The sequence below is a fragment of the Haliotis rufescens genome, unplaced genomic scaffold, assembly GCF_023055435.1.
Source record: "Haliotis rufescens isolate VD_foot unplaced genomic scaffold, xgHalRufe1.0.p SCAF_83, whole genome shotgun sequence".
NCBI lineage: Eukaryota > Metazoa > Mollusca > Gastropoda > Lepetellida > Haliotidae > Haliotis > Haliotis rufescens.
In genome coordinates, this window is record NW_025964376.1 from 1187336 (window position 1) to 1246928 (window position 59593).

The 59593-nt window shown below is 38.5% G+C and overlaps 1 protein-coding gene across 3 annotated transcripts; it reads left to right on the forward strand.

Moving 5' to 3' along the window:
- Positions 1-7092: 7092 nt before the first annotated feature.
- LOC124145316 lies at positions 7093-38987 on the forward strand. Of its 3 annotated transcripts, none has more exons than XM_046515032.2 (10): positions 7093-7146; positions 10713-10786; positions 29541-29604; positions 30836-31018; positions 31917-32066; positions 32651-32764; positions 34288-34476; positions 35648-35797; positions 37714-37827; positions 38355-38987. In XM_046515032.2, exons 3-10 carry the CDS (start codon positions 29544-29546, stop codon positions 38936-38938), a joined length of 1545 nt encoding a protein of 514 aa, XP_046370988.2. In that variant the 5' UTR covers positions 7093-7146; positions 10713-10786; positions 29541-29543; the 3' UTR covers positions 38939-38987. The 3 variants fall into 3 exon arrangements, with proteins under 3 accessions (XP_046370988.2, XP_046370989.2, XP_046370990.2); XM_046515033.2 differs by lacking the exon at positions 7093-7146 and adding an exon at positions 10294-10343; XM_046515034.2 differs by lacking the exon at positions 7093-7146 and adding an exon at positions 14765-14814 and having other exon boundaries at positions 10726-10786.
- Positions 38988-59593: the final 20606 nt, after the last annotated feature.

Sequence of the window (59593 nt, forward strand, 5' to 3'; positions counted from 1 at the left end):
GGTGTTTCCCCTAAATATATCCGACAATTCCTTGACGTAAACACGTACGCGTTACTTCCGGTCGTCTGTCAAAATGGCATCGTATCCACCTAAACCTAGGAATAGAAACAAGAATTTCGACAGCTCCGAAATTCAGCTTATTGCCGAGTTGGTGGAGAAACACATCTCCATACTTAACAGTAAGTTGTGTAGCTGAGTTTCTAGTGACGACATTTACCTGTAGTTCAACACTAAGTGCGTGCGATCTTGCAGATTTGGGCTGTAATTCATCTCTCACAAGATCGCAGATATATCTGATGCTTGCCTTCCCAAAACGGTAGCGTGCCCTTACTTCTTCATCGCTCATGGATTCGAGGGGTTGAGTTCGTTTTCTGAAAACACGGTCTTTCCTTGTGCGTCCTAAGCGTTCAAACAATTTGTTCGCGGCCATGTTTGTTTTTAATGACACGCTAATGATGCCCCAGAACCTTCATTAAGTTAATGACGCGCTAATGACACCACGACGTCATTAAAACGTTAGTACAACTGGATTTAATGATACATTAGTTAATGAAGGTTTAATGACACGTTAATGCATCATTAAAGTTTGATACAACCGGGTCCTGGACCTATATTAAAAAACAAAACCAATTTAAAAATTTCGTCATCTTCTCCGATTCATTGTCACTACTTATCCTGTACAATGATTTCAAACCAGCTATTAAAAGTTCTGCTCGGGATCCAATGCAAAAGATTCGGGACACTCATGTAAGAAGCAAGAAACTTCACGAATTAAAAAACAACAATCGGTCATACCTACTTGGGTTGTCAGTCAAGACATGACGAGGTTGTTTTACGACGTTTACGAGTTTAAGAGTTTACCCACGAATATGTGCTTAAAACAGATGAGGACGAACCTCCTAAGTGTATCCCTTGTGATGAAAGGTTCACCGTGAAGCATTTATTGCTTGACTGTATGGACTTTTCAACAGCAAGGGATTCGCATTATCAAAGCGTAAATCTGAAAGATCTACATTTCATTTTCCCGTGTCAGTGGACACCTCATTATCAACTATTTGAAAGAAATTGGTCTGAATAATACATTTTAAATGTGTATGTGAATAAGTTAATGCTTGTGTTTAAATTTGGTGGGGTGCTTTTAATTATCAACTGACATTATTGAAGGATCTGTCCAGGAGAATTAAAGTACCGTAAAATTATTGTCCCCCCCACTTTTAACTCACTTATATATAAGGGGCGAACCATTTGATATTCTTGGGTGGGGAGATTTCGTTTACCAGCAGTTCCTGCAAGTAGTAAGTGAATTAACATTTATGTCGCATCAGCAGCCATATGGTGACTCCTGCGGGTTGAAATGGTTCGCGTGCGTCTGTCATATTCAGAACTCATGCATGAATCCAAATTGTGACATATAAAATGAATTATTAATATAAAAACGTAGAAATAAATATTGTGCTTACCATGAATAGTTTCACTAACAGGCATATGGAAGAAGGTAAATGTTTGCTATATTTTTGAACGAACACAGACATCGTCGGGCAATATGACATTCATTTTACCGTGTTTTACAAAAACGGACATACAACCCAACAACCACATAACAGAGAATAAGTATAATGTTTCGTATATCAGAATATGTGGCCTTTTCACTGACCTTGTTGTGTTTAGTTCAGGTGGATATATCAGTAGAAGGGAATTGTCCTACACCTTTATATTTGTACATAGAGATACACTGTGTTCATGTGTCTGTGTCACCACGTTAAGCGATAAAAGGCACATGGATATAAAAATCAGTTTTCCTTTTACGTTTACCGTGTGGGATAGTGATGCAAAGAATGTTTATTCATTCGCTCATGATCAAGTGGTTACTTAACGTTAATTGTCACAGTGGTGCTAGTACGTCAGTATTGGTGTAAGTTATTCAAGACAGAAGTTCCTGTTTCGGCAAGACGTTCGATATTATTCAACACCATACATAACATTGACACAACTGAACTATAAAGCAGTAACATGATTCACAGCATTGACACAAATGTACATGCATCATGACACCAAACATATGACTGACACAAATGTATTATGAAGCTATTATGAAGCACCAATACCATACACAACATCGACAAAAGTGCATTATGATACGGTAACACTATACATAGCATTGACACAAATGTATTAGGAAGAAATAAAACCAAAACATATGACTGACACTTAGTATTATCAAGGATTTCACCATACATAACAATGACACAAATTATTATGCAGCTGTTATGAAGCCAAAAACACCATGAACATCATCGACAACAAATGTATTTTAAACCAGTAACACAGCAATGACACCACGTATAATGAGAACATAACACGATACACAGCATTGACACAAATGTATTATCATTCAGTAACACCAGACATAGCATTGACACAAATGTATTAGGAAGCAGTAATACCATGCATAGCACTGACACTAGCAATGGAACTATCAATGAATAATACCATACATAGTATTTATAGAAAGGTACTATGAAGACATATCACCATGTATAGCACTCGCACAAATGTAACGTGAAGCAATAACACCATGCATGACATTGATAGAAGTAAATGAAGTTATTACCTCTTATAATTCTTCATTTAGCGTCAGTCTATGTATCTAAATATGTATGTTGTAATGAAATGATGACTAATAATGTGTCAATGGCAGTGTGTCAAGGACAATTGTCACAACAGAAAACCGCTAAACCAGCAATGCTGTTCATTGGTATCCAATAGTGGTATAAATGTATGATTTAATTAAACTAAATTATCCCCCAGCTGCTGATATATAGATTAAAATTTTATTGGTTGTGTTTGTAATACTAAATATACTTTATAACAATATTGATCTAGTTACATGTTATAAGGTATTAAATCAATGTGATGAAACAGTTGACCATACTGATATTGCTGATTTATGTCTTGAAGTGAACAAAATATTGTTGTTATTTCCCAAGACAACGATTTAGACATACACCTATGTCAGTGTTTAAGTTAAACAAAGAACTTGTATCCCTTTATTCTAAATAATATAAAACCATTCATTTACAGGAGGCGGGTCGTCTCCGATCCCTGTTGCATGTAGTCCATTGACAGATGATATTGTGGATGTCATTGGTAGAGAGAATGTTACTCTGATAGAAATGGACTCCTATGACTCCCTTACCCCTCAACTCCCTGATGTCATATTAAAGAGAGAAAGGCACATGGGATATGCATTATATTTAATGTTAATTTGTTTGAAATATCACTAGAATTGCTGGAATGCTTTTTTCAAATAATCACCTCTTGTTTTTTTTATCAAATACTGGCTCCGCACATGAGATATTGCTTGTGCGAGGTCTAACAATACCTCAAAATCTGCTGATCACCCATGGTTAAATTGACCTTAGTGTTAGCTCGAGGCTTTGACGGTAATGTTTTCAGTAGTGTAAATATATTTAAGTCACTAAGACCTCCACATTTGTCATTGAAATAATACAGCACGAGTCATTTAGTATTTAGTGTTTGCCAGCGCAAATTACATATTGTCCACGCTATTATTATAAATCCAAATTCGGAACTTAAATACTCACAGGCACAGGCAGTTATAACTAGATAGATAGTGAAACAAAGATAATGTATCCCGAAAAACACACACAAAACTAACAATTGATTCTACCAGATTCCTTAAAAGTTAAAAAATGTTGATGACATATCATGGTATATATTTGCGAAAAGACTTTATGATTTTAATATTTTATCTTGGCTGATCTCGATGTATCGGATATTTCAAATAATAACAATAACCATATATTATGACACTATTCATTTCTATTCATGGATTGATGTGGCCTTACTTTAATTTTGCAGCAATTATCTCATAAAGTCACAAGATCTCATTTTATGGATTTAGAGGGAATGATTTACATACTAATTTGCCAATTTACTCGCTTGGATGAGTGAGTGAGTGAGTGAGTTGGGTTTAACGCCGCTTTTAACATTATTTCATTTATTTCGCAGCGTGTCAGCTTAATGTGGGAGGAAAGCCCGAAATGATGCAGGTCTCAGACGTTTACCTCTTCGGTGAAACCCACGAGCACGGGTATGGTGCTGACAAACCTAGAAACATAATTGGGGCGAACCGGCCTTCGAACCCACAATCATAGGATTCTGGCGTGCCCAGGGGACGCAACTCTAGTCGACTGGGCCACCCAGTCATGGTTTCAAGCCTGTTGCTCTAGCAATGTTTCCAATGCCATGTTATATACCCATTAAATTTGCGATTAGGCTTTTTCAAAATATTCGCTTTTTCTATGCTGACATTTTGAGTATTTGTTCTTGGTAAAGTTATCATTCCAATATCCTTTTTGGAAGACATTTGAATTTGATAAACAGTGGAATATATGGTTTGAATTTCAGAAAATGTTTATATGTATAGTTTGGTCTTAGGTATATTTGCCTAACAATTCTATAAAGCAGGATATAACATAGGTCAAAAGATGATGGATATTGAACATCGATACATATAAATAATACCAATTTGAAATATGCATTGACTCTGTTGACATGCACACATTCAGCTTGAAAACATGTTCAATAGAATTATTCATCCTGTTTTTGTTGAACTGATTTAAAAACCTAAAAATAAACATTTTTACATTTATGAAATGTTGATGTCTTTGTTGAATAAAATTTAATTTTCACTGTATTCCTTGTTTTCTTATGTGATCAGACAAGTGCAAGAAAAAATTGACACATTAGATAATCATTAACTATTAATAGGAAGTATAAGATATCTGTGAATGAAGAAAATGGATGAAGAAAGAATGCCGTCTGCTTGTTTTATGATTGTGTGTCGTTATCTTTCACGAGGAAACTTTCGAGATTTATTATGCTTGATATGTTTCAACCTTTAAATTAATAACAAAACATTTAGGATACATTTTAGTTCAACGTAGTTCAAACGATTTCTTTTCAGAAAATAAGTGTTCCATTCGGTTTAATTTTGAAGGTAAGATTAGGTGAAGCCGGGGATCGAACCCCCAGACCTTCCGTTCTCCGGGCAGACGCTCTACCACAGGACCACGGAGGCGGTCTTTTAATTTTGGAAATAGCATTTCACTTGAAATGGAGAACTGTATTGCTTAGCGCTCGTGGTTAAAGGAACGAAGTAATAATTATAATTAAAACCCCACTTCCGGTCTCGTTGCCATGGTTTCTTTTGATAAAACTGTAGGTTCATTTCCCAATACATTCCCAATACGATATCACTCCACTTTTTTTTCCAAAAGTGTAGTGATATCAACGATATCACTCCACTTTTGACCATACCCATTTCGTGTAAAAAAAACAATAGAAAAGGTCATCAAGGTTTTAATTAGCAATGTCCCAAAATTAGAACATAATTTCTAAACTGTCACCGTTCCGTTTCGTACATTTATTGGTAACAGGCTTTGCATCCGACTTGTCAGGCAAAGTGCATGTTGCAACTGTAGACTTGGGAGACTATGTCTTCGGTTCAATCTTTGATTCCTTGGGCTTTGGCGGCTGGAGGAGATCCGATATTTCTTTCTGCTGTGTTGCGCTCGTGCGCTTGACGCTCTCACAGCTAGACTTCTGTGGCCCGTCCTTTCTTGAACCAGCTGTTCGTCCACTTTGTTGTGGAACAGGCGAGTTGCTGTTGTTACCTGAAACACTAAGATTGATTGTGAAAAATGGACATATACGCATTTATGGCGCTATATAATACGATCATGCAAATACATTTTTAGTCCTTGTCATGCTGAAAGCTGATTTACTCTTATTAAATTCAGAGTAAAATGTATTCAACGGAGGAGTGGAGGAGGAGTTGGAGTTTTACGTCGCACTAAAGATTATTTCAGCAGTACAACGGTTAAATGAGATGTCAATGTAATAATATTTACCTTGCCAGAATGACCAGTGTGATGTCCTGTTATACCAGCTTTGTCGCATATTTTCTTAAACAGCTTCTCAAACGTGTGCACGCCAACCTTCTGGTGAGAATACCTTACGTTTTCTCACGTACCGACAAAGGTCGTCGATAGAACGGTCCTCCTAGGGGGATGGATTCCATGTATTCTCGTAGCACTTTTACATAGCATCTTGGGTTTGACTCTTGGATGTATTGGCGAACACGTCTGAAAATACATAGTAAGCGTTATTTAGCGTTATCAAATGAACTGATAGGTCAAAAAAAATTAAATGAGGTAACTGTCAGCACAATACTACGAATAAGGTACCATATAGAAATATTAATACCTTCATAAAGAAAACACATACAAGTGGAATTGAAACAATATGCAATAAACATGAGTAATATCATAAAGAGAAATGTTAGATTTGCCACATTTATTTAATCTTAATTATGAAGTTTTCCTTGGCCCCAAGATGTTATTATAATGGGAATTGGTAAGGAAATATAGGGTATATTATTGTTTATTTGTTTCGACTGTGATCCTGGTACGTTTGTGATGGCATGTTTGTTTTACACACCATGGTGCTAGCAATGTTGTTTACATGCATAGGATACCGTTTTTGGATCTTTTGAGAATTTGTATCAGCCTGCAGAGTAATGTTAAGTGCCACAACGTAAAGATCTTGTACAACTTACTTATCGTAATCATAAAGATCTTAGATTGGACATTTATGTGTGGATTCACTATCAAATCTTTTACACTTAGGACGTAGAGAGATGGATGTTTGTTGCATGTTGTAGGGTATTCAGTACCATATTGTACAGCTGTTGAAATAATAAGCTTTACTAGAGTTGACAGTTCTGTAGAGAAAGACCTTCAATGTGTCATCAAAATGTAATGATATAGTATTATTGCAGAGAATACCAATAGATGGTAAGTGTTGTCTATAGCAGGATGTGCAATAGAAGAAATATAATACACAAATTTATTACACAAGCTCGACATCTGCTCTGCTAGTGTTGAGTTTCATATCACCTTGGAGAGGTGGGTGTTTTGTGGTCTGTCAGATAAATTGTTTTAATTACATGCCAGCTGTGATAGTATACTCTCCGAGTTAAGAGTATAAAAGGAATGCGTTCATCAAGCTTAACCATTGAGAACAGGGGCAACCCAAAGAAACGGTAGGACACAAGTGAAGGTAAGTATGAATGTTTTGCTCTGTTGTACTACTTATGACATACTGTATTTCTTCTCTCAATTCTGGATATAACATTACAATACTGTATAACACATGAGAAGTAAGTATTGTGTGAATTTTAGAATATCGAGATAGGTCAGCTCTACATGATAAGTTATATTTTAACACTTCTTCCTCGTGGGAAGTTATTTCATTTAACACAATCTTTCTCCACTTAGTCTTCGCGGGGAATTCCCCTGTGCGAACGTAGTGAAATACATGATGAAGTAGCTTATATTTCTTGGCTGTTGAAAGCAACACTCCACATAAACTGTGTAAATTATTTTTTATGAAAGAAATAGTTTGGAGTTGATGCGCAGAAAACAGTTTTACAAATTGAGACATATGAGTTGTTGCAGTGACGCCCCAGCAGCTGTAGTCTACATTTATCTATATAGCCAACCATGCTCCAAAGTCCTAGATTAGCAATAGTGGCATCAGTGGGGGAACGTTTGTCAAGACCTTGTACAATCCTTGCAAAGTAACGCCGGGTGCTTTCGGCTAATTCAAGATCTTTACCATGCAGAGGAGGTAGTAATTCACATCCATAAAAACTTGTTGTTAAGGTCATTCTTTTCCATATCTCAATACTTGCATACTGATGTAAGTCACTACTATGTAGACCAACAGAGAGGAGAGAATTAATAGTACGCCTTGCTTTTGTGCAGCTGTTTTCAATATATAATTTGAAAGAAAGATTGCTTTGTAGGACAGCACCCGCATATTTTACATATAATAAGTGATAAGCATGCGTACACAATAATTGCTTCTTTTTATGAAACACAATTTTACTTTTCGATGCATTATAAGTTAATCGCCATTTGGATGCGTAATTAACAACTGTATCTAAGGTTGTTTGCAGACCTTTAGGGCTGTAACTGTTAAGAGTAGTATCATCAGCAAGTAACACGCATGGTAAACTAACATTATACATATTCCTGTATCTAACTGCCGATGCTCAGTTATGAGGTCATTTTTGTACACAAGAAAAAGCCAAGCTGAGATAACTCTACCCTGACCTATACCTTGTCTAACAGCAATTGCATCAGATTGTACGCCCTTTTACTGAACACACGCATACATGGAAGTATAACAGTGGTGTAACAGAGACCACATTTTACCTCTAATACCAAGATGATAGAGTTTTATCAAAAGCTTTCTCGTTATCCAAAAATGCTGTGTAGATACATGATCCCATGTTAACATAACTTTGTACACATTCGATTAGGGTAAATAGCGCAATAACAGCACCGTGCTCCTTCCTAAAGCCAAACTGCAACATGTCGGGAAAATTACAGGCATTTCGGGATGTCCACGTTTCTAATCTTTCAAGGAGAATTTTCTCAAAAAGCTTACCAAGACAAGATGTTAGCGTAATACCTCTATAATTTACAGGGTTTGATTTATCTTTTTTACCCTTCTAAATAGGTATAATGACCCCGTGTCTATAGGCTGCAGGTGTGTACTGAAGTGTAAGTATAGCATTAAATAATAGTGCTAACTTCCCTATTAGCAGCTCACCACCAAACATCACATGTTCATTATTAATATTGTCAGGGCCAGGTTATTTGTTCCTCTTCAGTGTCTGTACATATCTAGTCACTTCCTGAACCAATATTTCAACACATGATACACTATCAACACATGAGTTAGATTCATTACTGGAGGCTAATTTCTCAATATCATAGTCAATACCATCTTTAAAGTCTTGATCGCACTGATCAAGTCATATGGTTTTGCCATAGGTGTTTACCTACCCCAAAGCTGACATATGACAGTGGGGGTTGTTACATTACGGTCATCATATGTAAGTTACTGCTTACGTAGTTTTCATACAGATTTATAAAACGTATTCACATCAGTTTCACAAGGTTTTTTTCTAATTCCAAACAAAATTTCTTCGAATAGGCCTGCTTTGACTGTCTGTGACGACGTCGGAATTCTCGCTTAGACTGCTTGTATGAGGTATAAGAAAGGAAATTATCCGCCTTGCAAGTCGCATGTTATAATGGTCTTGGTGTACATGTAGCCCATCCTGTTTCCAGTAAGGCTTCAGATGAGCCTTGAAACTACCTACTGGTATAGACTGTCTACTGGCATCAATCATACATTTACTGATCCCCGTATTAAATGATTCAATATCATCACGTGTATCTACTGATAAACAAGACTCTGCATTGTTTAGCAGTGTATCAAGACAGACCTTGTACGAAGAGATCTCAATATTGGAAGCTTTGTCCCGTTTAACAAAACATGCTTCTTTAACCTTTTGCTTTACATTATCATTTACATCTACTTGTATGGTAGCTACACATGGGAAGTGATCGGATACATCATAACTTGTGAATAACACTTTACTTGAGCTAACGTTACTCTGCAAATGGGAAGGAATCAGGATATAATCAATCAGAGACTTGTTTATGTTATCTTTGCTCCTGAAAGTATATGAGCTAATGGCTTGAATAGTATTCACTAAATAACGAGTGCTAACAAAGTAAGACAGAAGTTTGTCGGGTGGTAACATTATATGCTTACATATATCCGAGTTGAGATCACCTAGGATAATTGTGTCACCATGCACACACAACTCATCATATAAGTCAGATAGTTCGTCTAGAGCCGTGCTATACGTAGAGTGAAGGGCATTATTGGACAGAAGGTGACATGCAATCACATACATGTCAGCGGCACGTGGGTGGGTTAACTTAACAGCAATACTACTGTCAGAAGACGAATGTAAACATTGCGTCTTCCATTTAGAATGAGTGTTCTGTAGAAGAGCTATACCACCGGACCCTCTCGTGGAGGTACTCGCATCTTCAGATTTGTAGGATAGAAATTTACAACATTTAAGATCTTTGAATCTTTTAATATTGCATGTTTTTTAGCCAGTGTTCTTGTACAGCAATGATATCGACTAAGTCCAGTAAAAAAGAGTTGATATGTTCGGTCTGATGAGACACACCACGCACATTCAAGGTCAACACGCTTAGTGCCATCACAAAAGACATCATAGTCAATATGAACATAGCCGTTTTGTTAGTAGATGCTCCTTCTGTATTCTTGCTGTAGTTGTTTTTGTTGTTTCGGATCAGTTTGACGCTGCCTTGGCGCATAGTCTCGACACACAATGTCCTCAGGCCAGAAGTAATCTTGACGTACAGAAAGTTCATGTATTCTTTTTGTCTTAGAGTCAATCACCGAATTTTTACATGCAATGTCATTGTTCAATTTATTCTCTACGGCGTTAATTTGATTTCGTAGAGACTCATTCCCGTCCATTACGCACTGTTTCAACTGTTCAAGGTGACTCATTACATATGCAACAGTATCTAACTCACCTTGCGGAGGTGTTATGTTCGGTTCTTCTTGTGTGGAATCCTCCTCAAGTGGTATGGAAGATAGGGAGGGATACGAGGGTTCCTAATGCTAGCCTTGCTGAGCACTTTCCACTGTAACACATGATCCGGAATACCACCTTCAATGAAGTGGAAGATATAATAGATATCCTGTGCGTATTTTTCCAGAACTCTCTGAGCTTCATCAAGCTTACCTATTGAGAACAGGGGCAACCCAAAGAAACGGTAGGACAGAGGTGAAGGTAAGTATGAATGTTTTGCTCTGTTGAACAGTGTTTTGTTCAACTATGCCTTCAATGTACTTTCGTAATTCAGTCTTCGGTAAGATATAGAATACATAACTGTAATATACTCAGCAACCAAAGTTCCTGTTACACCCCTTGCCAATCGGTAGCATACAAGAGAAAACATTCTGGTGTTCAAGTCGATGATGTAAACCAGGGTGTTGTAGGGATTGGTTAGGGATTGGGTTCGATTGTTTCTGCTTGTCCGACCAACAATCACCGCCGATTGCGTCTGCAGTGGTATAGACAGCGAGAGCGTTGGACGGCAATTCAGTGGAGACAGGTTCTGTTCACCGACGAGTTTCGTTTTCACCTCTCCGATGGCGATCGCTGAATACGAGTATACCGCCGTCGCGGTGAACGTTACGCTCAGAACTTTCGTATAGGAGAAACCATTTTTACGAGGGATTACCAGCGATTGTAAACCCTGACATTCGGTGACAAACCTCGGGGGCCGGGGGAAATCGTTTGTTCAACTTATTAATCGACTCATCGCATAGACAACGTTTATAATTAAATAACAGTAGTATAGGTAATAGGGGTTCTGGCTCACTTCCACTGGAGCCAGATTTATTACCTATACTGCATTTTTTATGCCAAAATGATTAAGCGATTTAACGATAGTCATGAGATTGGCTCTAGCTTACCAATACCTGAGGCCAATCAATGCTTCTATTAGTATAAAAATGATTATGCGATTCAACGAAAGTCGTTTTAAAAGAAATATCAATATTAATTAATAATGGATAAAATTTACTATAGCCCATGAGGATATTGGAAAGGTGTAGGAGCAATAAAAAAATTAGCCACCGCGGCTAAGGTATCTAAAGATGTGGCCAAGGATTGGTTAAAGAAACAAGCAATGTGGCAGATATATTTACCGGCACCGAGGAAGAAGTTTGATATTTTTACAATGAATGAAGTTCATCAGGCTGACCTCTTGTTTCTTCCCCACGATAAGGTAAAACGCAAAACGTATAAATACGCTTTAACCGTAGTGGATGTGGCTAGTCGATACAAAGAGGCTGAGCCATTAACATCGAAAGAATCAACAGAGGTAGCTAATGCACTGAGTCGCATATATAAACGCGGACCGCTAAAATGGCCTAAGCTATTTCAAGTAGATCCCGGTCGCGAGTTTATGGGATCGGTAACTAAACTGTTAACAAAGCACGATGTCGAAATCGTCCGTGGTGAAAGAGAGGCCCACTGCAGTCAAGCTATCGTCGAAAGATTTAACAGGACATTAGCGGAACGTTTGTTTGGCTATCAGTATGGGATCGAAATGAAATCCGAGCGATTGAGATCAACCGAATGGGTGACACGATTATCAGCCGTTGTATCAGCGCTGAATAATGAAGTAACGAGATTAATAGGGAAGAAACCATCCGATGCTATTAAAATGAAATCCGTGACTTCCGAATCTTCAGCACCGAGGAGAGGCAAAGAGCGAAAACTTCCGGATAGAGTAAGGGTAAGATATTTATACCAGGCCGGTGAACTCGAAGGAGGCCTACATCGCGCAACCGATCCCATATGGTCCCTTAAGACGTATAACATTAGTAGATTGGTTTCGAAAGAAGGCGAGCCTATTCTTTATTATCTTCAAGATGGACAAGGAAGGGCATTTGTACGAGAAGAGTTGTTCATAGTTCCCGACGGTACGGTATTACCACCATAACCATAAGCATAGGTAGTTACACCATCATTATCAATCCATCTCTTTGTATCTAAGGGGGATAATGATGTCTTGTTCATTCTTAATCCATATATCCTATGATTGTAACTTCTTAAAGAGTTCATCTTGTGTTTGAACGTTCTACCGTTGAATAATGATTCTTTATACTGTTCGTGTTTGATATGCTTTTTTACAACATACTTCTTAACACCCTTAGCTTTTCTTATCTCACCATTATCGGACTTCTTTATAGAATACATCTTAGGTCTTAATCCTACATACTCCACTATAGGGGTCCCAGCACATTCATCCTTCGTCTTACCTAACACCTTTTTATTTACTACGCTGTGCAGTGGATTATCTTTAGGGTAATCGCTCGTGTCGTACATATCTATTTTTTCTGCCATATCTTTATACACATCCTCGGTTTGTATTTCCATCAACAAAGAATCTGTGTCAGTATATAACACCTCGCATCTATCGCCGTATTGCTTCTTAAGTTCGTTGTAATAAAAGTCATACATTAAGTGTTTTGACAAGTCGAGAATACTCATACCGACGTACACCGGTCTGTTGAATTTTATATTACTCTTCTGCATATGCAACGCGGCTAAGTCGTTATCGAATATCTTGCTTCTGTTAAAAGCCGGACTGGTTATAAGTTTCCTGAGTCTTTCTACCTCATTAGATCTGACTAATTTAACATCAACACGCTTCCTTAGATTCTCCATAGTTTTACCAAATACTGAGTTATTCATTAGCTTATACAGATTCTTTTCGAAATCGCTGGTAGCTATCTTTCTTAAATCTGTGTTCAACCTTATATAGGGCTCCATCCAAGGGCTTTGATCGAACTTTAGAACTCTGTGTATTTTCTTAAGTTTCATACCTAACGATAGATACAACTGGAGATTTCTGTAGTGAACTATATATTTTGTCTTATCCATCAAATTTGGTACGAGTTTTTCTACGTTAGCTAACCTACTATTACCCATCAAGGAGCGTTGATATTCCGACATCCAATCTTTATTAACCATTAATCTTTCGGGAGCTAGTGGATAACTGTTATGGTCTTTATGTAACGAACTTGGATATTCCAAGTCAACTTCTAGTATGTACCCTTTATTCACATCATTCACATTGATATCATTCACTTCGATATCATCGACCCATTCAAAACCACCCGTGGGTAAAGGTTGACTCAAAGCCCATCCGTACAAATTGTTAGCGTCCAGATATAATATATGCGTGTCGGGTTTACTCGGATCGTATCCTTCCACTAATTTATTATTAGCCTTAGAATACCTTTTAGCTGCCATCGTCATACCACCTCTTAATCCTTTCTCAATAAACAAGTGCATATCGTAATCTGTGAGTAATTTTGGTTCTACACCGGTCTTCTTCAACAATGCATCCCACGATAGTCCGGGACTGGAATAGTACCATGCAGGGTCCAAGCCGTATTGTTTTAAACATGTCTTTCTAAATATCTCGAATATATCGGCGAGTAACAGTACATCGGTTTTTAAGTACAGATCGTGATAATCGCCTAAATTCTTACAACCTAATTTATCCCAGACCGTCAGAGCGTGTTCATAATCGGCATCTGTTATTCTAGATTCTGTTAAGTTACTATAGAATGATTCGAGGGGTGGTAATTCAGTTTCTTCGAATCTAGACCAATCATCCATATATTCGTAAGGATATACACGTTTTCTCAGCAACAAATGACGAGTTATCTTATCGGTATATTGATTTGTTATCGCGAAGTCATCGGGATTGTTCGCATTAGCTAAATTGTCCAGGGAAGATAACAGAAACTGTATGGAGTCTATGAATCTAAGCCCATTACTTTGCTTTATTCTAGATTTCCCATCCTTGTCCCTATAATGTATAGGTTTAGTCAACGAGAACGATATGTATTTTTCCATATTATTAGGAATGCACGTTAAACCGCCGTCGGTCTTTGAGATAGCTTGCATAATGAGATGTGAATCGTATCCCCTAAGGTTGTGAAACACAACGGGGATGGGTATTGTTTGAGAGTTCATTTTTAGTTTCAAGTTACACTCGTTATGAGCGGCCCCCCGATAATTACCCGTGACGTGACAATGATCTCTTACGGAATCCCCATCCAGGGGTTTGTTACAAACGTGACAAATCGTTGACTTCTTATGGGCCCTCCAATCATCCCTCGTCATACGCATGGGTATCTTACACGATAATTTTTCCCTGATTATTCTCTCTTCATTTTGTAGATATTCTAGGAACTTTCCCGCTGCATCGGACCTCTGTAAATCACGGGCGGGTTTGTTTTCCCATCATACCTTACAACTATATATCCAAACCCACAAGGAATATGTTCTTGAGTTTTGTACGTAAAACTACTATCTTGATAATTATGGTTGGTATTTTCTATGGGTTTGATAAGCGCTTCGAAGTCGGCGTAAATTACGTACGGTACTGGCATTTGATTACAATAATGTTCAAATTTTAATATATTTTTTCGCTCTTTAGGCATATCGATCCAGATAGCATTCTGTCCAACACCTCTACAGTCTTCTTTATGCGCTTCTAATAGATCTTGTCTGCTGTACCCATGTAGGCATCTTTCGCAGAAATATTTCTTTCCCTTATATTTAGTTTGATCGTATAATAGCCTGTTTAAACTCTTTATCCACGTATAATGATATTTACCATCTTTTTCGATCAGAAATGAATTGATTCTGGGGATATTTTCCGGAGTAGAGCTTATCCTATGTACAACAATTCCTTTAGAATGTCTGAAAACATTTATAGCTAAATTATTTTGCTTTTCCACCTTATCAATTTGTGATATTGGTGTAGGTTCGTCTATACCATCGAAGTTGAGTCCATCGTTTTGGGGATAGCTAGAAGGTCTATCCGGATTTTTGTCTACGGGGAACAATGCAGATCTTATCATCATTCTTAAACAGTCATCGCATTTATTTTTTACGTTAATTATGGCTTTTTTCTTCTTATAATACGGGGGTAAATCTATATAAGATCCACCTTTGAAAGGCATATAATTTGCTATATCTAAATAGAAACTATCGATTTTATCCACACCCCAACCAAAACCTCTATTAGTCCAGCGTTCTAAAGTTTCCTGTATCCTCTGAATTGATGTATCTAATGATGAGTTTATAGTATCGGATTCGGTTATAACTTCTTGATTGCTACGGAAATATGGTTCGGTATATTCGGTGCTATCGTCTGTGTTACTTTTACTCATATCATTTTAATCGTCAGCTGGTATTTTATACTATGTAAATCATCTAATTCCTCGTTAATTTTACTCGATATGATGGGCTTAATATCGTTAACATCCATGTTGGAATTAATATCCATCTTCCAACCTCTTAGATATTTACCAACGCCGGCGGATGTGGGTACAAATATTAATTCTTGTTGTTTATTTTCAACATCATTATCATTATCAACATCTAGTAAAGCGATCAATTAGGCTCTTCTCATTCGAGAATAACCTCTCAGCCCACTGTTTCTCGCTCGAACTTGGAGTTCTCTAACAGTCTCGGGTTTGTTGTATTCCAAACCGAGTAAATCAATCAATTCAGCTTTTCTCATACGAGAATATCCACGTAGGCCACTTTGCTTTGCCATAGCTTTTAACTCTCTGACAAAAACCATTGTGGTTGAATGGTATATGCAAAATGAGACAAATGTCTAATTGGTTGTTTTCATATATCTAAATACGTATTCTCCCCAACCTATTCCTCTCATTGATGTAATCTCTCTTCCTAGCATAAATAATCTGGTTCCTGACCCTATCAGCACCGTGTTTCTTGCATAAACAATAACGACCTTTGATCCCTATCCCGCATTCAGAACACTTATAGTTTATGTGTCCGCGCCTGATGTAATAGTTGTGTATGCCACAGTAAAAATCAACACTAGAGTAGTCTTACCCATGAGTGTAAACTTGCAGTTATTCATGGTATATACATCTATCATATCATTTGTCTAAATACAAATCGCATCTACACTAGGCGAGATATTGATTAGGCTATTTATGCATAGCCACAGCTGTCACTGCGTATTCATGGTATAGCTGAAAATCAATAGAGCAGATAACCCAATAATAATAAATGTGACCTCTCGGTTCTTTTGTTCCACTGACGGTGTATAAAACTGACTCATTGTTGCAATTGGTCTTGGTATTGGGTCGAGTTTTTTCCCATAAACGAGGAAGTATTCGTGCATGGCAGATTCGACATCCTTAAACGTTTGAATTGAATGTCCTTCCTTAATCAGTTTTTCATGAATAAAGTCTAATCTCTTAATTCTCTGCTGTGTATATTATAACTGGGCTGCTTGGTATTGTTCTAAAGCTTCCTTATGCCGTTTACGCTCCTCTTCAACTTCTTTAGCATTTGATTCCCTCATACTGGAAAATAAATAATTACTCCCCGAAAAAGCTAGAGCATTAACAACAGCTCCACCGACCATCATCGCAATTGTTGCCATGTTTATATGAATATATTATATTCAAATGTTTAATAACTTCATTATGTCTTCCGGGATAAGTCCTTGTTTGATGAGCATATCCTTCGTTGCCATTGCTAATCCAATATCCAGAACCATCATACCGATGTCAAATCCATTAAAATCTAGCTTGGGAGGTGTGGCTTTAGTAATCATTTTAGCCATACGGGCATAGCCAATGGCCAAGCCGGTGACCACTGCTGAATGATACGTCGCGTTTACCAACATTTTACCCTTTGTAACTGGAGTAGTCATGCTTCTTATAGCATTATATGAGGACTAACCTCTAATTGAACTTGTTGTTGCAGCGGGGTTGACGTTTTCTCTTCTCCGGTCTTATAAAAGAACCATACAGCCGCTATACCAGCAACTCCTACTAGTGCCCATGTTTTAATCGGATTAATATTTGAATTATTTATTAATTTCGCTTTTCGCGCCAGTCCTCCCTTTCTTCCTGCGGCTATTTTTGGGGGGATCTTAGTAACTCTGGGTTTCTCATTCACATGTGGTGCATTCACATTCTCATTCACTGGTGGTTCCTTGTTCACTTGTTGTTCCACAATCTGTTGTTCCTCGTTCACAATCTGTTGTGGTGTCACCTGTTGTGATTGTGTCTCCATTATTATTCAGTGGGCACGTATGTTTAAATTGACAATACCTAGCCGTTATTAAAGCTGTGGTGAACGGAGCTAAGAACATTCCGAATCTATGATAAAACTCACAGCTCACTGAGCTTATAGCGTGTTCGATGAATGGGTCTTTCTCGAGAGATTCACATAAATACATGCGATGTTCTGCCGGGATGGGGAGAAACGTACTAGCTACGGCTGTGTATAGTTGTAATATAGCCGACCCTATCGTTTTAGTCATGGTAGCTCCCAGTCTAGACTCGTAACGCTCGTACAGTTTTTTAATCTCTTCGTCGGTCATGTTATCAATTTTTTCGATGGTATAATTTCCTCCCAAATATTGGGAACATTTTCCACCGGCTACCAAAGTTGCGAGTCTTTCTCTATGTTTATCTAAAGATTTATCTAAAGATTTATCAACATCAGATTCTTTGAACATTTGTTCGATGAGTTCGTCGCATTCCATAATGTAATACCTAAGGAGATATTTAAGTCTAACATAATATAATATGACATATCCAATACATCCCGCAATAATGAACTGTTGCGAAAGAATGAGGATTTCGAACCACATTTTATGTAATATCAACCGCTAATGTTCAATTTGCTACATTTTGCTACATTTTTGCTACATTTTGCTATAATTTTGCCACATTTTGCTACATTTTTTGCTATAATTTGCTAAGCAATTGCATAAGCAGCTGGTTGATCGGTTTTTAATACGAGTTTACAGTGCTTCATTGCCGCTAACTGTTTTCTGACTTTGTCTCGTTCGAGCTTGGTATAAATGACATCATTTTCGCGTAAACATTCCTCGAATGAATCTCGATCTTTGCAATGAAACAGCGCTACCCATTTGGTCTGCTCTCTGAGATCTTTCAGGACAGAGTTGTATTTTTGAGTAAGTACCCAAATGCTATGTTGAGTATGCCGTCCGGAGAATGCTAAATACGAAAGCAGATCTTTCTTTTTTGTGAGTTCTTTACTCGCGGTGCAGTCGTCTATTACGAAAAGGGTCGATTCTCCTTTGTATTTTTCGTGACATACTCTGAGGCAGTCTTGTAATCGATCGGCCGGATCGACTCTGTGTACCCCGTCGTCATTCATTACCCAATCTCTCGATAAGTATGTTTTATTAACGCTTATAGTCGGGCACAGAATAATGATATGATCGAAAACGTCCCGATAATGACTTTCTAAAATATCTAGAATAAAAGCTGTTTTTCCGCAGCCCGTTTGCCCGCATATGATAGCGCAGTGCGGATCTTTAGGTAAAAGATTATCAATAGATTGCTTGCACGAATCTCCCATTCTGTATATTAAGTTGCGCATCCATAATCACGTACAAATATATGTTTAATTTACCAGCTGATTCCTGAAGCTTCGTTATCTGTATGGTGGCACCCTCGCTGGCATTTTCTATTCTCCTCCCACTGCCGTGTAGTTGGTCATCGTCTGTTGTTCGCATGTCGAGGCCATAGCGCGTACTTTGTTGTGAGGTATTCATCCATCGATACACTCCCGAGAGACAGATCTTTCACGACCGCGTTAACTTCCGGAGAACGTTTTATAGAAGGAAGTTTTTTAATCTCATCCCACTGGTGATACGCTAGCATTCCTTGGCTATATAGTTGATTAGGAACGCCCTCGATAGTCAATTCTACTTTTGTAATCTTGGGATTGTAGAACTTCTCGGTATTTCTTTTAAACGCATTGAAGGGGTCCTCGAACAACATTAAAATACCCTTCAACGACCTCGTGGGGACGTTTAGATTGATATTCAACATCGTATCTGTTTTGTCCCTCGTGATCTTTCGATGTCGCAGCACGCGATCGTACAAAATGGCTAAACTTCCGGTATACTGGTTACGAATTTGTCTGGCTAATGCGGGATCCGTTATCATATCGTACTCCAGCGAGATATTGTCAATGGAATAGCTAGCATCTTCATTAGCAGATCTGATTACTCTGCCGTAGTCATTAAAAGTGAGTTCGTATTCTAACCTATCACCTAGGGATGCTTGATAAAAGGGCATGTGGGAATCTAGTAATTCAAAGTCTAGGGGAATATAGAATCTGTTACCCAATGCGTCGGCAACGGCCTTATCTTTTTCGTTGGTATCAACACCATTTTCAGCGCCCACACGCAGTCTCAATGTGTTCTTATTACAAATACCTTGGTACTGTAAGTTTTCCCGCTTTTTATCCGTTCTCCAGAGATCCATGTAACAATAGTATACATCGCTATCGCCGATACTCAAAACCTCATTACCACTAATTTTAATTGCGATTTTCTTAACGATAGCACGACCTATAATCTGAACGGGCACCCTGTTAACGTCGGTAAAAGTCAAACTAATCGTAAATGCTAGTCGGACAGTTCCCGGAACTAACACATCGTGTGCGCCGAGATTAGGAAAGCGAACCAGAAGCGTTTGATTCTGATCTATGGTACTAGGGTTATTTGTTATAGTTACAGACTGACGAATTGCTTTGACCCATAATGGATCTCGAAGTCTATGTTGTGGGTTTAACTTGCGTCCGTATTGCGAAGACATTGTTTATATTGAAATTATGTACCCTATGTTTAATATAAAAATGGCTAATTTTGAACATAATGACTTTGATCTAAGTACCTTTGATGACTTTGATAACCCAATCAAAGATACTGATGAAACCAACTTTGGTGGCACGAATCTTAATGATGAAATTTTACAGTCAACCGTCAATGATTATTACGATGCCTTAAAAGAAGATACCCCAATAGGTCGTGACTATTCAAAGTTTGAGATAGATAGTAAAGGAATATTGCGACTGCGTGGCGCTCCGGATATTGATCTTATGCATTCTCGTACTTGTAAGCCCCTAGCCTTGTCTACGATAGCCACTAAACACGGCATCAGCACTGTTCGTGATAAATTAGGTTTTGTGGACTACCGACGTCTTTCCGCGAAGACTACTAAGGTTCTTAGGACTGTGCGTACTGAACTCGGTAATACAGATGATTTGGAGGCTTCCTCGAAGGTGGCCTCGGACGGACTCGGAGAAATCTTAGATACCTATTACGATAATTCCACGTTACAGGTATCGGAGTTTAGTATTAGGGAATTACGAGGTCTTGACAAGGCAATGCGAACAATGCGGGGAGAACTCATCAATAATATAGCCAAGATATCCGAAATCGACAAGCATATAGTTTACGAGAAAACAAAACTCGAACAGGCGGGCGATGAGTTCAGTAGACGCCGCGTAGCGGAAAGATTGCGTAACTTAGAAGACGAAAGATCGGCCCGCCTCGAAGCGGCTTCCAGTAATAGAAAGGCACTTCGTTCGCAAATCAGTCGAATTCGAGAAACTATCGATCAAGTCCTCAACGATGATACTACACTGGCCGATAAAATTAAAACATTGTTCGGAGAACAGGGAATAACAATTGCCAGTATTTTAACCGCGTTGGGATTTATTATATCGACTTTGACTCTCTCGTTAACAGGTGGCACAGGTGGTACAGGTGGTAGTACACCACCTAACGATAAAAATGGTATAAAAGAGTGGATAAAAAAGCATTTAAAAGCATTAGGTTCAGCACTGGGAAAGCTCGCTGAGAAAGCCGCGGCCGCACTTCCCGGTATAATAGGGAGTATTGTTTCCTGGCTATTGAATTTATTAGCTAAGACCACCCCTTGGCTTAGTCAAAACTTGTGGGGGCTGATCATAGCAATTGCAGGGCTGTTGTATGTGTTCGCTAAGAACTATTTAACCACCAAATCATGTGTAAACCAACTGAGACTCCACCCACTAGAAGCGCTGTTTTTTCATCGATATGTTGTTGATTTTTAGCCTCAATATGCGGTGACACTTGTGCGTTAGTAGATGGTTGTGCATTAAAAGATGTTTTAGTAGATAACTGTGGCTTGACTATTCCCTTTTCGCCCGTGATCGTTTGCGTTATTAAATCTACGTTAATATCTGAATTTATACCTGGTTTTTGTTGATCGGTAGCGATAACAATTTTATTATTATAGCCTATCACTTGACCGATCTTAAGTTCCATATTACTCGGAGACATGTATAGTCCCGGCGCATAAATGTAGTCCACTTTGGATTGAGCGTACTGTAATGCATCTTGAAAACGCTTTATAGACGATGGTATGTCAACTGGTGAATTAATGGCGTCCTCCACGTTTGCGACAAACTGTTTTTGCGCATCGAGCGCCGTCCCAGTACCGATGATTACCGTTCGTGTTTGCGATTGTGCACCGAGAATTGCCCATACATAAGTTCTTATCGATTCATTAAATCTTACAAATCCTGGGTTAGTAAAATTATTTTCCGCTTTATCATTAAGAAATTCATTCCAAGCGTCTCCAGGTTGTTGCTCAACCTTTTGGATGGTGAAAGCAACACCACCCTTAAAGTTCATACGATCATCTCTCCACTCGTTAGTTGAGAGAGCAAAGCTCGGAAGGAGCCGACCCCTTTTCAGTAAATCATCGCTGACTTCTTTAACAGAGTGTGCACCAGCGTACGGAATACCTAGACCATGGTTTGTTCCTTTAATACGCCAATCTTTACTCGTAGAAACATTAAATTAATTACAAATACGTTCATACGCCCCCCTATTATACGGATTATTTGATGCATTCCACGCTCGATCCTGCGGTAATGGAGCATTAATTTCTTTAAGTATACGTCTAATCTGATAATACACGTGAAATAATAAAACAGACTTATTTAGCATATATCCTGGAGCATTAACAGATACACCACATCCCGTTGTGGCACACCATACGGCAAAGTTTAACTGATTCTGCCAAAATTGCATCGGATTGTGAAACCAATCGGGCACCATTTTATCGCTAGTTGCCGTGACCCTGTAATTTTCAAAGATATCGGGGAATTTAACGAAAAATTCAGCACCAGAGGCAGTTACTTTAATCGATTGATTAGTAATGTATCTCGATTTCATATTTAAGTTATGATATAGTATCATTGTATATTTAATATGTATGTTACACTCCCTGGAATAACAAAAGGTCAGTCTATTGAACTGCTTCATACTATCGATAACTCGGATGGACAGCTCGAAGTAGCTCTATGCGACGTAACATATTACCCACTGTGGACCAATATAAGTGGTGTGAGAGGTAATAATAAGATATGGATATTAGATGAACAAAATATTATTGAAAAAGTCATTATTATACCTGTTGGGTATTACAGCGTATGCTCACTCAATGATGAAATTTTTAAGCCTAATGGAATTAGTCTAACACAAAATGAGTCGAATGGAATGTTGAAATTAGACGCTGGAGAAAAAGGTGTACGGATTGTAGGGAACTTATCAGCTACACTTGGATTTACACGCGGAATTTTATCAATATTCAAGGCAACATTTGATGGAGAGACATTGTCCGATTTAGTTCCCTATAAAGAGTTGTGTATCCATCTTGATCAAATAAGCACGACGGATAATATTCAACTAGAAAGTCCTTCAACTCTACTCAGATGTGTTCCAGTGAAAAATGAAAAATGCAATAGCGGTAGAACGGAATCTTTCTCGTCATAACAATATAAAAAATTGAAGCGTGGTATTATTTCAGACCTCAAAATTTCTGTATTAGATGTAAAACACCAACCAGTACATATAGGATACTTAAGTGTAACACTCCAAATTAAAAATAATGGTTGATGCATCAGGCCCTGGAACACTAAGACAATGTAATACAATTGCACTTTCCGATCTCGGAGACACAGAAGGATTCGGTAAACCCGGTACCAGTGGTTAGTTATACGCTTTACACTTACACGATAATGTATACAAGCGGAAAGAAGTCACATTCACGGGTAATCTAGAAGATTTAACCGATGTCGACGTTAGTAGACTCCTTAAAAACACTTCGTACAATATTACTCGCAACGACGATAATAAATGGACTATGATCGAAGCAAACATCGAGTGGCTACTGAATATCGTCATTACCCCACCTAATGTGATGATGGGTAAGGGACATAATTTAACTAAGATAATAAAAAATGTCATCGTACTCGCGGCTTATATCCCATCAAAACGAAAAAGTGTGTTAGTTACCCCCCTGCTAGAAAACCCAGGTCATATGTTATATAGTCGTCCGGCCTTAAAAAATGTTACTTTAAATTTGGTTACTGAATTCGAAGATATTAAAGTTAACCTGAGTGCAATACCTAATCTTTCTACGCTTATTATTGAAGTCTTGTTCGGAGATGCACCGGTAGATGCCTTCGAAATATTACCAGGTCTATCGATTAAATGGCTCAAGAAACACGAGCGTCAACGTTGCAGTATTATTCATATCGGAGTATCGCCCGTTGCAACCCTCGAGGGGGTTCAAATTATTAAAAGTGACAGCATTTCTCTTTCTAAGATATTATTGCCGTATAATATACATTTGATAAGATTGATGTATAGTCGCAAAACATTTAAGCAAGACCAATTAAAGACTATTAAATGATCATAATATACACTATGAGTTTATATCCGGCGCTCGGTGAAGCATTTGAAAAGATGGAAACTGTTGATGGATTTTGATTACATCAAGTAAACGACATAAAACATCGAATAGGGAAGGATAGGGAGTTGAGACTTGGATTGTATAAAAAGTATCGCAGAGCCGTGAATGCTCTGGACGGAGTTGACACCGCGCTTTTAGTATCTAGCATGGGACTCGGTGTAGCGGGTATTGGTTTACTATCACATATAATCGCCGCGCCTATCGTGCTCGGCATGGAAATAACAGCTGGAGTCTCGGGACTGGCAGGAATAGCGATAAAATTCATTTCTCGTAGGTTGCAAAAGAAAGCATTTAAACACGATAGTATTCGGATACTCGCCGAAGCAAAGTTGAACAGCATTGAGGATCATATTTCGACAGCAATGGCCGATTGTAAGATATCCGAGGATGAGTTTCGTTTAGTGCTGTCGGAACTCACCAAATACAATGAAATGAAGCAGGAGATTCGATCAAAATCTCGTAAGACCAGTGGTATTAGCGAAGACGAGAAAAAAAAGTTCATAGAACAGGGGAGGCAACAAGCGCGTCAATTATTCCGTGCCAAAACCAAAGAACTGGTTGGAGATTAAAAATAGATTGCTTACTATCGTTTGATCACATTTAGACAAATGCTTACATAAATATATATAATAATGGAGAAAGCTATTAAATGGAAAGAATTACCACAAGGTATTTATTATATCAGTGATGTCAAACCAACCAAATACGGTTATCAATTGTTTCTTATCAATTTACAAGAAGAGTGTAGTTATATAGTCTGGTCTCCTAGTAAAATGAACGAAAAACTTAATAAAAATGTTGAATATCGCTTTATCGATAAAAATAATGAAGAATATTTTTATTACCATTTAGGCTCATCTAAAGCAATGATTGGCCCCAGGTATTGGTGAGCTAGAGCCAATTTAACTTAATCTCATGACTATCGTTAAATCGCATAATCATTTTGGCATAAAAAATCCCCCCTGTAGTAGCAGTATAGGTAATAAATCTGGCTCCAGTGGAAGTGAGCCAGAACCCCTATTACCTATTAAAATTTATATCATTGGCCCTAGGTATTGGTGAGCTAGAGCCAATCTCATGACTATCGTTAAATCGCACAATAATTTTGGCATAAAAAAATCCTCCTGTAGTAGCAGTATAGGTAATAAATCTGGCTCCAGTGGAAGTGAGCCAGAACCCCTATTACCTATACTACTTTAACTGTAATAAAAACTCTCAAATGTATAACCTGTATCGGAGATGAAATATCGCCTGCAGTTGTGAACTCGGTTCAATGAAACCGGTGACCTCAGCACGTGGGTTTCGCAAATGTGCGAAATCTGCACGTGCGTCTCGCAATGGCACGAAATCTGCACCTGCGACTCGTAGGCTTTTCGTAGTTTTGTTCTATCAAGGGTTTACAATGATTGCGAGGTTTAACAACCGTTGCAATACCTCCTGCGAGGTGTTACCACAATTTCAAAAACTCAGTATCGAGTTTAACACACAGCCAGTAGGTTTATAATTCAATTGAACACATGCGGGATGAAATGGACCGCCGTCTCCAAAGTTTATCACGTGTTCCGACTACAGTACAGGAACTGAGATGCAGGCTGGTGGAGATATGGGATGCCATCCCACAATACTGTGTTAGGCGTTGGATCCGTTCAATGCGAAGGAGATGCATTGCATGCATCCAAGCGAGAGGGGGGCACGCACGCTACTGACGTGTGAATTGATAATTCTGTTCTTCTGTGACAACGCACCTGAACTTCAAAAGTCCCTTGATTCATTTCACAAATATTGCAAAAAATGGAAATTAGAGGTAAACACCTGCAAAACTAAAATATTAATATTTGGATCAGGCACCAACCTACCCCAGAATTTGAAGTTTCATTTTAACTCCGTTGATTTAGAAATTGTAAATAGTTATGTCTATCTGGGTATTTTATTCCATCGAAACCGTCGTTTTGTGTGTGCAATTAAAAACCTCGCTGACAGAGCTACAAAAGCCATGTTCTCCTTATTAAAAAGAGCACGGAATTTAAATCTACCTGTTGATTGCCTTCTCAAAGCCTTTGATGTTCTAATCTTGCCTATTCTAACCTATGGTTGTAAAACTTGGGGATACGAAAACCATGGAAAGAGTACATTTGAAATTCATTAAACTTGCCTTCAATCTTAGAAACTCAACACCCGATTATATGTTGTATGGTGAATTTGGGAGATTTCCAATAAGTATACTCATATATAAGAGAATGATCTCGTTTTGGCATAACCATATAAGTAATAATCGACCTGTTATAAAATTTTCAACCCTAATATTGAAATACATAAATTATATAAATAATATTAATAACAATAGAAGCAACTGGGTGGAGTCCATTAAGAGCTTATTAAACAGATGTGGTCTTTCTGTAGTCTTTAATCAACCGGATTCTGTAAGTCACGGCTGGTTAGTCTCAAAAATTGAAAACAATTTAAAAGATCAATTTATTCAAAAATGGAATGTCGATTTAACTACAAGCTCCAAAGCTTGCAGCTATAGAATTTACAATACAAATTTCAAACTTGAACAATATCTTCTCTTATCACCAGAAATCTTTACTCCAATTTTAAAACTAGGAACCCTAAATCATAATTTACCGATTGAGACTGGCCGCTGGGAGGGCATCCCACGCGAATATCGCACATGTAAGCTTTGTACCTCCCCTGCTATAGCCGACGATCGAGTTCCACTACCTCTTTAGATGTGAATATTTTGACCAGCAAAGAAAAATATTAATTGATAATAGATATCTAAACTGGTCAAACATTATTTCCTTTAAGCATTTGATGTCAAATATGAGAACTTACAATCTTAAAAAACTGTCTAAATTTGTAAAAATATTACTTTCTGCACTAAAGTAAAGCACTGTTGCCACTTGATCACATCGTATTTTAGTATATATGTATGCTATTATATTGCTCATATACCACCGGTCGGCGGTTTGAGTTAATAAAGAACTTGAGAACTTGATAATTCTGTTCTTGCATCTTTCTCTTCTCATAACGTCATTTCTGTGATAGACATGAGTCATTGCATGTGTAAACTTGTGTGCGTCTACTTTGATCAGGTTCTTGTTTTACATCGTGTCACAGGAACTGTTGTTGCTGAGTATATATATTCTAACTCATCTCATTCTTGGTGGACTGGTCGATGGGATGTTCTGTCTCTTGCAAAAAGGTCCACAGTATGAGCAAATTAAGCTTAAGACCGTGTTGTGACAATGTGTTACCTGACTGTATTTACGCGTGGATCGTTGTCAATCAGTCTATGAAGTGTATTTTGTAATTCAGTCCACTTATTTTAAGCCACTTCTCCAGCGTGTTACAACTTTCCTTTCTCATTTTAAATGATTTTAAAACTGTGCTCATTGCCTTAAATTACGTGTTTGCATAGCAAGAGTTTTACATGCTTTATCGCGAGGAGAACAAAATTCCCTGGTATTTAAAGTAAAACTCTAGCTTTATTTTATCCACTGTTCATAGTTCATACTGAGATCATCTTCCCAAAGCAAGGGAGTTAACTGACTGTTAAAGTCCAGTTTCCACCCTTGCCGAACTAGGCTGGAATTACTGGGCTCGATTTTAACGCCACCACTTGCTATTACCAGTTATGTCCCTTCTAAGCCTCTCCTATGGACCAATCAGATTCCACCTCTCGTATCACTTTTTGATTGGACTATGCATAGACTCGTTAGTCCAGCCCAAATGTAACTCCATAATACCAGCCTAGTTCGGCAAGGGTGGAAACCGGACTTTTATAGTCAGTTAACTCTCTTGCCTCGGGGAGATGTACTGAGATATTATCCCTCCATTTCTAAAGACATCAAGATTTACACAAAATCCTCATTTGGAACTATATGAATATAAGACAAGTCATCAACTACTAATATGGCCACGTGATATTGACTCATTGACAAATACAGAACCAGATAGTGCATTTTATTTGTATCTGATTTAATTGTCTAAATAAGTCTATTACATTACATTGTTATTTGAATGTCTATGAGAAGGTCGTACATGCATTTCCAAAGAGCACATGGTAAGCATACGTGACAAAACCATTCCCATAAACATTGGAAAGGTCTGCTAAAAGCAGACTCCATTGTAAGATTTCGATTACATCATTGTGTTTATGAATCACTATCAAAATTGGGGCGGTCGGGCAGCCTCGTGGTTTAAAGCGTTAGCTCGTCACGCCGAAGACCCGGGTTCGATTCCCGACATGGGTACAATGTGTGAAGCCCATTTCTGGTGTCCCCCGCCGTGATATTGCTGGAATATTGCTTGAAGCGGCGTTAAACCATACTCACTCACTCACTCACTCACTATGAAATTGTGATGATACCAGGCGTTTGTGAAAAGGTTAGCATACGCTGCCTCGCCTATGACACCCGTCACAAACACATGCAAGGGAAAGTCAATTGTTCGCCAAAACCAAAAAACATATGATACAAATGAGAATGTGAAATTGTATCAGATATCTATTTTGTCACTAAAATTTGGAAATATCCTCCACATGTCTACCATAAAAAATGAAAGCTTTACTGAGGCCTTGAATGTGGTAAACCTTACTTTCTTTTCAGAGACTGTAGAACTTCAAGTAAATCCTTTGAGTTTTTGAGAATCCACATATTATTACTCCCACTTGCCTCAAATACTTTCTGTGAATATAATGAAAGCCCTTCCTTGGCTGTATTGAGAGTTCTGGCTAATCTTTGTGACTATGATTTGGTGGAACATTTGCAGGACCCAGCAATATATCTCGCTTTGTACGGATGTTTATTGAGTTTTGTAATCCAATCCTGAAGAAGAATAGACATTTTTTCGGGTTTTAGAATCAAGTCAAAACTTGATGGTACTGATACGTGGTTTTGGCCGATTTCCTTCTCAGGTACCGCACTGGCGCTTTTGTGGCCTTTTTATATGTCACTTTTACCATGTTACTCAATAACAGCATCACGGAAGTGATACTTACATAAAATGGTTTTGTAATGTTACGCCTTGTCAGTGGTAACAACTACACATATTTCTTGTAGTACATGCAGACTTTAGATGACAGCTGGCTGGGACATAATGGGTTTATTCCAATTTTGTTTCCTCTTTTCCACTTTGAGGATTCTGCCAATGAAGGCCTCATCACAACTTTCAAACATTCAACAGGTCGGCGAATGGTCGGATATTAAAATCTTTTCTTTTTCTTTTATTTATTTATGAAGAGCGGTAGTATAAGGAACACAGAAACAATCTATAGAAGATAATAAAATAGTTAAGTTAACGATCGTGAAATATCTTTCTTGCAGACAATGACCAGACAAATCCTTGTCATTCTTCTAATTCTTCCTTCACATGTCTACTGTAGAATTGGTAAGTCACATTATTTCGTCATGTTTTCATAAAGAGTAAATGAATAGAAATACCGTTCACGTTATTTTTTCTAGGTTGAATTTGTTTTATGTTAAAGATCATAACAAAAGAAAACAACAACTTTCAGAAATTGACAACACTACACTGCATAATGTTTGATAATGACACCTTCTGTTAACATTCCCATGATAAAAAACCCACCTGTACCCTGAGGTTGGGTCATGGTGTGTGGATGCATGCTACGTTTTGAAGCATACTAAACTATACATTGTAAATCGTACGGATGATCAGGCTTGTATGTTAATTGATCACAAAACTATCACAACTTACATTGAGATGTAGTTCCAATAGATTTAACACGACTAGCAAACGCATTCACATTCATGTACGTTCATAGAGCTATTGTAAAGATACAGCCTCCTTTTCTCAAACAATAGTTACTGTTTTCGCACTTCTGGTCAGTCTGATGACAATAAAGGAGTATATAGTCCGCCCCTTTCTTATTACTGTATGGCACCATGTCTACTTCAAAGAACGTCACTTAGGCTTTAGGGAGGTGGGGGAAAGGCTTTCACTCGTCCAGATTATAGGTTGCATATTGCTTTCTGTGACATTATACAAGAAGCAAAGAACAAATACATTATTTAGCTGGTGATTGGTAAAAGTACTTTCACTATACCTAAAGAAGCTACTTCAGGCATCATAGAACTTGTCACATGCTGTTTATATTTTGTGTCAATCAATTCAGGCCATGTTCTTTATCCACAGCGGAGCACTGTACAAAACATTTCATAAATGTTTTTGAAATTTGTCATCAATATTGTGTGAAATCCTCACGGCGTTTGATATAATAATTACTGTTATCAAAGAGGTTTGAAATTAAATCCAATGTTTCAAGTTTACAATTAAGAAGCTCTTGAGTATTTCTTGTCTATATTTCGTATATGAATATCTTCAATATATATTTTTCTCGCTCTTTGTACGAAAAGAACACTTATATTGGTCATGGATGTCAATTAAAGGAGCAGACTTCAAAGACTTTGTCAATTATAATTTGTCAGACAAACATTTAGTAAATTGTGACATTCTTGTTTTATTTCATGCACATTCTGGAATGCACATCTTGTGATCATTACATCATCATCTTCATCCCCGTAATACATAGTCCACTGTATAAGTTTGTTCTTGAAGACAAACATTGAGGATTAATTGTCATTATCACGTATTGTAGATTCAGAAGAATGCATCAGAAAGAATCCTTACCTATTCTTTCGGTGGCCAATTTTTGGAGACCTCAGAAGAGATGATTCAACAAAGACAGGAAAGGTCTTGAAAGCAGCGGATAATGGGCTTATGTTGGATTATCCACCTGGTGTAGAATCCTGTGGAGGAAAATATCCAATTTGGAGGAAAGGCAAATATGAATAATATTCCTTGTTGCTATTTTTGCAAACATTTGTATTAAAAAAGGTAACAGACCTCCTTTCATGTCTTAAAGCAGTGACCAACAATACTGCCTCTACAAAACTACCATAATGTTGACTGAAAATAAAACGGAATGGGAAGTGACTGGTCTTGAGCAGCAAAAAGAAAGCCTTCTGTTTCACTTTTCAGGCAAGCCGACTTCTTCCAGGCAATTATGAAATGTAGATTATGCAATGAATTTATGTTTGGTACCTCCAAATCTGTTGACTGACAATGGCAGAGTACCCGGGTTTGCAGCAGGAAAAATAACTCTCTCTGACAATCGGGATAGTGCAGAAGGCTGCAGTTTGGGGAGTCTTCACATTCTCAGACAAGGGGCAAGGGCCCTGATCTGATAATGAGTCGAACCAGCCTGACTGTGCCAGGATCACCAAAACCCTCTTTGCTCTTTCTATTTGAATCTGTACATAATAATAATAAGCTACTACTAATCCAGCCCAAACCCCAACAGTAAGTATGGAAAAAAACCGAATGACATTATTAACTCGATCTGTGTTCATTCCAATTACATTCACTACACAACCTCAACTGCGTTTTAGGTGCTAAAACCATTTATATAGAACCTTCTCATTCTACTGGGATATCCATTCGCTACTTGGTGAACAGGGGTAAGTTTCGAACAAGGGCATTTGTTGAGGAAACTCGGCATGTGAATTGTGTTAGCAGTTTCAATAGTCAACCTTTTCTACTTTGTACAGACATAGATCTGAGATAAAAAAGAGTGGAAAAACTAATACATTTCGTGTATACCATGTACTTCATGTTAGCCCCTTCGCTTCCGCGCATTGCTTGCATTCTATATAGCGTTTTCATTTGTTTTCTTGTAGAAAAAAGAAGAAGCAATGTCTCAGTAGTATGTGTGCAAAACGAAACCCACACATGTTCCACAACATTTGAAATTGAAACACGGGCATGTCCCAATGATGGTGAGGCCTACCGGATCGAGACCAATGTTGCAAGGAGTGTCTTCTGCCTTGGTGAGATCATAATAAGTGTTTTGATATGGGTCTAGTTGTACATCGAGAATATAATGCTCATGGTTTTTTTTGGGTGGCCCTGTGATGTAGACTGCCAGAGTACAGTTTCTTGGTTTTCCACCCACAAGAATTTGTCGCGCCGTGATATAACTGAAACACCATTCAAAACTGAGTTACAACGAACTCCCTCCCTCATGGAAGCATGTCAGGACTGTAAAGATTTTTACATATACTTTCCTTTGTCCGCATGTTAACGTGTTTGTAACATGAAAACATAATAACATTCCGTTAGCGTATTTTAGCCAGGCAAGGAATCGATTGTTGTATGTTCTAATCATGTTGTCTTCGTTCTGCGACACATTGGTCTTTCCGCCCACATGACGTTGCCACGCCGTATACGTAACTCGACCAAGTTCTCCAAACTCTGCTCAGTCGTGGTTCTTAGAAATCAGATATGTCTGACGATCAGTACGACATAAGATCAGTCTGATCTGATAATGATCAAAGGGTATTAGTCAGGGTAGTGTAATGTTCATAGTGTTTACTGCATCTTAATCTTCACGATTTTCCTCATTTTGTTTCAGCACCTAACTACTGTAGAGGTAAGCCATGTGCAAATGGAGGAACATGTTCTTCAGTCCGTGACGGTTTCACATGCGCATGTAGGACAGGATATACAGGTCGTACGTGTGAAGGTGGTAAGTACTTCTTATTTTCAATCGCAATAACCAATGTAATTATGTCTTGTTCGTCCTATTAAATCAAACCTCAAGTGAGCGGTTGGGTAGCCTTTGTGGTTAAACTGTTGACATGTGTACGTTAGGGCCGGGTTCGATTCCCTACATGGGTACAATGTATGACGCCCATTGCTGGTATTCCCATCACTCACTCACTTAAACAATAAGTAAGTTCCCCAAGTAACCTATGTTTGTCGTAATGTTGCAATGTTGTAAATAATAGCAACAAATCCCTTTCCATAGTCATAAGAAGTCTCTGCTAATAGATGAGATCATTGTGACAGTCTGACTACAGTGACAGATAGTGATTCATCAACACAAGTTGTTCGAGAAAAGGTGAGTGTGACCTGCCATGTGGGTAGCAGCCGTCACAAACACACCCAAGGGCATGTCAGTTGTTCACTGGAACTAACACGGTAACATTCGGTACAAGCCTAAACAGGAAATTGCATCGAATATTATTTAGGTCACTGATGTATCAAATTTGGAAATGTCATCCGTTTGTTAAGCATAAAACGTATTGAAAGCTTTTCTAAGGCGGCTTTGAATCTTGAAATCCTCGCAGAAATAGAATGCTATATTGTACCTCAAAAGTATGAATAATGCAGTAAATATACATATAGGGATAGTTGACTATTGGAAATTTGAAGTCATGCATCTTGTCATACAGTCGCGATAATAGGTATTTGTCACTCTGAATATTCATGTATAGATCGAAATATGAAAAAATATGAGACATTTTCATTGGTCGCCTTTCTGTCTTGTTCAGGGCCAAAAATTCCACAAAGTGATCTTAAGGCTACGACTACCGCAAAGCCATGTTATATCAGTGGAAGGGTTTTGGCTATTTGACCATTATTGAACGATCATAGATATATCTGAAGCTAACGCTAATAATTTGGCCAAATTCCCGTGTTCTGTCCATCCAAGCACAATCTCCGATTCATGTGCATCATCGATCAGCAAGGAGGGGAACACAATTTGCGCCCCTAGGCATGCCCACTTCTTGCCTAAATGTTATATTCGAAATTTCACAGTGATTCTTATATGAGGAAGTCCAGCATTTCACATATTGTTTTCTAAGTAAACGGATGCTTGGAATTTTGAAAAATTGTACTAAACCTCGACAATTGAGATGTACATGGCTACCACGTGTAGTGACACATGCCTTATGGATCAAGGAATGAAGTCTTTCCCCAAGTTTGTGGTGTGGAATAGAGGTATACAACGAAGTTCAAAAGTGTAATTCAAGCAGTTCTGAATGTGTTCCGTTAATGATAAATATATACATAAAGAAATAACATCAATGAAGATAGATATGTTTAGCGTCTGTTAAATACATGTCAGCAACCCCACTATGTGACAACATATTGGAACAATAATTTCAATACATTTGGGAGAGTTATCCATTTGCCTTGACACAAGTACGTGCAATCATGCTGCTTATGAACATTTGACCAAACTTGATGTAATTATGCTTGTAGACCCTTGTACTGTTTCGACAAGGATACCAGAAATAGAGAAAAGAGGACCAGCAAATACTATTTTGGGACAAGTCCAAGATAGTGGCAATCTATTGCCTGGGTGGTACGACTCCTTCAACGACACAAGAATACTGACCAAACCTGTAATTGGACCGGCATGTGGGAACACCTTTCCATATTATATCAGAGGTTAGCAGTTTCATTTCTGACGGTAGCATGTGACGTCAATATGTGCTAAAGTGTCCGTATTATTTACTGCTGATTACAACGCAAAAACCGAAACAAATATAAAGACAGTGTACATATATTTTCATTTCATAAAGTTGGCTGATGTTTTTAATTCCGTACCACGTACGACCATGTATGTCCATTTGTACAAGAACAATAATGAAAGACGATGTAGTATATAAATATACCATTGAAACTTTACACTGTTCGTCAGCACGAAATCTTAAATGTATCGTTTCAAAGGAGTGAACGTCGTTATTTTCCTTGTGACTTACACGACTTTTAATATTCATCAGCCATTGCCGTTTTAAATAAATATGGCCCTGTCTTCGGATGAATCTCTAACTTTGTCTGCTGAGGGGTCATCATACAATTTATCAGTTACAATATTTGCAGTTGGTAGTATGTAAATTTTCTGTTATCGAGGAATTGAGGGAATTCCATATAAATGCGCACTGACTCATTGATTGGATGAAACTTTATCTACACCGTCATCTATAGCCCCGAGAACACAAACCCACAGAGATGTCCTCTCAGCTAACGGACCCGGAAGGAATCGATCTGTACCCAAAGCCCCGCCTTCACTAATGAGTGTCTTATGAATGTTGATTTTCTGGAGTATATTTCGGATCCACTCGGAATATTCCGTTTCTTGCTTAATATACCTCTTGTAGTGATGGAGTAGTGATATTTCTGTGTAAGCCAAATACCGACCGATTCAACAGCATTAAGGTCGTATGGAGTATTTTGAAAAAAGTCAAGGCACAATTTTTTTATGGTTGATAGATATTAGGTACAATCACTACAAGCAAAGTGTGTATTGTAAATAGAGTTAGTGATGCTGATGACTCGAGTTCCAATATGGTTTCCTGACACCGCTGTACGAGATGACCAACGTGTTCTGATGCGAGCAGAGTGGCTGGAATACATATATCTCAAAAGAAGTTAAGGATCTTCCATGAAATGACAGATTAACTATGGTAATATGAAAGAGTATCAAGGGGAAGCATCAACATGAATATTTGAAATTCAATTCAGGTCTTTTCACATATAGTTTTACTTTAAGAGAGACCTACAATTTAAATATTTGGATCTTCGTTTATTAACGATAATATGTTGTCATGTTTTGCAGAGGTTAGAGGCGACATTGCAGTGACTTGTGCGGCTTCGCGGAAGTCTGATTGTTATTTCGCCTTCATGGATACACCGACCCAGAATTGCAGCGACGGTAGGCAAGTGTACAGGCTGTCAAGTCTCAATGGGGCAAGCTCGTATTGTTATGGTAAGCAAACATGTGTTGAACAAATATTGTGTGGCGAAATGAAATTATTGGTAAATGTGATTCGAAGTCTTCACTACATTTAACTTGGTATGAATAATTGGTTGGAGGTGTGAAAGAAATTCTCAGTTTCAAAGCAGTATTAAATATAACATTGAGTTAATTTGATTTGTTTTGTAAAACGACCGTGTTATCACAGCATCACACATACATGTAGTTGTAAAATGTCCTTGTATTAGCTCCAACAACGGGAGAGACGTGACGTCCATATGACAAGATGGCTGGTGTGGGATTCATCTATTTCCTCATCACGTTTAGTTTATACGTACCACTACTTCGTGACGTTATGACATTACGTAATCCACTATTGGGTTACCGTATATGGTAAACCATTAACATAACAATGTGAAGATAATGTTCGAAAGAAAACTCAGTTCGTCCTTGCCCTGTCAAAGCCTGCAGTAATATATTGTCAAAGCAGAAGAACAAACCATTCCAGATCTCCCGTCGAAACCCAACCCTACGTTTGGCGTTCTGTGTTCCCAAAAGGACATTTCCTGTCTGTTGATCATCTGTTAGGTGAGGTTAGGTGAAATGGGGTTGAACGTTGCGTTCAAGTTTATTGTAATAATATAGCGACGTGTATGTACGTTTGTGTGTGGCTATATCCCCTATATGCCTGTAACAACAAGCACCATATTTTAACGTCGGGGATTCACGAAGAAGCATAAATCTGATTGGGTCATTGATCGGTGGTCAGGTGACCAATCAAAATCGGGGAAATGCTCTGTGATATATATGCTCTGTGATATATATATATATATGATTGATAACACTGAAGCCACGTATCTCGTGGATTTGAACAGAAACTTACTTTTATTGACACGAACCCAGCAACATATTTTGACGTTAAGAACAAGTCAAGCAGAATATTTTGATATTATTATGCATCCTACATCTTGAAATATGTCACCGCAGTTAGTAATATTTCAGCTATATCACAACCGTTAGTATTACTATAGCTCTATCACCGCAGTCAGCAATATTTCGGCTATATCACTTAGGCTCTGTCACCGCAGTTAGTAATATTTCAGCTCTATCACTGCTTTTAGCAATAATCCACCTATATCACCGCAGTTAGTAATTTCTAGCTTTATCACGGCAGTTGGTAATGTTCCAGCTATATCACGGCGGTTAGTAATATCCCAGCTATATATCACTGCCGTTTCATTCAATCATGATTCCAGCTCTCTCACCGCAGTCAGCACGATTCCAGCTCTATCACTGCATTTAGTAATATTTCAGCTCTATCACCGCAGTTAGTAATATTTCAGCTCTATCACCGCAGTTAGTAATATTTCAGCTCTATCACCGCAGTTAGTAATGTTTAGGCACTATCACCGCAGTTAGTAAAGTTTCAGCTCTATCGTCGCAGTTAGTAAAGTTTCAGCTCTATCGCCGCAGTTAGTAATGTTTCAGCTCTATCGCCGCAGTTAGTAATGTTTCAGCTCTATCGCCGCAGTTAGTAATGTTTAAGCTTTATCACCCAAGTTAGTAATGTTTCAGCTCTATCGCCGCAGTTAGTAATGTTTCAGCTCTAACACCACAGTCAACAATGTTCTTACCTATATCACCGCAGTCAGTAATATTCTTGCTGTATCACAGTAGCTTGAAATATAATATTCCAGCTGTATCAACGCAGTCAGCAATATTCCGGCTATATGACCGCAGCTGGTAATATTCCAGCTATATCACCGCTCTAAGTAATATCGCTACAGTCAGCATAGTCCAGCTGTATAACCAATAGTTAGTTACATTAGCAACGTATTACGTGTCGACGAACCTGGCCAGCCTCTAACTATAAGCAACAGAGTTCTGAAAACCTATAATTCTAACCCGTGCTTCTCTATATATTCCAGATGTAGATACATGCATCAACAATCCCTGCATGAATAACGGGACTTGTGAAGCGAATGGTGGCACCTTTACCTGCATCTGCCAACCAGGTTTTAAAGGAACTGAATGTGAAACAGGTAGATATATTTCAAATCAGTTTTCAATACATTGCTCATACAATATATATGCTTAGGTTCCAAGTGAAATCGTCCTGATATACAAATTTCCTGATTAAAGATTAAAGGTCGTAGTATTCCTTTTAATCAGCAACAGCTCCCAAAGATAATCGTCAAAATAGATTCCAAAATGAAAGGGATCCAGACTAACGGAGTTTCAATGAACCCACTTGTTTTTCTTGTGTGTTTTTTTATGGACTGCTTCTAAATGTATTAAATGTATGTAATAAATATCACGAAATATCTTCCATCAGAATCAGACATGTCGCTTGAAATACCTCGAATATTGGTGTCTGCGACATAAAACAACTTGCAATCACTTAGTCATATGTCTCAGACTTCACAGTCTGAACAGTGAATAACTCTTTCAGTTTCCGAATTACCTTCACAGTGGCCTTGACCTCCCATTCATTGGGTTATATTTACTTGTTTGTTCGGAGCTCTTTATATTTTTATACATAACGATGTACTCATGCCCTATATTACAGAATGCACCCCAAAAATACTGGACCTGCTCATCATAGAGGACATTTCTACCTCTGTCAATCAAAGTGAATATGAGAAAATGAAGACCTTTGTGGTGGATGCCATGAGCAAGATAAACATAAGCTCAGCTGAAACGAACGTGGCTTTCATGGTTTTCTCGGGAACAGCTGAAGTCGTATTCCACTTGAATACATTCCGTGACAACAAGGCAAGCGTCATGGCAGCCATCGGTTCTCAAACACACAAAGGTGGGGATACATTCCTCGGAGATGCCATCAAACTAGCAACGTCTGAAGTCTTCACGGAAACAAATGGCGATCGGTCTGTCGCCGAAAACGTGGTACTTCTCTTCACTGACGGGAAAAGCAGCGCTGGTGAAGATGTGTACAGTAGCATTGATGAGTTGAAAGCTAAAGCGGAAGTGTTTGTGGTGACAGTCACCGCAAAATCGGACAACACTACCGTCGACTTCGTAGCTTCTTCCCCAGCTCTGAGTCACGTGTTTCACATCGATGCTCCTGAAACAGCCAGCAGCATCAAGAACGTCACCACGGGCGAGACATGCGCAACGATACCTCCTGTGTAAATTGCCACTTCCAAATAAATAACTTGCATAATATTGTGAGATGTTAAAGCAAAGTTATGACAATACAATAGTTTTGTCATTGTTTATACAATTATTTAACGGAGTAATTACAAACTGTATGGATAATGTATGGATATAATCTAAACATAAGACATAACGAGCAACTAGCAAATCTGCTCATAAAGACCCATTCTCTGCATTTTCCTCTCATGCACCACCATCTATGTCCAAAACAACGAGGTCACATACAGTTGAGGGAAGCACGTGCTGCGTTCGTCCAGAGGGCGTGGTGATTGCAATTATGGCCACAAAACCCCTTTTTGAAGCATACAGTATTGCATACAGGCGAAAGTTGCAGGCATTATTACAGCACTATGGCTGTCTCATTTAGTGATATGTTTACAACACAAAGAACACAACTACCACATGCCAACTCATACTCGGGTCCAGCGTCGTGGGGACTGCTTTTTTAAGCATACAGTAATTCTATAACTCGCTCATTTGGTGATTTGCTGTCAACACAACTTGCTTCGCGGATTACTTTCATTAATATTGCAGGTATTTGTCAACATTTGACTATTAGAGCTTTCTCTAAATGCACATCTCCTTTTCCAAAGGATGTTTTATACTTGCCTATTACGTTACAATACAACGCCAAACCTACTATAGAACTATGTGACTTTAAATAACTACATTTCCAGCCTAAATAAATTACTTCCAACCTGCGAAAACCCATTATAACTAAATTCAATAGCCTTTAGTTTTTACTTGTAAGGTTTTAACGCCGCCTTCAGAAATATTTCTGACAAATCACAGTAATGGAGTCTGGGCCGGAAAACCAGTGATTGACACTATGAAAAACATCCTATGTCGTCGTGGTACAATAACATGAATCAAGTCACCGAGTCTGACCCCCGATCGAATTTAGTTGCATGCATGTTTCCTAGTGTTTTTTTTAAACCAGGTAACCACGGGTCTTAAATGCCCGTCATTATCAGTGTAGTACTGGGCAAACGGATTTCAACGTTCATCGTTTTCATGCCAGTGCTCTTATGTTATGTTAACCGATCTAATTTGAAAGGAGGCTTAGGTTTTCATTGTTTCGATGTTGCCTCACGGTTGTGCCAGAATTGCATGACGAGGTTGACAGTCGAGTTTACAATACGTACATTTCATGCATAACTAGATTGGGCAGTGGTGTAGCCTGGTGTAAAAACGTTGGTTCGTAGCGCCAAAGACACTCGGTCGGTTTCCAATCTTGGTGTGGTCGCGGTGATATGACTGGGATAATTTAATAAGGGGCGTCAAATCCGCTTCACTCATTATTGAACTATATTAGAGGGGTTTAACGTCGCGTCCTAGCTTATTGCAGTTATATAGCGACGTGCATGCACGTGTGTGTGTGTGTGTGTGTGTGTGTGAGTGTGTGTGTGTGTGGCTGCTTGTACTAGTTCGGACTGATGCCGATTTATAGTGCTAGCTCACTGAGATACCATGCCGCAGTTTAACATGAATACCCCACTCAGACACAGTATACTGACTCCGAGCCGACCAGTCCTTGTTTTAGCCCCTTAATGCCGAGCGCCAGATAGGGTAACAACAAGTACCATCTTTCAACGTCTTTTGGTATGACGCGGTCGGAGATCGAACCCCGGGCGGACGCTCTACCACTAGACCACGGAGGCGGTCTGAACTACATTAGAAGAAAGATATTGAAATGTTATTGTACTGGCGACTTGTGTTTCTTTTTTATCACGAATGTACGTGTTAGTGATTATTTCAACATAAACAGAAGGACAAGATGACACGAGGCTCAGCAAGCAGTTCATAACTTCAATGTCAGATAAAATCGTTATTTAGGAGACTTATCCCCACCCCGAAAAATGCTAAATTGTGAAACAGATTACATGCTCCAGTTGGCGGTGCCATGGAGGTCTGGTTTGTTGGCTGACTGTTACTCAACTCGTTTTTATTCAAATTTATAAGTTTACAGTGATAGCATAAAATATGTAATACATACACAGATAAGTTGTATACCAATGGAATACATGTATGATATTAGAGATATTAATTGTTAACAATAAATACATCGGGGTGCAGCACATGAACAAGCAAATGCAGCATTAAACAGCGAGCTTCATAGCCAGACGAACCAAACGATTTCTAAAGCAGTAAGGAATTGTGACGAAATGTTGTAAGTAAAGGAGCTCTTATATCTATTCTTTCGGTAACATGTGAAAACCATGACGTGTGAGACATTGCAAATCGACATTGGCTGCGTTTTGACGCACCGTTTGTCGAATATCAGGCCACGAACATTTTCCAATAACATATATCCAATATATATACCGGATTTATTTGTGTAGTCAGGTTCAATGAACTATATACCACCTGTGCGTTTCTTTCTTTTTTTGAAGAGGGTATATAACTGCTTGTCAGCATAATGTATTTGGAAAGCCTGAAATGATGCAGGTCTGAACCGTTTACCTCTGTTGTGATACCCATGCATGAGCACGTGTATGGTGCTGCCAAGTAAAGGATCATAATCAGGAAGAATCCGGGACCTGGCACGCCCAACAATACAACTTTGAGACCCAGGATTCGTACCACAATCACAGGTGTCTGGCATCCCCAAGGAACGCAACTTTGCACAGTGATTTGCGTCGCCTTAGAAGGCCGGGCCACCCGTACCCCGTATAGTGATATAAAGATAAGGTTAGACATGAATTTCACTGTGAGCAACATCGTTGTTGCAAGAACCTTCATACTATACAGGACCGAACTTTATGAACGTCGAATTTTGAATATGGTCGCTAAGGCTTATGTATCGCACTTGTACAACATAACAATCATACAAATAAATTCTAGTATATCAATGAAACAAAAAACATTCTACAGAATGCAGATGGGGTAAAATATCATATTTATTGACTGTTCGTGTGATGCTGAAAGGCCGGATCATGTCTCTTCCAGTGTCGACGAATATTGACTGTTCGAATTTGGGCTGTGTTGTATTGACAATTCTTCTGAAGAAAACGAAAAGCTGTAGCTAGGGCTGTAAGGAAAAGATAGAACAAATCCGAAACAAAGTGTTGTTAATTAAGTAGAATTGACGTTTATGTCGCCAGCGTTAAATCTCACTCGAGAGCAGGCGATGAGCTAATGCACTGTTTGCGTGACAGATGATGACTAGTTCACAGCAGTTGGTGCGGATAGCTTGGCGCTCCTAGCACTGCGTATTAATTCTTCGTAGCAATGTTTTGAAGCAAGAAGATCACAGCCTTGAAAATTCCATAATTACTCCTTGTACACATGTTGTAACGAAGAGACATGAGACTACGAGACTACGGGAGTAGAAAACATTCACACACAGGAAAAGTCCAGACCTTAAAGCCTCAGGACCAGATTAGCTATAGAGCCCCGTTCCAGAAATCGATCTTTGAGCTACGACGATCGTAAGCCTAAAATATATAGGCGTTACGGTCACATTTAGCGCGAAGATTTGGCTTTGTGGAACGGGGCGAAGCGGCTTTTCCCTAGTTCGAAACAAGACACAAGATGACACAAGATGAAATCACAGATAAAAGAACCTTCTAGCCATATAAATACACACAGTTACATTGTGTTAAGACATGTAGAAAGTTGAATGAGATTCGAAATGACGACATGTAACTGACGAGTAAATATGTGCCAACATAAACTGATGGCTGTATCTGAAAGACGAACAAGCACATTTTTCTGAAACAAAACCAATGCGGGTAGGAGGGGGGATGGGTGTTTGGGGGTATACAGACAACGACATACACTCTAAGGACAGGTAAACTTGTTTGTCACTTAAAACTGTTTTACTTCTATGCCAAAACAACAGTCGTAACTGGTTATTTCCAAACAAATGAGTGAGTTGGGTCTAACGCCGATTTTAACAGTATTCCAGCTCTATCGCGGCGTGTCAGCTTAATTTGGGAGGAAAGCCCGAAGTGATGCAGGTCTTAGACGTTTACCACTGTGGTGAAACCCACGAGCACGGGTATGGTGCTGACAAACCTAGAAACATAATCGGGGCGAACCGGGATTCGAACCCACAATCATAGGTTTCTGACGTGCCCAAGGGACGCAACTCTGCACTGCGAATCGCGACGACCTAGACGACTGGGCCACCTGTGCCCCCTCCAAACAAACGTTTACAGAGCACACTATATGTTTTTACGTTCTCTGACGTGCTAACAACCTCTGGGAATAGGAATAATGGAAGTCGGCAATAAAGATGTGGAACATTTGTTAAACGTGTGACTCTTGACAAAACAAATGATCGGTGCGTGAAAAGAAAACTTGCTTGAAAAAAGTGTTAATCATCAGTATAAACGTTCTAGAGGAGTAAATGAGAAACACCTGTCATGTTTTTATTGGGCAACTTGATCTTGAAAAATTCAAGCTGTTTCTCAGCAGAAAACCCAACTGACCGTCTTTTACACGTTTCTCATGTATATGTATGTCTGTAGAAACATTGCTGAACACGTTACAAAAAATGAATGCATTATTCATGGTTTTTACTTATAAATGAAACATACCACCATTAAAAAGAGTGCTTGAACACATGATCTGAAACACAGCCATATGGTAATCGAAACGACAGATGTATTTCCTCCTGAGTATTGACACTTTGAGCTCGTCTACACACGCATGCAATGTTATGTGTGTCCTCCCGATAACCGAGGTTATGCGATCAACTTATCACCATTTATCAACATGTATCAAACAAGACGTTGATGAATTCAACACCACGATATCATCACAGGTAACTCCCCATTGTGACAAAAGCAAAGTACATTTTCTAACCTGTTGGCTTTTATTATTTCCCTTTAAACGTGCTCGATTGTCTTTGAACGTATTCATTGAGATACATATTAAGAACTTAAACATGTGTTAAGGAAACATTCATTTACATTTATTCATTGAGAGTGTTTTTTTTCATTGTTCATGAAGAATATAATATGATTTGCGCAGCTCTGAATCTTTTCATTTTTATGTACAATATTGTCTGCAGGGATAAATCTATATGGAGTACTGTAACGACATGTTTTTGCACTCGGCCAGAGGAAAACTTCAAACACATCCAGTCGAGATTGTTAGCTATCATATTATGTAAACATTGAAAATTGTAATTATTTTCTAAAAGAAAATATGATGTCAAACTTTATAAATGCTATTTATGTTCTGAAAGAAAATGTGACATTTTGCACTTTTGACATCCTTGTTAGAGCCGAATTTTAGGTATTTTTAGTTCACTGAAAATCCTTTTGGAACTTTGTTAGGGTTTGTATGTGTACGTGGATGCATGTGTTCAGTATAGTTATAAGATAAAACATTAGAAACAGCCAGCCCTTGCTGCCAGTGGCCGTTTCAGGCTATTTTCCCAGGGGTTGGTGACAGCAATAGTATAATGTTGCAGCTAAGACTTAAAAGTTAATTGTCTTGTGTGGAGTCTTAGAGGTCGTGACCTGATCAACCGCGATAAGCATCCCACAAGAATTCCAGATATATAGTTGGACGAGTGTGAGAAAGAGGCAGAGAGTTTTAAGATACGAAAGAAGTAAGACATGTTTCTAAGAGAGTGTAAGAAGATTGTGTTAGAATAGAGGACATACGGTTTTTAAACCTGCCCGAGCTACTGTCCGAGCCACTGTCAAAGCCACTACTATCCTGCAACTGTGCTGCAACTGTTTATTATATTACGACTTATTCTTGGAGTGTGTGATATATTATTCAATCATTGTGTGGATATTCACTGAGTTTATGGAATTATGTTATATGGAATTTGTGAAGTTTGAAATTAAAGACAATATTAAAGTGCTGGATCGAGTTGAAACTTTGATATCCTCTATCTCCATTAATAAGATAATTTAAGAGTTCACAATCCTATTGTTACCAAAGGTCGAGGTTGCGCAAAAGCAAAAACACAGCACTATCCTTGGTGATTTCCACCACAATCTACTTTGCTGTTGTGTGACTACACTGAAACCAACCTTGGGTGACGTCATGAAATATTTGCTACGAGTTGCTATTGGGCAAAGATGTGTATCAAAATAACGTTTCGTACATTATTCCCCATTAATGACACATATAATACATTCTCCGGGCAGTTGAGACACGCTTCAAACAGATGGCACATGCTTTATACCAGATCGATAATAACTGTAAACTACGTGTTCACAATATGGATTGAGGCTCATGGGGAGTATGCTTGGCAGGTTACTAACAGAATCGGGGGTTCAGTCTCGCTAATTTGTTTGATGCATGTCATCGTATCCAAATTTACAGACCGCCGTCATCTAGGGGAAATATTTCTGTGTGCGGCATTAACAACAAACAAACAAACCATGTGTCAAAAACAGGTCAGCCAAAAATCACTAAGTTAGTTAGATTTGAACACATACGAGTAATACGACTGCAGCTTTGAAAAGTAAGAATTTGACATATCTGAACGGTTTTACTTTTCCGAATAAAAACACATTGATCTGAAGATGGAAGTTTCAGCCATAAGAGTGAGTGAGTGAGTTTATGCTTTACGTCACATCGGAAATATTTCAGCCATATCGTGACGTCAGCCAAAAGAGGTAATAATTGAAGGGTTATCAATATAATATTCAAGTGAAAACAATTTTCAGAAATATTATGCTACTTTGGCTGAAAATGAAAGAAATGCGTTTCAGTTCTAAATTCATTACGAATGAAAAGTGATATTATATAGTGATAACTTCAACAGGAAGCCAGTGATTGGAGCAGTTCAAGGGTACCCCGTAACACCATGTTCACACAAACTGCAGTCAGTTAGGTCGTTGTTGAGAGTTAGTATTTTAACTTGTGTCATCACTCCTGTTTTTGAACTCATGCAATTCTTTCTGTGGTCTCCTCCTGACACTCTGAGTGACATTACAACGTGTCACTTATACTGACGCTGACTATCGCCCTTTAGGAGCATCCATCCCAATGACCCAATTTTCAGTACGTAGTATTGTAGTATTGTCATCTGACAAAACAAATGTCATCTGATACTTTTACTGAGATAGGAAGCTATCTTTGTGTAATGACAATTTCTTGTCTCCGGTAGCTGTTATGACCTCCAGTTAGGTCAGTGTTTACACATGCTGCTGTATCTTTTATATTTGTTCACATTAAGAATCATGAATTATGTCAAAATGATTCATATTCAAGTGGTCATTGTGTCTACTCTGGGCGTATTTTCATTCCATGTTTTGAACAGGACGGTTTCCACTCAACCATTCACACCTAAACTGATGGGCAAAAGAAAGTAAACCGAGGTCTGTTTTATGTGATTGAAAATTGAAGCAACTTTTGTCAAATTGCATGTCTATCTTACCTTCACCAATTCCTTGAACAGTTTTCAAAAAATAATCTGCGGCTGAGAAAGTGGGTATATAATTAGATTTGTTGAATGAAGACTCGAGTACGAAATGAAGTTTCTGCCACATAAGCCCGACCATTTTAGAAATGTTGACCGTAAATATGTGACGAAATAAGCAAACTTATTGATTTTCAAAGATGAGATTCCAAGATAGCCATGAGCAGTTGTGCATTAAGCGAATTTACTTTTGCAAACTATTACCATGTAGTCTAAGATGACTTGACCATTAATGGGTTTCAACTATTGGCGCCAGTATGTTGTCTCGCCAGAAATGTTCAGTTACGTGCCCGCCCGTCGACTATATGCAGTGACGTTCTGGGAGTCATGGTGATCATGCCCAATATCATTACAAACCCAATCCCAAATTTGTAATTTTACCATATGTTAATTTTCTAATCGCCTGGTCCGTAACTTGAACTCTCGTGACCTCGCGAATGTAAACATGGATTTCATTGGCTGTTTGTGCTCGAGATATTAAAGCAGGTCGCGTAGACGGCACAACTATTGACGTCAGCGTGTTGATTTCGGTAGTACTGTCCAGCGACCCTTCCAAGGCCGGGATGCAGTGGCGTACAAATAAAAAAATATGAAAATATTGGCTTCCTCTCGCTGAGTTCATCCACTTTGAAGTATGCCAATTTCCCTTAGACGTTCACATTTTGTAGACGAAGCATTCCAAATCTGACCATAAACATTGCATTAACACAGGAGTAAAGAGCTTATGTGGCAGATAATGAACATTAGCAATACCAATGACTCACGATATTTCACTAAACTGTCAAAGTCAAGAATGGCCACCCTACCCACGTGTACAAAGAAATTGCATGACCCACGTGCAATATTTCGGGTTTCTTAGGATGTTAGGTTTTGGTTCTCTAGATTTGTCAGTCATTTTTCCAAGCTGACATTTCTTCTGAAGTTCGATGATAATATTTATATTTCATTATCCCCTACTTTCTTTGAGTATTCATTCATTCATTCATTCATTCATTCATTCATTCATTCATTCATTCATTCAAAACTACCAAACAACCCCATTTTGTACACACACTTACACTGCCAATAAGCTTTCGATTCAAACAATACATTGTCGAGCAGTACAGGTTCTAGTATACGTGATCAACTATTCCAACCACTTGACTACCAGTCAAATGGAAATTGTATTATGGTCAAAACACGAACATATTTAACATGCTCAGTAGATTAACTTTACAGAAAGAATAGTTCCACTCATATTGTTCTCAACAGAATTTTACAATCTATTGCATGGCTGAATATGCCTCATTTGATACCCTTTATGTTAAAACTAACAAAACTACCATTGTAAAGTCTCCGCGGAACGGTGCACTCGTCAGAAAGCTGACACTATATATGTTGCCTGTGCAAACTCAACACCCATCTGACAGAACACAATGTTAAAGGGTTATAGATGGACATAGATAAGGCTATATCAAAACTCTGTTGGCACATACAGTAGATTCTTCAATCATGTTTTGACGATTTTTTATGTTATTAATTATAATAGTATTTGAAATATGGAAACTACCAAAAACCCTCTTTGATCTTCAGACGTTGTTCGACAGTTTCATAACGCACACTAGCATGTTATAGATGTGGCACTTTAGTGGTAATAAAACGACGATCCACTTTTGCTATCAAAGAAGCATATGTGCTCCTAAGTTATCTGGTGGTTCTCAAACATTAGCTGTAAGTCATCTACTATATACTGTTATACAAGTCCACGCTAGGCAAAAACTATATGATTCATTTGTCGGTGATGAGTGCAAAATGCTGGATTACCAAATTAAATATGGTTAATCTTCGCGAGGAATCAGCAGAACTAGATTGAATACGGACATTTACATCTGGTTTCAGATGATTATGCTACAGAGCAAAAGATTCTTGGAGAGAGAATGCTTATATTAAAGGCATTAACACCTCCCTAAGAATATGCATGTAGCTATTCCGACATTTCATAATGAAAATCTACAAGTACATGTATGTTACGTTAAATCGACTAACTCAAAACTATTTGAAAGGAATATCCTAAAATTATTGATTGCTGTTTGTTCATTACATAAATACATAAATGTACTTATGTGTTAATAACACGCCAAGCCCAATCAACGAATATGGGACTTGCACGTTTTCAGAGACAGGAAAACAACTATTGTAATGCTTTCCTTATTTACCACTTAATACTTTATGTCATTTTCTTCTTATATGAAATCCAAACGATAAGTCACGGATCTGATCATAAGGTAAACCATTAAAGAAACTCTAACAATAACATGCATGATATATACTGTTGCTATGGAGGCATCGTACCAAACATTTGGATTTACTTCAATGCACAATCCTTAACTTCAACAAAGACTATAGGTCTTGTCGGTTTCCACGCCTCACCTTTATGGAAGACAGAACTAATATGCAGTGACGGGTAGGGCACAGCACTTTCAATTGTCTCCTGATTATTCAGTTGAGTTCTGACGCCTTAGCAAGTAATGGGTTTACAACCACACTGACTGCTATTCTACTTATCAAGTCAAATTTGCTGTGGAACATATCTCTAGGGACCAAGGAAATGTATCTAGATAACAGACCAACGGCTCTACTCATCAGATACATAGTAAAGACAATTATTTAGTGAACTTGACGGGATCAAAGGAATATTTCTAAAAGTTTCTGCTTTATGTTGTGTTAAAGGCCATTATGATCAAGATGACGTTCGCGCACTCCATGCTGCTAATAGAGAGAACCTCATGATCACTCTTTATCTGTAATGATATATCCGCGGACTAGATGCCTATAATTAGACTGATTTGGATAAAAGAGTAATGTCAAATGGACTAAATGTCATTTATTATTCAACATGCCATTAGTTTAAAAAAAGTCTCCGTTTATCAGAAATTTGGAGCTTCTGTACATAACACATCTTTTGATTCATTTAATTGTCAAAGCACGGCGCCGGTTTGGTAAGAATTAACTCCATTTACTAAAAAGAGATCAGATGCCATAATGTCTTCAATTGTCACTGGTTCATTCTGTTGTTTATTCATGTATTTACCAATTGAAAGGTCGTTTGGCAAGGAGAAACGCACGTCGGATTCAGTGTTAATGTGTGAGTTAGACATCATTTTACACTGCGACATAAGCATAGGCAGTCACATACAGACGTGCACGTCGTTGTATGGGTGTTATGATACCTGTTCAATACCGGGGTTCCACACAATGATAACCAACGACTGAGTATATGGCGATGTTTGTTTATGTTGAGCACATGTTTTACAGCAATGGAGTCTTGCGCGTGAGCTCACGGGCATGCGCATTAGAGTGATAGAAGTAAACTCGTTCTTGACCAATACTACTCTCTATACACGTGTATGCTATACCATTACAGTATTACACTAGTATGCATTTACATCGTCACTCCCCCAATCCCCGAGGAATACAATGCCATGTATAGACCTCAAATAGCTTCGTTTGTTTTACATTACCATCTCAGCGGAAACCAAATTACTGCTTAGGAGGGAAAGAGGCATGTTTCGAATAGTCACTCAACTAATGAGACGTCAATGTCTTTATTGCCTTCATCACGATCAGTGCAGGCAGAGAAGACTATTTAGATAGTTTGGTGTTAAGTTCTTCCTGTGAGCTATGTCAATTTTTAACTGGTCTCAATACATCAATCATGATCCATATTGGATGTGTATGCATGTCGGTACAGAATTGATTTAAGTATGATTTGAGCTTGTCTGTGAACCATTTTACCATGGATCAAAGGTAGCTCTTATAACGTTAACTATTGTATTTGTTGTCGATGTGATACGTTTCAAATACTTCTGACCATGTTTTGGGTACAATATGTGGGTAGTCCCTTAAACTTTATTTGGGCTGCACTTCAGAGATATTCTACTTGTTATGAGTGACATTCAAAACTAGATATTATACAAATATATTATATTGGTTAATATCACTTAGTTAACAGAGCACCTCATGAAAAGGATGAATGTCGATGAACAACCATAATTGCCTGAATGTTATACACACACGGCTTTCTCTTACAAGTGGAGCCAATAGAACATTGTCTTACTTTGTAAAGTTGTATCTGTCCATAGAATAGTGTGTTTGGATCATGTGTTACTCCTTGGGATCGAAGAGCGCTTCAGATTGTTAGTCCGTCCTCAGTTATGTGACATCGTCGATAAATTTCGGTCTTGTGAAACCTTCTGGTCCAATGAAGCCAAGACTAGTCTCGGCACGCCCTTTCTCACTAATTATAACGCTTTATAACACAGTTGAAAACACATTATTGTCATCTCCTAAGTGACTGGCTATGGGTTTCCGGTATGGTAGTTGCCATTTGCCAACGTATTCTCTGTACGAGTGACAATATACTCAAGTTAAATTACCGCAGATAGTACAAGTACAACCTAGCTAACAATATCCCTGAACAGTGATATCTAGTGACCACGTTCAATCATTTCCGAAAAAAACATTGACCGGAATTAGGTTTCAATGTCCTGTTTATCTGTTAGTGACCAATGTCCAACATTATCGAACTCAATGTCTACTTTCAAAGAATTGAGGATAGCATGACTTACATAGTGACTGGAAAACATGTACATGTAAAAGGTTGTCTCATTATAGTTAATCTTTATACTAGTATTCATGTTTGATTGTATGTGCGCAGCAATAGGAACGACATTTCCTAAAACAATAACACCTTGTTTATGACAACAGCGGCCTTTGTAGTTATTATTCCTTTTCACCCTTGGGTAAGATATATGACAGCATTATATACGAGTTAACTATTTTGTCACTGGTCTGCATTAAATCTTTCCCTTTATCAATTGCAGCAGATATTCAAAGAAATGGGGTGAGACAGGTTTGTCTGATACCAATGAACGTCCAGTAAAATTGTGTCGGTGCCCCTACTGTCACGTCCAAAGACAACATCTGTCAAAAATACATGATATATGCTATATATTGGTGAACTTCGTTCGTCTGTTATCAAATCCAGTTTTCAATGACGCGATGAGCAAGTTTTTCAGTTTTTCAGTCTGCAGCTCTCACACACTATGTGGTTTAAACACGCTCGTGTTAATCCCAGCTTTAGCTAAACCTGTCCTGACCAATCTGGCAAATGTATCACGTGATGCCTCTTTTTGAGTTTTCACGTTAGATATGAACAGTTTTGTAACTGTATCCTTGATGTGCGCTGTTCTCTTAACATACACCTTTAAGGCTGTAAAGACACAAAGCCTCGTATCTGGTTGGTATGCCTGTAATGACAAGGGCCTGGGCATCCTGTCGGGTTTTGACTATTTCAAATGCTTATCCAGACAAAGATTATATTAAACTTATCTCTGGAGATTAACTGATAACTTGTTCAAATCAAACAAGTGTAAAGTTTGCCATCTCTGGGCAAAGTGGGCAAGTGCTAACTTAATAGTAAGATCCTTCAGAGAAATAAAATTTACTGGTACAAGTTTTTTAAGGTAAGCTAATACCACCTCCACTGACCAGATATCTGTGTATCGCGGTCTGGGTGGGTTTGTCTGGACAATACCTTTCAGAATGCGACAAGTGGTAGGATGAGTCCCACATGGCTGGTTATTCCAGAACACAATAGTTGATAAAGCACACCTTGTTGTATGTAGAGCACTATAACTAACACCTTTATTATTAAGGTCAACCAAAAAATCTAGCACTTCTGCTAAAGATAGTTCAGAGAGGCTAACCTGTCTCTCAACACAAGACTTCCCCCATTTCCGGAGGTAACAGTCATACTGTTTTTGAGTTGTCTTGCGCCAGGAGTCGAGGATAACACTCGTAGCCTCCTCAGGAATGCCTCTTTTTCTGTACGTATTCCTGATACACGACAGGCCGTTAACTTCAACTTCTTCCCCATGGGATGGGGTGGGGTTTCCCTTCCGCTTCACCCGCTTCATCCTTGGGAGAACATTCGGCCTGTCACAAATAAGATGAAGTAATGGTGAAAACCAGGTCTGAGTAGGCCACAGTGGAGCTATTACTAATGCCTTTGCTTTATCAGCTATTACTTTCTGAACACACTTAGCCAATAAACAGAAAGGTGGAAAACAAAAAAAACTAATCCTTTGTGCCAAGATTCGAGAAAAGTGTCCACCGCCATTGCCTCTGGTTCGGGCTTCTAGCTCACAAACCGCTGCAGGTGTTTTTTTCAACCTAGAGGCAAACATATCTGTAGGTTGAAACTTGACTTGAGACACAACCTTATCAAAAACAGATTGATCAAGAGACCATTCTGTTCTTTCAGATTTCCTTGATGCCCTGTCTGCCTCAAGATTCTGTACCCCTGGTATATGGGAAATAGTTAGCCAAATATCCCTATTCAAACACCATAACCAAATACTTTTCACCAGAAGGTTGCAGGTTTTAGACTTAGAACCCCCAATGTTCTGAAGGTAGGCTACTGCTGTAGTGAAGTCACACTTGACATGGATATGTTTACTCCTGAACTCTGATGTTAATGAAAAAGCTTGTAGTCCCAGATATACCGCTTGAATCTCTAGTGCATTAATGTGTAAATTCATCTCATCTGTGGACCAAGTTGCTCCAATACTCTGGCCTTCCAAATGGGCCCCCAACCAGATAGCATTTGTGTATATGACCATGTCTGGGTTTGCTGAAGGCTGAAAACTCTTTTCTGACCAGTGGGCAGACTTACGTCACCATTGTACTTCTGCCTTAGCTGTTTCAGATAAACACATCATTGCATCGAAATTCCCTTGATTTTTTTGTTAGTGCCTCTGTTTTCTATTAGGTCAATCTGCCTGAAATACAGCTAGCCCAGTTTGACTGCGGTAAAAACTGAAATTGTCAATCCTAATAATTGTGCAATAGACCTAATTGACCATTGTGGGCTTCCTAAATAGCTTTGCATTTTTTTCTTAAAAAAATTGCTTTTTCTTCCGGTAGTTTCACTGCCATATTTTCTGAATCAATGTGAAAACCGAGGAAGGTTATACATGTTGAGGGACAAACAGTGGATTACTCCCAATTGATTGAAAACCCCAATGACTGAAAAGAACTTGTCATATAATTTACGGAATGAGAGCAAGCTTCAGTGGTCTCTGCTTGAACGTACATGTCATCAATGTAGCCAAGGCAGAGGTGACCAAGACACCTAAAGTGGGAAAAAACAGGTTTAAGAGTTTGGTGAAAATTCGAGTTATTTCCTAAACATAGGATCAACTTTGATCGAGTAATAGGCCCTGCTAAGGTCAATAGATGCCTTGAAGGCGTTTTGCTCAATCATGTGTAACACATTCTGAAGGTTTTCCATTTTGAAATGACGATATCTAACGAAAGTATTCAACTCTAGATTTCAAATTCAAAATCACTCGGAATTCCCCATTTTTCTTCTGTCTAAGAAAAATATTGGAGATAAAAGTGATCAACAGACTTGGCTGTCCTTTCAATTATTCCTTCAAACAATAATTCTTCTAATTCAGACTCAATAAGTTTTCTTTCCTGCTTATTAAAAGGATTTTGTCTGGGTTCCTCAGGTTGCTGAGGTGGAGTTATAAAATCTATTTTCAGACCTTTTGTTGTTTCTAGAATAAATGGGTCATTAGTAAACTTTTGCCATTCTGAAAAACGTGTTGAAGTACCACCTGTGATAGAAGTATTCTTGCAGGCATAAATGTTCGAAGGTGTACTGACCTACCTGGTTCGATGCCTCCGTCTGGGCAGCCGACAATACTGCTTCCCCTCTCCTCTTTTTTCCGGACCCTTGTTTCCGGATGTCGAGCGACCTCGTCCTAAAAAGATTGTTGTTGTAGGAGGGTCTTCCACGCCCTGGGGCGGGAATTGTTAGGTCCATATCCCTGATGGCCAGTTCCATACGAATAGGGATGATATCGGAATGAGTGACCACGTCCTCTGCCAACAGAGCGACCCAGTCGGCTTGCCATTGAGACATCTTTCATGCTCTTAGCCACGTCATCTCCAAAAAGAAACTCATGTGAAACAAGGGCACGGGGTGCGCACAAAGCTCTAAACTGTTCTTTCAACTGAGGCTTAATCTGTTCCTTCCGTCGGAAGATAATCTCCCTATTACAATATGCATTCATTGTGATAGCTTCGCTCAAATTGGAGACGATCGCCGAAAATACCTTGCTGGGAACTGTGTCCTTTTTCTTCACGAAACCGTTTGTTTTCGTGATGATAAAGGCTGTCTTGATGGCACCTGACTTCGTTTCTGCTGGTAAGCTTTCCCACAGAAGTTTGTTTACATATGGGGTATTCAGAACCTGACAGTTCGCCGGTTTCTATATGTTTTTCAGTTTTTGTCTCATGATAGCGTTCGTCATGTCTCGTCTCGAACAACTGCTGCAGAAGTTCGGCCTGTTTATCATCGAGTGGCTCGCCGTCTGCTGATTGGGCGGCAGAATATCATGCACGACTTCCTGTGCATGTGCAGGCGCACCGGTTGCCGAAGCGCAACCGGAATCGGTGGCAATATCCACGTTAAAATGAGGAGGGCCCGGCGATTCCGTAAATCACGCTTGACTGGGTTGTATGGAATCGTCATCATAGTCAAATTCACAGTCCTCATAATGTCCCCCTCTGGCTCATTAACACTGCCCATGTCGTCCATCTTTTCAGCAACTTTAGTGAGATATGCATTCATTTTCTGAATTTCGTTCAGTAATGCTGACGACATGTCAGACATTTCACTAGACGCATGGTCGTTAGTGAGTTTAGAGTTCGAAGATGGAGACTTCGTTGCCTTGTGTTTCCCTCTTTTGGAACTGGAAGTGCTAGGTGCAGTGAGACTGCTGTCGTCCGATTTCGGACTTTTCAAAGCTGCTTCAGCCATGTTGAATATCATGATCACACAATGTTGTATCACACAACCCACGAAAGGTACGGCACGCATTATTATATACTGCTTCAATATTTCATTACTTAGGCCTGAAATTATTCAGCTGGACATAACACGTCTTGACTCAGAGACAAGCCGCCAAACACTGATTCGCGCATGCGCTTTGCTATCTCATGTGATCCGGAACATTACGGGATTGGCCGATAGAATCAGTGATGGCACTAAATGTTCGCGACAACTGCGCCACTGGTAGCACCCGCCACTCCCGCAATTTGCATAAAAAAAGTATGTGTTTGTTGCCTGACACCGAAAAGCGTCGGCGGCATGTTAAAAACACAGACAAAAAGTGATAGACAAGAAATCCAGTCACACGAAAGCGCATTTACTGATTCTGTTGAAACAAAAGACAATGTGTTTATTTTAAATTGCATGTACATGTACGTCTGTTGTGTACAAGTGCATGGATTCTGCTGCTTATAAGTAACAACTGCATATCATGGGACACATACACATGTACGTACACATATCAACCAACAAAGTGTTACATTTTAATTCTATCTTCCCTTGAGGACACAAAACTGTCACTCCCTGCATTAACGATACACCTCATGGTAATGTCTAAAGGTTTGTCATTCTTTTCATTTGTCATCTTCAACATACATTTCTCAATTGATGTAACTTGAGTTCATGGCTAGAATGGCTGCAACTGTGTAGTTCTAGTTTCTAGGTTAGAAGGATCCCAATGTTTCTCTTATTCCTTTCTTGCCTTGTTTTTCTTCTTTGCTTTGCTTGCTATATATATAATATAGTACTAATTAGATAAGTGGAGTAAGATTGAACACAGTTTTAACTGGCTAGCGCTTTCAACTCGTACCACGTACGAGTCTCATCAGGCCAGAGTTGAAAGCGCCAGCCGATTAAAACTGTGTTCTTACTCCACAAATATACAATAGGTTGCGATGAAAGATACACATATATCTTTGGACTCAGTTCGTCAATTTCTTTTTGAAAAACTATGTTTTTGAACTTGTCAACTACAGCCGAAAGGGTAATATAAACAGTAAGGGGTGTGGCTCGGCACCTTTTTTTACAACGGTGACAATAGTTGCATAATTTCAAACAGCTGGTATCAACAGAAAAGTGATTCATAAATTCATGCTTATTTTATATAAGAATCAGACAACGGATTCTTCTTACAGCAGAGATTTCCGATGACTATAGAAATGATGAAGGGTTTGTTGCCATCAACGTTGTCAAATTCATAATTATGATCAGGTAACAGCTTTGCTGTTTCACTTCAAATTTCGTTTACCAATTTATGTGGCACATTTATAATATTTACCAGAAAATAATATCAGGCAGGCACTTTTTTATCGCAGAAAAACTTTATTAGGTCCATTATCCAATGCATAGTAATTCATTTGGTGGGTTATTATGTAGAATGACATTCAAAACGGAAAAGTGCAGCGCATGGATTCCCTGTTCAACCAACATACAAGTGATGAAAGTGCTGTCAACGGATCATTTTCTACTGTCACCACCCTCCAATCAAACTGTTTTTTATAACACTTCCATGAATTAACATTAAATAAGTATAGTTAACGTTTCGATTGTTTATAATGAATAACTGAATCTCAAAGGAAATATTCGTGGTCGTATGTGTATACTCTGAGGCAATATGAAGTGGTCTCTACACATTCAGGTTCATGATGAGCACCATGGATGTGACAAAGTGGGTAATATAACGGCTACAACCTGTAGCTGTGTCATGTCATGGACTTTCTTACCACACAAAGCTGACAAGTGGTGGAATGATTGAAATAAGCACGATATAAAGTTAAACACCAAATATATCATTCAGCGAACTGATATTCTCCTCTAGTTTGATGATTGAGTAACTGTACATTCAGATACTTCAGCACAACTCACATCTTCCATTATCGATTGTAACGCATGCGACGTCATGATATGACAATAATTTTCTGGAACAGAAATATATCGGTTACGAATATGAATCCATGACAGTTTGTACTGAACAGAAGCTCAATAAGCCCGTTATCCTTATGATAAATTTGACAACCACAAATCCATTTGGATCCGTACTTCTGCCCTATATGGGGTATGCATTATGCATACAGACATCGCCACATGATGTGTGACCAGTACACTCAAAGTATTGACTTGTAAACTATCTGGTAGGACAGCTTTAGTAAGATTTAGAAACCGACCAAATGATATTCTGGGGGTGGGGTGAATTGTGGGGTGTGGGCAGGGATTTTATCCAAAACAAAATTGTCCAGACAATTCTTGAAATTAAATCAATTATCTAATATGCTTCGGAGTGTTGAGAGAAAAGACATTGCCTGCAACAAAAAATACATTTGCGCAATGTTTTTCTTCTACAAAAGAAATCAAGGCTCAAAGTTTTGAAGAACAATATATATCTGGTTTGGAAGCTGTTCCTAGAAAAATCTATTCTCGATACAAAATCCCAGATATTGAAGGTCATAATCGTCCAGAAGCCAAAATAGTGATTTAACGAACAACGGACGAAGGGACCTACTGAATTTAACTGAACTTTATACAATCAGGACGCATTCACTGTACACTATATACAATAGTACATCTGGTAGTCAACATGGTATACAAGTAATATATGCACAGTTGACATCACCATGATTTAAACTTAAACATGATTATTTTACAACATTTGAACAGTTTTCTCACTGCGGACACGGCGCCAAAGTATATCACTGCTGGTTCATCATATTAGAATATATATAACTGAAACAAGTGTAATAATGAACGTCTTCTCAAGAAGTCAATCATGTAAAGATGGTTCAGTGTGGTCATATTAACTATCCATAATGGAATCTTTTGGGAATAGTAGAAGTTTAAAGATGCTGGTCACATATTAATCAAAGGCACATACAGATCACTTGCATCATTCCCCAATTATTAACCGTCTTCAGAGACAGAAAACAGATATGCGTGTCTGGATGCTTCGCTCACTCGTAGAGGACATATTAGAAGCCTCGATGCTGATTAGAAAGTTCACATGACGCTACCTCCTATGGCAGTAATACACTCTTCAAAACAAAGAAACCCACTGGCAGTATGTAGTTCAATGAACCTGACTACGCCATCAATCAGGTATATAAATTGGATGTATGTAATTGGATAAAACGCCGCCATTGTCGATTTGCAATGTCTTAAACGCCATTGTTTTCATATTTGTTAAAAAATGCAATGGACGAAAACAGTAAAGCAAAATGCACGTGCAAGTTATGGCATTCGTAACTCGTATCCAGTCAGTGCCGAAGAGATCCAGAGCCGTGATTGCTGCCCGGGGTGGTCACACGAGATACTGAGTTAAGCGCAACCTTGTGGCCTTATGTGACATGACAATGAACAGTTTTCAATGCCTTTGTACAACGAGAACATGTGACTTTCGTGCTCCAAAATGTCATATTTGTATCTATGATATTAAGTTAAATGTATCGACTGCATTAGACTTTATTATCTACCTGTGCGTTTCTTATTGTGAAGAGTGTATAGTTTCCGTTCGATCAGAAATAGACATTATTACAATATATACCCTTGTCTAACCGCTCATTGAACGTTTTACAGCACCAAATGTTACCATTTTCAGGTGTTGTTCCTAATGTAAGTATGTCATTATAATGTGAGTGATTGATTTATATGTATGGTTTCGCTCATTAATAATCAAACATCAAATGTGTTTCCTTAAGCGTATACTATCATATTACAAGTGAAATGTGCTGGATGAATATGATTTGACAAACGAATGGAATATTGGGTGAGTTGGTTAGTTTGACAGTATTACAATTATATATACATATAGCCGTATCAAATTCACGTTGGAGGAAAGCAAAAGTAGTGAAGACCAAAGGTTTAACATTTCTGTGTAACCAAAGAGAGTAGCCAGTGAGGTCTTGTACTAAAAATGGAGCCATACATATTTTGTATTCAAACCCTATTAGCAGATCCTGTCACGTCGAGGGAATCACATCTGCATTCCGGGGCCTTAGACGAGAGAACAGTTATCAAAATATGAAAACTTCACAAAAGAGGAAATTGCCTTCTTGTTAATCTATGTCCTTAGTCCGTAACAGTTTTATACATATATACTCTAATTGATATTGAGTAACGGAGACATTTAACATAATCAACTTTACAAGTAAGTTAGAGATTTTCATTGCTCTAAGCAATATTCATGAAATGGGCTTCCGACTAGGGCCTTCACAAATTGTACCTGAACATTCAAACCCGGGTCTTCGGTGGGTCGTAACTAGGCTTCCCAACTACTGTACAGCTCATCGCCGTCCTACTGTAC

Coding starts and splice junctions, on each gene's coding strand:
- LOC124145316 (XM_046515032.2), top strand. CDS start 29,544: ATGACCAGACAAATCCTTGTCATTCTTCTAATTCTTCCTTCACATGTC. Junction 29,605..30,835: donor ACATGTCTACTGTAGAATTG/GTAAGTCACATT, acceptor CACGTATTGTAG/ATTCAGAAGAATGCATCAGA. Junction 32,067..32,650: donor AAGGAGTGTCTTCTGCCTTG/GTGAGATCATAA, acceptor ATTTTGTTTCAG/CACCTAACTACTGTAGAGGT.